The sequence below is a fragment of the Manis javanica genome, chromosome 14 (assembly GCF_040802235.1).
Source record: "Manis javanica isolate MJ-LG chromosome 14, MJ_LKY, whole genome shotgun sequence".
Lineage (NCBI taxonomy): Eukaryota > Metazoa > Chordata > Mammalia > Pholidota > Manidae > Manis > Manis javanica.
Genome location: NC_133169.1, coordinates 40,126,256 through 40,198,344, shown reverse-complemented (window position 1 = coordinate 40,198,344; position 72,089 = coordinate 40,126,256). Strand labels below are relative to the sequence as shown.

Sequence of the window (72,089 nt, the reverse complement as noted above, 5' to 3'; positions counted from 1 at the left end):
ATCCTTCCATTTACAACATGAATAGAGCTAGAGGGTATTATGCTCAGTGAAATAAGCCAAATGGAGAAAGACAAATACTAAATGATTTCACTCATATGTGGAGTATAAGAACAAAGAAAAACTAAAGTAACAAAACAGCAGCAGAATCACAGAACCCAAGAATGGACTAACAGTTACCAAAGGGAAAGGGACTGTGGAGAATGGGAGGGTAGGGAGAGATAAGGGTGGGGAAGAAGAAAGGGGGTATTATTATTAGCATGTATAATGTGGGGGGGGAGGAATGGGGAGGGCTGTGTAACACAGAGAAGACAAGTAGTGATTCTACAGCATCTTACTATGCTGATGTACAGTGAGTGTAATGGGGTTTGTGGGGGGGGGGGACTTGGTGAATGGGAGAGCCTAATAAAAATAATGTTCTTCATGTAATTGTAGATTAATGATAACAACAACAAAAAAGAAACAGCACAGATCTTTGTCATGTCCACATTCTACTAGGGAAAGACATTAATATCACCAAGAAAATCAGTTTGATGTTGAAATATAATGTATAGAACTGTGAAAATTTCCGTTTCTTCTCCTGCAGGTACCTATTTCCCCTCCTCCCTCTGTTCTTTGGACTTGCTCCTACAGTCTCCACCTCCTACTGCTCAAGGATTTTCCTGCTTCTTTCTTACTCATCTGTCACTCCATATAATACTGTTCCCGTAAACAATAAACTTGAAAGGATAAAATGCTATCAGCAGTAGAAATTATTTTTTGAGAGAGAAAGTCTTCATCAGGGCAGTCCTTTACTCATACTACATCATTTACATGGAAGTACTCTGAAAATAAATTAAAATGCTACTTATTAACAAATTCTTGGGAACAATATGTAATTTGAATTTACATTGGATTTAGAATGGAACATTTAGATATAGGAATTATTGTGGAGAAATGAAAACACGTAATTTATAATAGCATCATTTTTCCCTAACATTACTGATATATAGTTGATGTAACACTGTATAAGGCTTAGGTGTACAAAATAACAGCTTGATATACATATATGCTGTGAAATATCTGCCATCATAAGGTGGGTCAGCATATCTATCACCTCTACTTATGACACTATCCTTTCTCCACCGTGCTTCTTGGCTGTTTTATTAGCTGTCCATCCAGGGATGCTCCTATCTGGGATCTTGATTCTATTCCATTGGCCTATGTGTCTGTTGTTACACATTTTCATGAACATAATGTTTTGAATAATGTATTTTTGTGATATAGTTAGAATTGTAAAAAGTTATGTCTACTTTGATCTTCTCTCAGTATTCTGCAATTTAAGGTTCTATTTTATTCCATATGATGAAGAGAGTTTTGACTTCTATTTCTGTGAAATGGGACATCGGAATTCTGATAGGAATTACATTGAATCTATAGATAGCCTTGGGTAGGATTTACATTTTAACAATATGAATTATTTGAATACATTATAATTGGATACTTTATATGTATTTGTATATTTTAAATTTCTTTCATCAGTCTTACACTTTTCAAAGTCTTACACTTTTCAGTGTAATGATCATACGCTTCCTTGGTTCAACTTATTTAAAGTAAGTTTGTGTTGCTATTTTAAATGGGAATATCATTTCTTTTATAGACAGCTAATTATTAATGCATCAAAATGCATTAGATATTTATATTTGTATTCTGTGAGTTTACTTAGTTTATGGATTCAACAGTTTTTTATTGAATCTTAGATACTTTTTTCTCATTCTTGTCAATTTATTGATGTATATACAATAAAATGCACAAATCTTAGTGTACAGGTCTATAATTTGATAGCCTCAAATTGTTTCCTAGCTGTGAGATAAACAGCTGAGAAGTAAAAATAAATCTCATATGTTATGTTTATTCTCATCAAATGGATGATGCCCTTTTTCCTTTTAATAATTAAAAGTCACATGCTCTCATATTTTATATGCACCATTTTGAAATACTGACATTACTGTATAGTATGTGGTGATAGAATCCACAGTACTGTGAAGATGGTTTAAAATAGTGATTCCAGCACTGTAACATCTTGGTCACCCTCCAGCCCATGACTGATCTGGAGTGGTTTGCTCAGCCACACAGAAATGTCAGGGTTTGTACCCAGAATATAACGGACCCAAGTACAAGAGTAATAATGTGTCTGACTGGCTACAGGACGCCATGGCAACCGCACGCCCCTGTTCTGGTGTCGAAGAAGCAGCGCTCAGCAAGCAGCCGCAGCAGTCAACTGAAATCATGGTTTCTTTGGAATTAGAGCCGATGCCATCATTTTGTTGCTGAGTCCTACATACCCCACTGCCATCAGGTTTATTCTTTCTAAACTTTCAACTTCCTGATGCGTCTTTCATGTATGGTTGCTGTCAGTCTAGTTTTAAAGTAATCAACATAAGTTGCCATATTATAAATACATACTGATTAGTAAAACAAAAAATTTATCAACAAGTCTAGTGTGACTTGTTATTTACAGGGGGCTGTTTTGACACTTGAATATGCATCCACATGGCTGCTCAAGTGACAGATACATCAAATGAGAATTTGTTCAGAAATTTGCAACTTTTTTGGTCAGGTTTTCTCAGATTATCTTAAATTTTAAAGAAGAGAAAATAGTTCAGAATTAGAGGGTGATTGTTCAACACAGTTAAACCACCCAGATCACAAAGAGTATTACATTCTAATATGGGGTGAAATACTAAACAAATATTTGTGTATTTGGAAACTAAAATAAACAAATTGTTGAGTTTTTAAGATTTTATTCAATTTTACATGGCAATATATTTAAAAATATTCATGCATTATTATTTTATACAATGTGGGCTGAATTCTTTCATACCACATGAAAACTATATGACAGGTAATAAAATGAAATAGCAAAACAAATATAAGATTTATAATACTAAAAAAGTACTATTACTTTATTTCCTTCCTCAGGACCATATGGATTTTCCAACTGTATAAAATCAAATGACAGGCAATTGACCTGCCACTACTCTGAAGAGCCCTGCAATGCTGCAGATGATGTATTTCAAGGCCATGCTGAGCCTGGCAGGAGGCGTGCACACAGCCTAGCTGATGTGGAGCAAGTATGTATGATGAGGCAATCACTTCATAAAGATTTGAAAATGACTTGGAAAATTAATAACAGTTCAGAGAAGGAGTTAACAGGATGTCTTTAAATAGTTTGAGAACAATTCAATAGTGATAAAGGAAGGACAGAATGCAGAAAAGAGGAAGAGAGAAGAAAATGAATGCTAAAGAGTGGAAAGAGAATCAGAAATGCAGAGAGAACATATGACTGGGGACGAAAACTGGAAGGTAACTGGGATCCCCAGGTTGAAGAAAACTATGGAGGAAATGATCCATGATTGCAGATAAAGCAAAGAAACACAGTATTAGCACACAGAGAAAACATTCTCATTTCTAGAGGTGACAGGGAAAGGGTGTGAAGTCAGAAAGTCACAGCATCCCATCAGAACCAGCAGCTCTCTAATCACACTGAACAGAAGGGCTGGTCTTTGAGGCACAGTCCAGTTTCAGATATTTTAGTCTGTGTAATTGGGAACAATTGGTACCAAAAATAAATGGCAGCTGATAAGAAGGTGTGTTTGTGCATGTATGTGTGTGTTAGAAGATGTTGCTTTCAGTTTTGAAAATGCTAAAGTTAAGACAATAAGACAATGAACTGAATTATACAAGTAAATCAGAGAGAAAGTAAGCCCTCTTCTTGGAGAGACAGGTAGATCTGAGAATGGACAGAGTTACCTTAAAAAGGAGAAAGGCAGAGATCTATAGAGTAAGAGGCAGCAAAAATTGAAAGACAAGATAAGGGAAGTGATAATGTTATGGAGATTTTTCAGCATAGGCAGTCAATCACAAGAGGCAAAGAAATCAGACATCATGGATAGATGCTTAGATATTGATTTGAAGTAGATATAAAAATAAAGATAGTATAGGTATAGCTATAGATATGGATAGAGATGTGAACAAAGACCCAAGTTAACTTAAAAGATGTGTTCATGTTATTCCTCTTATCATAGTGTGATTAATTTTCTCTGCTACTTATAGAAATGTCTGTTTGGGGACAATACATTTTTAAGTTCCCCTTTGAGAGAGATAGACGTATACCCATACAGATGGATAGGATTAAACTTACCTGTATGTTTGCATGTTCATAAAATACAGTGTATATGTAGGTATTTATTATGTGTCAGTTAAAAATTATTTTCTATATATTCCTCTTATAAATGTATTCTAAAATAAGTATTGACTCATTCTGTTACTGCTACAATTACTGTAAACATGCTCAGGGACTTAAGACACTGCTGAGTGCCCCTTTCAGCTCCGTGTTCCTCAAGCTGTAGATCATGGGGTTTAGCATTGGGGTCATAACCCCGTAGAGCATGGCGATGAATCTGGCCCTGGCTGGGGAGTGTTGGTTGGAGGAGTGGCAAAGGTAGGTGAATATTACTGTCCCATAGAACAACCCAATGACCAGGAGGTGGGAAGCACATGTGGAGAAGGCTCTGCATTTCCCTTCGACTGACTGAATCCTTAGGATTGTGGATATGATGTAAGTATAAGAGGCGATGGTAGTTAGGAAGGCACCAATTCCAAAGATAATTGATACCGAAAAAACAAGCATTTCTGCCATGTAGGTAAATGAGCAGGAGAGGGCCACCACTGGGGGGATGTCACAGTAGTACTGGTTAACCCGATTGGACTTGCAGAAAGACAGGTGGAAGGTGGACACTTTGTGGAGGAGGGAATTGAGAAAGCTGCTGCCCAGGTCCCAGCTGCCAGCTGGGCACAGCGAGCGTTGGTCATGATGAGGGTGTAATGGAGGGGGAAGCAGATGGCCACGTACTGGTCATAAGCCATGACAGTGAGAAGGAAGACCTTAGTCCCCGCCAGGGCCGCCAGGAAATAAAGCTGCAAAGCACAGCCCAGGAAGGAAATGCTGTGATTCCCAGTCAAGAGGTTGTCCAGCATCTTGAGGACAGTAGCTAATGGGAAGAATATGTCTAAGAGGGACAGATTGGCCAGAAAGTTATACATGGGTGTGCGCAGCTTCTTCTCCATCCCGATGGCCAAGAGAATGGCCCCGTTTCCCACCAAGGTGACCTGGTAGGTGACGGCAAAGAACACAAAGACAGGATAGTGCACCTCAGGAGGTCAGAGAGCCCCGTGAGGATAAAGTGAGTCACGGGGGTGAGATTGTAGCCGTCCACCCCCTTTCTCCACAGGGGTCTCTCTGGAGGGAAGGAAGTCAACAAATGGGTTAGAGAAAAAAGCCAAGGGAACAATTTATAGAAAGTTAAAAATTATTGTGTGTGGTTGGTGATGAATATGTTAGCCTTAATTAATTAAATATTCCAATTATTAGAACTAATAAAAGTTAAAATCTCCTGGTCCCATGTTGTTCTTTCAATATTCATCTTCAGATCCTCTCACTAAGGAAGCCCTCTGAGATCCTGAGGAGACATTTAACAATTCACCTTCTCAGTAAAAATCATTGTTGGCCTTTCCCCAGTGTTTGGGATTTCACAATTCATTGAGAGCTACCTGTGTTTTCTTCACACCTACTTGGTCATTTACTCATTTTGTTTCTAGGGTTTCAGTGTGTATAATTTTATGCACTATCTCAATTCTAAGCACCTCTAAGGCAGAAGCTATGTATTTTACAAGGGATATAATTTCTTATGCAATATACTTTTTATGCAATATTATGTTCACTTTAGATGTACAACAGAGTGACTTAATGATTACACACAACACTGGATGCTTGCCACAGTAAACATAGATCCCCCTGTTACCCCGATATACCTATATGATTGGTCATATTCTCTGTGTTGCACTTCCATTCTTATGAAAAATTCATTTTATTATTTAATGTTTGTACCTTTGTATCACCTTCACCTTTTTCAGTCCTCCTCCTACCCCCTGATTTCACTTATATGTACAACAAAAAGGCCACAAACAATAATAAATAAACACTGGCATATATTTTAATAACTGGAGCAATGAGAAGACATATAAAAAAGAATAATTACCAAAATTTTTTCTGTGGAAAAGAGTGGTGTGTCTCCTGCTTAGAAAAAAATGTGTTGATGAGAATAAATATGGAAGTGCTTTTATAAATTAGAATTCTATTCATTTAAGTATGAATTTTAAAATGTTTTCCAGAATGATTGCATTTTAAAAAATTTAAGTTATCTTTCAGACATGAACAAAACATAAACAGACTCATAAATACAAAGAAAAGACTGCTGGTTACCACTGGCTATGCAGATGTTTATATGTATAGGACGAGATGTACAAATTTTTCATATTAAGTTAATCCAATCAGAGAGATGGAGGCACAGCCCAGGCACCAGAGCTCACAGTGCTGCAGTGTGATTCCGTGGGGACACAGCAGCCACACTCACCGTGGTGAATGTTTGCTCATGGGCAGCATTTTGGGGTCATTTGGGTGTTTCTGTGAAACCAATGTAATATTGTATGTCATCAATATTTCTTAAAAAATCAAACTAGTGCTGTAAGAAGGCAAGTGTAGATGATTAGGTCTGTGCCTATAGACTATTAATTCAAGCTAGACAAGGGCAACGAAACATCCACGGATGCAGAAGATTCCTCTCAAGACAGGGGGGGTGAGGTTTTAAGCCTCACCTCTGTTGACCTCCAATTTCTCACCTGATGGCCCCCCTGCAACTGTGCCTGTCTTAGGTTGTTCCTCCCTTGAGGAATCTTACCCATCTCTGGCTAACCAGCCATCTTCCAGGGTCTGACTTGATTGTTTATAGTTCATGATGTGTGATCAAAACCGAAAGTTTCTGTGATATGACTGCCCTTGCACTGTTCACCATGTAAGAACTTGTTCATTATGCTTCAGAAGATTGGAGACTGTTGAGAGTTAGGCTTGGGGTTGATTAATGTTGTGCATTGAGTCCCCTATACAGAATTTTATTGTTGTTAACAACCATTTGATTAATAAATATGAGAAGGGCCCTCTCAAAAAAAAAATTAATTCTGCTTTTAAAAAAATAAAAACAAAAAAAATGAAACTAGGTCTGTAGTGTCTTAAATGTAAGTGAAACTAGAAACAAATTTATTCACATGATATTTGAATCCCATTGTCCTTAAAACAAACATGTCATCACAGGTGTAATTATTCAAGGATATATGAGGGTACAAATTTTTGTACCATTGAAGCCCTTGGTCATACTAAGACATTTAATTTTTGAATTGTATTTGTATTTACAATAATTTTAACTGAAGGCCTAAAAATCATTACTTCTATATGTTTCTGTCACTTTGAAAACTCTATTTTATAAATACCACATGGGTATGGTAGAAAAGAAGAAAGATGATTAGAAAATAAAATATAAACATTTTCAGTGGTTCAACCTGCATACTTATTTTATCTACTGGAAATTATTAATAATATATTTGATAAGATTAAATGTATAGCATAAATGATACAAATTACCTGTAAAGATTTATTTATACAGATGAATCAAATTATTATCAATCGTGTTTTGTAATACAAAATTTCTGTGTAACTTGCCTTCTTTTCTTTTCCTTTCTATTCTTTCTTGGTATCCTCCCTTCTCACTGCCTTTCTGCTGGCCTGTCTGTCTTTTGAAAACTGCAGAAATTATTCTGGATGTCAATCTTTTAAAAAATTTTACTATTTCTTATATATTACATAAAACTAATAAAATATTGAATAGCTACCTGAGGGCTACTACCCCTTAGCCTTACTTAATTGAAATGTAGTTAATGTACACTTTGTATTGTTTTCAGTGTACATAGTGATCTGACAATGATATCCTTTGCTAAATGCTCACTATGACAAATGTAGAGACTATTTGTAGATAATGTACAAGTATTCCACAATACCATTTATTATATTCCATATACTTTCTCTCATATCCATGGCTAATTTATTTTATAATTGGAAGCCTGCACCTCTTTATCCCCTTTATCCACTCTGACCACCCTCCCATCCCTCTTCCCATTGTGGTATTTAATAAGAATCTCTGATGTTATTGTTGGATGATTTTACTCTTCCTTCACATAGCCAAAATCTGTACCACGTTTCAGAGAAAAATAGAAAGTATTTTCATGATATTAAAGTCATGAAATTTAAGAAAGAAAATGATTATGCTAACAATGATGTGTTTGGATATAATTATTCAATCAGTGGGTGTTTAATGAATGAATTAAAAACTGAAGCAAAAACATCTAACCTGTCAGTTCACAAAGATCAAGGCTCTACAGAAGCACAATTTCAGTTTTCTACATCTTTATATATTCAGTTTAAGAATATATTGTAGTAAATTTATAAAATTTTAAAAGGCACTATTACAAGAAAAATTAATATCTTGAGACATTAAATTGGCCAAGATTAGCTTTCTTATGGATACTATCCAGAGAACAGCTTTCTTAATTATATAACTTACCCCTTTGCCTGTGTTTAAAATGAAATGAACCTCATACGCAGCTCTGTTCTTTATCAAGTGTTTACTTCATGGATCTACCATATGGAGAAAAAGTAAATTAGTTAATCAAGCAAAAATAATCCCTGATAAATATTGAATTTCTTAAGATAATTAAAATATTAAATTTCTTTACTATGGTAGTATAAAGGAAAATTACATTTAAAATAATGAATAAGAAAATATTTCTCATTAAGGCTCTATTGATAAAGGAGAAATGCATATCGTTCCTTTTTAACTCAGTGGATTGATAAGTAATCATTTAAAGCAGTCAAAAATGTCCTAAATTTCATAGCTCTTCCTGCTTTGTTGAAGCCTTACTGCCTGTTAGGTCTCATGGACCAATATTTTAGGGGAGACACATTTAGGTCTTTCGGTCAGAGAAATCCATTTGATAACACCAGAACTTTGCAGCCAGAGGATCTGGATACACACTTGCGTGTGGATGTACAATTTCTAGGGCTGAAATTAAACAATTATAAACGTATATTTACACAAACTCTGTAGTAGTTGAAATTCCACACCCTTTATCTTACCAGTTTAGTATTCAGTGTAAGTGATTTATCCAAGGTATACATGTTCATATCATATTAACGTCTTCACCAATATCAGATTATTGATTTTGGCTTAAAAAGTGTAGAATTTACTTCATGCTTTCATTGTCTTTTCAGAGAGTTCCTTCCCAATAAAAACATTCAACAGAGGAAAAGTAAAATAATCTGCCCAAAGAAAAGGAGGAACCAAAGCTAAAGCAAACTCCTCACTCACATGTAGTGTGAATATTGCAACTTATTTTATAGTTATGGTACCCATGTTTTTCTTAGAAAAAGCAATAATTCCTCTAGGGAGAATATTATTGGCTTCTTCATATGTGTAAACTGTTACCACCATAATAATTGGCACTTATAATAATAAGCACTTACTCATTTTATTCTTATCCAATTTAATGTAAGCTGAAAGAACGCTAAATTATAGAAGAGTCAAATTTTGTTTGTTGTAACTATCCAGGTAAAATTTAACAAAGGATGCTCAAGATGAAAGTAAATAGTAAAATAATGTTATGACTTTTTTTCTGTAATCAGCTAAATCATTCTTTCAAAGTATAATTATACCATACACCTGTAAAAATTTCTATTTGTCATGCTCGACAAGTAAACTTTAACACAATCTTTTTTCATTATTACATGTCTTTATATCATTAGGACTATCCAAATGGAGTTTTGTTACAACCCTTCAGTGAAACTGAGTGCAACTTCTAACTTATTTCAACCTGTAATCTGTAATACTTAAGTTGTTTTCTATCAGAATAATGATTTAATGTAAAACTAGTTTATATTAACTTAAAAATACATCTGTGCAGATCATACTATGTATATATGCATTTAGTGAGTTTGGGTGAATGGTGTATAGCTATCCTAGGGCATATTGGTATATTACTCCATTCCAAATTTCTATAACTGTGTAACTGTTCAAGATAAAACATGAGGAAGAAATCAATAATGAACATGAAAATTATACTGACAAAAATGAGTCTCACAATCCAGCCCCTTGCCCACATTCTTATTTGATCTCCCTGTGATTGTGAAATTCTAAACATTACTCTGTATTTTCATCTGGAAACATTCTATTTCCATTTCCTCCAAGTAATTCAGCTACATGGGCATCTTTGTTGACCATTATTCTTTTATTTTAAATTTCTCTACTGATGCTTTAGAAGATTTGTAGCCTTCTTTTTATATCTTTAAATAGTTTTGTATTGTACTTTATGAAATAGATTTTAACTTCAATTGCTTTATCTGTTACCTTCACCTTTTACAACTTCAGACAATAGAAATGGGTACCCTATTATAATCAGGAACTTCCTATATATTCCCTCCACTATCCTCACAAATCTTATTTTTCTCCTTTGTTGGAAATTGTTTGACTAATGCATTCATTGGAAACCATAACTTTGAATCAAAGAACACCCATCAAAAATGTGGCTTAAGCAAAATTAGATATTTTCTTCTTTCACAGTAAAGAAATGGGTGAAATACCACCATCAAACATGACCCAGCACCTGGGCTCCCCGTGTTTCTCCTCAGCATTCTAAGCACGTGGCTCTGATTCTCAGGAATCAAAGCAAGCCTGGCAGCTGCATCTATCCCTGCACCCATCCACTGTACCTCCAAACGTTTGCAATCAGTGGACAACAGCCTCTGTCATTGCATCCAGGTCCTGGCACCTGGAAGGAGGGAAGGGCATGTGAGCTGCACTGAGTCTTTTGGAAGAATGCTTTGTGCAAGCAGTTCTAAAAATTTCTAAGTAATCTATATTTGTAAGGGTTTTGTTATCTGGATACTTTCAGATGTCAGGGAGTCCTGGACATATGGTTTTCATTTGAGTCAAATCTTTGTAAAGCAACCGGCAGTGTCAAGGCCTGCATATATTCTAAGTTCATACTCATATATTTATACTAAAAAATTAGCATGCTCTCTATATACATACATATGCTTGTACGTATATATTTAATTTTAAACTGTATATATTTATATCCAGGCAGAATTATTTGATTAACCATCAGGCTTATGTAACAAATTAGAATCTCCTTTAGTCTGACTTTTCATTTGTTATTTTAGTAAATTATGAGTTGTCCACTAGTATTTATTCTCTTTTTAATGATGGGCTTATGGTTGGAGAGATAGAATTCTCTATGCAAATGTCATCAGCAAAAAAGACATCCAGAATAATGGGTACAAGTACCATTCTTTTGTATTTTGATGGTCAATCTTACAAAAAGTTCAAGTTGATGCAATACAGCAAATTTCATGTGTGTATATTCCATGTTATAATAGTAAACAAGGTAGGAAATTGAACACTACATTCCTATTTGTAATATGTTAATATTTTTGTATTGTCAAATAATTCTTTTTATGCATCTATGATTTAAAATTTGTTGTTCATAAATAGTTCCTTATCTATGATTATATATTCAACTTTTGTTTTTTGGACCTGTTTCTCTGAATTTCTCCCTCAACGAATTGAACATTAACGTTGCAATTCTTGTTTAAGAATTAATAACAATTTTCACTATTAAAATCACTATTTAAATAAAAGTACATAAAAAGAGCATACAAACATAACTCATGGATTTTCCACGCTTCTTTTAATTATGTATCCTAACTTGCTGTTGCAAAAAAATTAATATCCTTTTTTGGTATGTGGTTCCATGAATTTTGTCACTTTTTTATAGTCTTGTAGCTACCACTGCAATAAAAAATATAAAGATTTTTCCAGATCCCTCTCACATTCCTTGGTATCCACACCCTCACTCAGTCCCTTGCCCCTGGCAGGGAATTGTCTCTTCATCCTTATAGTTTTGCCATGTGGAGAATTTATATACATAGAATCAACAATATGTAAATTTTGAGACTGCTTGTTTAACTCAGCATAATTCTTTTGGATTTCATACAAATTATTGCACATATTGTAGTAAATTTTTATTGCCAAGCAGTAACTTTTTATAGATGTATCCTTGAAGAACATATGTATTATTTCCTGATTTTTATGATTCCAAATAAATGGCTATTGATTGATATTGTATACAGATTGGTATATATAATTTTCCACTTCACCAAAAAAGCTAGGGCTATGATTTCTGGGTCATGAGTATATGTTTACTGTATTAGAAACCGACCACATTTCTCAGAGGAGCTGCAGCATTTTACATTACCACCAGCAGTGTGTGAGAGATCCAGGTGCTATTCATCCTCACACCCGTTTGATATGGTCACTATGTTGTATTTTACTTCTGGTTCCGTATGTAACCTGGATTTGCATTTCCATGTCTATTGTTCCTGAACATCTTATTTTCCTTAGTTGCATTTATCACATCACTGAAATGACCATTCTTTCTTTTAATTGTGTCAGTTTATACTTCTTGAAAATTGGGTAATTTCTTTCTAATTTATTTTCATTGAACTATAGCAGAAATACAATATTATACTGGTTTCAATTATGCAATACAATGATTCTACAGTTAAACCCATTATTAAAACCTCATCCCAACTAGTACACTTACTATGTGTCAACATAGGAAAATGTTAAAGAATCATTGACTGTATTCTGCATACTGCACTTCCAACTTGAATTCAGCTTATGATTGGGATTTTGGGCCTACTTATCTGCCTCACCCACACTGCCCACCCACCCACACTAACCTCTCCTCCATGGTAACATCCAGAACTCTCTCAGTGTCTATAAATCTACTTTTATTTTAATTTTGATTTCTTTTTTTTTTCAATTCCATATATAAGTGATATGATATGGTATTTCTCTTTCTCCACCTGGTTTATTTCATATAGCATAATACCTTCTGTATCCATCCATATGGTTGCAAATGGCAGGACTTCTTTCTTTTTTATGGATGAATAATATTCTATTATGTATATTTACCACCTCTTCTTTATTCATCAATCTGCTTATGGATGCTTAGGTTGCTTCCATATACTGGCTATTGTAAATAACACAGCAATAAACTCAGGGGTGCACATATCTTTATGAAACTGGGATTTTGAATTATTTTTGTAAATACCTGGAAGTGGACTTACTGGATCATATGGAATTTCTATTCTCAGTTGCTTAGGACTCTCCATATTTCTTTCCATAGTGTCTGCATCAATTTACATTCCCACCAACAGTGCAAGAAGGCTCGCTTTTCCCATATCTTCACCAATGCTTGTTATTTCCTGTCTTTTAGATAGTGGCCACTTTAACTGGCATGAGGTTAGAGCTCCTGTGCTTTGGTTTGCATTTCCCTGGTGATTGGCAATGTGTGAATAACCATCAGAAAATAAAATAAAACATTCCCAGATAAAGGAAAATTATGATATTCATCGTGAGAAGACTTATTGTAAAACAATTGTAAAATTATTTGAAACAAATGGGAAATTTTATCAAAAATAAATATGGAATAATAGAAGAAATGAAGAGTGACAGAAAAGCTAAAGAGACTATATTTGCTTGAGTTCTTTGAAATAAGATTGTTGATAAAATTCAAAAGCAAAAGTGTCTTCTGCAGGTTTACAATGGTTATATATTAAAAACAGAAAAAACGCATAGAGGTAGGTAAAATGGCTTAGTTTTAGGTAAAATTCTGCATTCAACTTAAAATAGAAAAATACTATTTCAAGGCTATCTGTGAAAAAATGAGTGTATGTCATGCAAAGAAATATTCCTTTTATTTTTGTTATGTCCTTATTGAAATGTAATTGGTATACAGTATCATACTGATTTCAGATGTGCAACATTGTGATTTAACACACATGCACACATGTATATATGCACGTTAATGTAAATACCTAATATTCACCATGAAAAGTGTAGTTTTCTGTCAACATACAACAGAACTAGAATATTTATTTCCCATGCTTTTTTCCATTCTTGTGATGAATTCATTTTATGATCAGAATGCTGTACCTTTTCATTCTTTTCACTGATTTTGGCAGACTCCCATCCCCCTGCTCATGACAATACAGACTGTTCTTTGGTTCATGAGTCTATTTCTGTTTTGTTCATTATTTTTTTGATTCCACATATAAGTTAAATTATGTGGTATTTGTCTTTTCCTATTTGACTTATTTCAATTGACATACTGTCTATGTCCACCTATTTTACTGCAAATGACAATATCGAATTATTTTATATTGTTGAGTTGCACACATCCCTTATTTTCTTCTTACATTCATTTATCAAAGGACACATATTTCTTCCATATCTTGTTATTGTAAATTATGTCACAATAAGCATAGTAGTACATATGTCATTTTGAATTAGTGGTAGGAATATTCTAAAAATTCTCCCTCAAATTTCTGTGTCTATCACTGAAACCTGTGAATATGATGAGATGTCAATTCCATGACATAGTGATCTTACATGGCACAACTGAACATAAGATGAGAAAATTATCCTGCATTATCTATGTATTTTCAAATGAACTTCATGATAACTTAAAATAATAGAACTTTATTTTACTAGTATCAGAAGAATAAGTCAAAAATATGTGAAATATGAGAATTATGTAATAACATGTTGCTCTCTTTGAATACAAAAATCCCACAAAGAAAGTACCATAAAAGTTAACATACAGTAGCTATGATAAGTATAGACACAAATGTCCCCAACAATGGGCAAATCATATCCACCAGCATACAGAAGGTGACAGACATCATCTACATGAAAACAACTATATTTAATATCAGACTTATTGCTGAAAGACTAAATACAAGATGAATACCTAAATACTAGAATAAGGAACAAGGTAAGGATGTCAATCCCTATGACCCCCAATCAACAGTGTGTAGTATATGTCCTAGCAATGTAATAATATAAGAACTGTAAACAAAACCATAGAATTATAAAGAAGAATATAAACATGCCTGTTCTGAGATGGTATGACTTTCAATATAAAAAAATCAGAAGTACTCACCCTCTGCCCTCAGATAAGGATGATGGCCTTCACCAGAAACTGTGCTAGACAACAGGAAGGAGGGCTGCCCAAGGGTAGGGAGGTCTGAGGGCATTTGTACTCAGGTCACTCAGCTTCCATCCCAGCTTCTTGATGAGACTGTGTTGGGGCAAGTTGAACTACATTTGAAAAATAAATTTTAAAATTTATCCCTCTTACCCACTGTTACGAATCACATTTGTGGCAAACATCTAGTAATGTACACAATGATCGAGTTACTATGTTGTACATCTGAAACCAACATAATATTGTATATAACTTTATTGCAAAAAAATAAATTTTAAAAAATCAGGAGAAATCTGCACCAAAACTACCTCTTAGAATTAGTGTCAGTTTAGTAAAGTCACAGAATATAGGTTTTAAACATGAAATATGAAACTGGATCATATTTCTCCTTGGTAGCAATAAGAATTTGGTAGGCAAACAATACAGTTGACAGCAACTCCAAAGCTAATTGAAATATCAGGTAAATATCTGAATAGATTCAGGATCAGTATGATGGGAACCTCCATATATCAATGAAAGATATGAAACAATTAATTAAACAGAAAGACATACCATGTTCATGGACTGTAAGAAACAACACAATAAAGATTTCATTTTTTATCCTATTAATCCATGCCTTTTGCACAGTCACAGTCAATTCACAACTGGATTTTTATATTTCTAGACAAACTGACAGTAATGTTTATGTGGACTGGACAAAGAAACTCTAATATATGAAATAATTCAAAAAATAAAAAATTTGGATGTATCAGTCTATCCAATTTCAGATTTACTATGAGGGTACAATTAAAACTTTGGGGTGTTAGTCAATGGATAGAGAAAAAAGTCACTGGACACATGTACATAGTCCAGAAAAAGATCCATGCACATGTGGTCATTTGTTCATTGTGAAAGATTCTATAAAGCAATTTAATGGAGACTGGTTACCAAATTAATTGACAAAAGAAATCATAAAATTATAACACTCTATAAAGAAAGCACAAATAAAATTTTAACTATCTGATTACAGAGAATGCCTAAAATGACACCAAAGGAAAATTGATAAAATGACTGAAAAAGATACTTTATCAAAATTAAAATTCAATGATCTAACAACAGCAAAGGAACAACTTTATTAAAATTTAAACATCTGCTCTCCGAAAGACAATGTCAAGGTAATGAGAAGACAATCCCTGAATTAGGAGAAAATATTTTCAAAAGACATAGCTGACAAAGGACTGTTCCCTAAAACTACAAAGCACACTTACCACGGAGGAAAAAGCAAACACACCAATGAGTAAAAAATAGTTCAAAAATTGGTTTCAGGTATATAACATATTTGACAATTATATACATTATTAAATCCTCATCTATCTAGTGCAGTTATCTGTCAATGTAGAAAAACCCTATAAAACCATTGACCATATTCATTATGTTGGTTAAGCAATATTTTTCAGGGGCATTCTTTGATTCATGGGTATTATTATTTTCAAATAACACAATAATTAAGCAAATTCTAGGAATGGAGAGGAAAAGTGGATTTGAAAGGATGTAGGAAGAAATATATAAGGATTTTCTGGTTATAATCCAGTATCCACTTCTGTTGACCAAAGGCCTAATGGGTAACCTAAAAAACTAAATGAAGTTAAAATCTATTTAATAAGTTCAATAGAAAAAATTTAAAGATCTATAAAGAGATTTCAAATTGTGTGAATAAATTTAAAAAATGAAAAATGGCTCACATAAATGCCCATATAGCTGAATATTTGATATAATCAGAAATAGAATGTTTCTCAGTGAAAACAGTGGGTAAAGCAGAGTTTCCCAGGCATAGAAAAGATTGAATTGAAATGTGGACACAGAGCTGCATTGTGAAATTCATTTTTCTGAACGTCTTTTATGTGTTCATGTTTAAATTTTCCTAATATTTTATTTTGAACATTTATACAATTAACAGAAAATTGGAATGGTATAACGGACATCTATATACCCTTCACCTGAACTCACTAAATGCACATATATTATTTGATCTGCATGTATCTATTCTTAATATTCATAGGTATAATTTTTTTACATTAACCCATCATTGTAGTAGAAAAAAAGTTAGCAATTATGGGTGGAAATAAGTTTGTAATTGCACCCAATTTGAGCCTGAAGGATTGTAACAAAACCTTTCATGTGGATAGTCTAAACAGTAGAAGCATGTGTAATAATGCATAAAGATTGTACTAAAGTTTACTTATCTAACAATGAAAAATGCAAATTTTTATAAGTCCATGGTATAATCGTAATTTGGAAGAATGATTTAGATGATTACAGAAAACAAGCATTATTTTACTCTTTATTTTTATATTGAAATTCAATTCTTGAACCTCCTTTGATAAATCTAACCCTACATTACAACAAACAAAATTTTCACTCCTCTAGAGTTCAGCTTCTTTTCACATTAAATTGACTAAATATAAAATAAGTGCCTATTATTACTAATAAATTCTTCCCATTAGGTTGGTAGTAATTTATGAAGAAGACAGTATTCTTTCTAGAGTCCTCATTATTATTTTTACTACCTAAGGGAAATATGTCTATAATATCAACTTTAAAATAAATTACAACATTCATCCAATATATACATGAGATTTCAGTTTGAATTTTGATGTTTCTTTTATTGGGTAGACCATTTCACTTTTTTTTTAATGCTTTATATCAGTAGTGAGTACTGTGAAACTGAAAAGACAATACAGGTGTCTTATTTCTGGACTTTTTAAGCTGAGATAAATTAGTAGGTGGTTATAAAGATGTTAATACGGTATAAAAACATATATTTCAAAAATAGTTAACATTGACTATGATATTGGTAAGACAAAGGGAATAATTAAAAATTTCAGATAGTTGATGTATAAATTAATGCCTGAAATTGTCTAACTAGAGCCCTAAATATTGTGCATGCACAGTCAGGTACATATCCAAAATCCTGTTTAAAAAATGCTGCCGTGTCAAATGAAATCTTCTGACCCACAGATCTGAATGTACGTTCCCTAGAAAACTAGTCCATGAGACCTAACAGACAGGAAAGATGTTACAAATCAAACAGAGATATTAAATTTATAACAAATTGATAATAACATAAAGACATTTGATTACATTATAAGCAATCAATCCACTGAGTTTTTATAAAGGAAGAATATGAACATCTTTAGAAATATAGATTTAAAAAAAACATCCTCCAATTTTTAAAGCAATTTAATATGTAATTATTTGTGATATTGACAAATAATTATAAAATTTTTATCTTATGATCCAAGACTAATTAGTGATTATTTTTGCATCATTAATTAATGCTCTTTTTCTCTCAATAGCAGATCCTTGAAGTAACTATTAAATAAAGAAAAAAGCTTCATATATGTTCCATTCAGGTTTGACCACATACAAATCAGTAAGTTATGTACATACAAGAGCTTACTTTATGGATAATTTTAAACAGGACCATAATCTTTGCCATATATCCCTTGCTCTGATTCTCCTTATGTCGGACTGTTTATGAAAAGGAAGAAAAACAACTGATTTTAACATGTGTTCTTAATATATACACATATGATTACAGTTACACCAATTAGTCTCACAAAGGTGAGTAATTACTCTTTGTAAGGATTTCTCTGAGTCTCTATTATATTTGCTATCACTCTCTTGGGTTAATAAGGAGGGTTAAATAACTTCTTTAATGCATTATTAAGAATACTATCACCCTTGTCTTTCTAATGAGGTAGCAAACACCTAAGGTTTCATTACATTTGATTCAAAAGAAGGGTGCTGTTAATGTGAACACAAGTTTTCTCTCCAAATGAACAAACTCTGCACACTTTATGCCAAAAACGGAAGTTTTACTTAAAATTAAGACAACAATGTACAAAATTTAGTACATTATTTGAAATAATGCATATTGATTATATAACCGGATGTAGAACTAACTTACATATTTCTGAGAATGTTTTGGTTTATTTCTAATAATCCTTGTAAAACCAAGAGTCAAATTAATAAGTAGAGGTTTAAAGTAAGAGCATTTCGTGTAGAACTTAATATTTAGTGTATCATGTCAGTAATTTTGCTTGTAATAGAAAATACCTTGAAATTTTTCAAAACTTTCTAAAATATTTTCAAAAAATGAATGTGTAACAATGTAGAGAAATGAAATTGTACCGCTCTGCAGAACTTTGACATTTGAGAATTTGTGAATTGATGAATTGACAAGTTAGATTGTTTTTGTTTCAATCATTTTAATTCACTCACTACACACCTGCTGATTGAATAATGATATTCAAGTACTTTGTGGTTAGTATAGTCATTTTCTTTTCTAAATTTCACAGCTTTAACATCATGAAAATACATTTTTTCCCCTCCCAAGCATGACACAGATCTGCTGTGGATTGAGGAAAGAGTAAAATCATCCCACAAGTAACATCAGAGTTCCTCCATTTAATATGACATGGGGAAGAGGGTTGGGAGGATGGTCAAAGTGAGTGAAGGGGGTAAAGAGGTGCAGGCTTCCAATTATAAAATAAATTAGCCACTGGGATGAAAGTACAGTACAGGGGATATAGTAAAAATATTGTGGAATGTTTGTATGATACTATCTACAGATATTATCTACACTTATCATGGTGAGCATTTAGCAAAGTATGGAATTGTCAAAACACTATGTAAGACACAGAGACTAATATAACATTGTAGATAAACTACATTTTCATTATAGTTAAGTGGAAGTAGCCCTCAGGTAGATATACAATAGTTTAAGAGTCTTATAAGCTACATCATATAAAGTAAGATTTTAAAAAGATTGGCAACCAAAATGAGTTCTGCAAGTTTCAAAAGACAGACAGACAGAAGGAAGGAAAAAAGAAAGAAAGTAAAACGAGATACAAAGAAATGTTGCATTAAAGAAAGATGGTAGAAAATGATTTCATTCCATTTGTAAAAATAAATCATTATATATTATTTGTATTACTTATACTATGCATTTTATCTGAGCAAATATGTCATTAACAATTCCAGTAGACAAAATAAATGTGTAGGGGGAACCACTGAAAATTAAGTTTGCATGTTATTATCTAATCATCTTCCTCTATCTCTGTCATCCATGTCTGATACTAAAAATCATATGGTTTTCAATGTGACAAAACCATCCATAGAAGTATGGATTTTGAGACCTTCAGCCAGGTTGTTTTGATAGCCTTGCATTTATGATTATGAGGAATTTTTGAGTACATACAAACACAATTTAAAAATTAAAGGAATAGATATGAACAAGAACCTCCATCACCCATAATGTTTGTGATCTCATATTTCCTTGAATAGATACATGTTGAAATGTTTGATTTAAGGAGAGTGGGCATTGGGTGTCATGTGAATATATTTGTATTTAGTTTCATTCACATTTAGATACTAGCAACCATTTTATTCCTCCTTTATTCCTAAAAAACTGTATTGAAATATAGATGATTAACAATATAATGTTGGTTTCAGAAAACAACAAAGTGATCCAACAATTGTATATATTAAGAAATACTCGTCATAGTAAGTGTAGTTATCACAGGTAACCATAAATATATTACTATATTATTAGTTGTATTGCCTGTGCTGTATTTCCATCCCTGTGACTAAATTAATTGAAGTCTGTGACTATCTTCTGCAACTATTTCACTTGCCTATCATGGTAACCAGCAGTCTGTTTTCTGCTTATGAGGCTATTTCTGTTTTGTTTTGTTTAATTTTATAGACTATTTAAATTTATCAAACTGTACTAATTCGGGAAATATCTGTTAAAATTAATACTAAAATTATTAAAATTCTAACTCATAAAAAGCATTTCTATATGTATTCTTATGAACACATACTTTGTCTACGCAGGAGAGACAACATTCATTCTTCTATACACATAAAAAAATAAATATTCTTTTGTTATATATCTACTAGTTGCTAACAGTTATTAATATTAAATAAAATGTATTTGTTCATTATTTTGTGGGGTTTGTGTTGTACATTTAAGTGAAATCAGGTGGTGGGAGAATGGCAGGAATTGAGAAGGGAATAAAGAGGTACAAACTTCAAATTATAAAATGTATTAGTCAAAGGAATGGAAGTACAAATAGAGAATATAACCTATAATATTGTAATATTGTGGTATGGTAACAGGGTATCTACACTTACTATGTGTGTAACTATTGAATGACTCTGTTGTACAACCAAAACCAATAAAATATTGTATAAGAAGTATATTAAAAAATTATACAGGAAGGAGCCAAGATGGTGGCATGAATAGTTCAGGAGAAATCTCCTCCAAGAAACATATATTTTTGAAAATACAACAAATACAACTATTCCTAAAAGAGACACCAGTAGATACAGTAAAACAGCCAGGCTATATCTGCATCTGTGAGAATTCAGCATCACATGAAGAGGGTAAGACATAAGCCACGGCCCAGCAGGATCAGGATGCCCCCCCTACCCCAGACCCTGGCGGGAAGAAAGGAGACGGAGCAGAGAGGGAGTGAAAGCCCAGGACCGGTAAAAAACCAGCTCTAGAAATCCACACCAGGAGCGCAGACATATGGTGCAGTGGGTGCTGGATATTAGAGAAACTGAAAAGCAAAACCTGTGAGCAGGTCCCCACAACCGGCACCCCTGAGACAAAAGAAAAGCGAGTGCTTTTTGCAAGTCTTAAGGGACAGGGACCTCACAGCTGGACAAAGTCGTCCTGACACATGAACCCCAGCACCTGAGAATCCAGGGAACTCTAGGTGACCTAATCCCCTGGGTGGCAGAACAGCTTTGAAGACCCTCACAGCGATAAGTAGCCTGCCAGTTGTTCCCCCAACCAGCATGGACACCAAAACACTGACCCAGTAGTGCAATAGTGGCAGTGAGCACGGGGGGAGGTGCGGCCAGAGGGGCCCAGGAGCAGCCCATGTTGGCAGTGGCCAAGTGGCCCAAGGCCAGCCCACGTGGGCCAGGAGTGGCAGTGGTGACAGAGTGGCATACATGAGCCTGCGGTGGCAGTGCTGGAGGGGGACAGGAGTGGCCTGTGTGAGCCCACAGCGGCAGCAACAGAGGGGACCGGGAGCAGCTCATGCAAGTCCACAGCAGCAACAACTGAGCGGCATGGAAGCGGCCCACATGAGTTTCCGGTGGTGCTGGAGGGGCCCAGGAGCCGCCTGCAGGAGACGGTGGTGGAGGAGTGACCCAGGGGCAGCAGTGCTGCCAGCAGCTGCTCAGCCTGGCACACAGCCACCTGGGCCAGACCCAAAGGCTGCTGTTGGCACACAGCTGCATGGCAGGGGCACCGTTTTCATGGAAAAGTGCACCTGGCATGCCTGCCACTCCTTGCAGGGCTCTGCATGACTCTGGTGGGGAACCAGCCCACAGCAGGTTAGGGATTAACACGGAAGCTGCTCCAGGAGTGCAGGTAACTGACACAGGTAGCAGAGAAGGGCAAGGTGAGCAGCAAGCAGGAAAGGACTTTGTTCTCCCAGCTCACACATGCACAACTGGCCTACAGCTAGGTCTATCACCATGAAAAGTGAGAAGAATTTAGTACGGCCCAAAATAGTCCAGACAACCCCTGAGAGAGGACTGGGGGACATAGACCTAACCAATCTCCCTGAAAAAGAATTCAAAATAAAGGTCATAACCATTCTGATGGATCGTCAAAGAAATATGCAAAAGCTAAGGGATGAAGTCTGGACAGTGATTACAGAAATGAAACAATCTCTGGAAGGACTTAAGAGCAGACTGGATGAGGTGCAAGAGGCCGATAATAGAATAGAAATCAGAGAACAAGAATGCAGAGAAAGTGATGAAGAGAGAGATAAAAGGATCTCCAGGTATGAAAGAATATTATGAGAGCTGTGTGACCAATCCAAAAGTAATAATATTAGCATTATAGGGGTACCAGAAGAAGAAGAGAGAGAAACAGGGATAGAAAGTGTCTTTGAAGAAATAGTTGCTGAAAACTTTTCCAAACTGGGGAAGGAAATAGTTGCTCAGACCACAGAAGCACACAGAACTCCCAACAGAAGGGACCCAAGGAGGACACACCAAGACACATAATACTTATAATGGCAAAGATCAAGGACAAGGACAGGGTATTAAAGGCAGCTAGAGAGAGGAAAATGGTCACCTATAAAGGAAAACCTATCAGGCTATCATCATATTTCTCAACAGAAACTTTAAAGGCCAGAAGAGAATGGCATGATATATTCAATGCAATAAAACAGAAGGGACTTGAACAAAGAATACTGTATCCAGAATAAAATAATTATGATTTTAATATAAAGGTGGGATTAAACAATTATAAGGCAAGCAAAAGTTGAGGGAATTTGCCTCCCACAAACCAACTCTACAGGATATATTAGAGAGACTGTTCTAGATGGGAGCACTTCTAAGGCTAAACAGATGTCACCAGAGAAAATAAAATCACAGCAAAGAAAGAAGACCAAATAAATACTAACTAAAGACAAAAAATAAAATCAACTACCCACAAAAGCAGTCAAAGGAAACACAAAAGAGCACAGAACAAAACACACGACATATGAAGAATGGAGGAGGAAGAATAAGAAGGGAGAGAAATAAAGAATCACCAGACAGTGTTGATAATAGCAAAGTAAGTGAGTTAAGTTAGACAGTAAGATAGTAAAGAAGCTAACTTTGAACCTTTGGTAACCATGAACCAAAAGCCTGCAATGGCAATAAGTACATATCATTCAATATTCACCCTAAATGTAAATGGACTGAATGAACCAATCAAAAGACACAGAGTAATAGAATGGATAAAAATCAAGACCCATCTATATGCTGCTAACAAGAGACTCACCTCAAATCCAAAGACATGCACAGACTAAAAGTCAAGGGATAGAAAAAGATATTTCATGCAAACAACACGGAGAAAAAAGCAGGTGTTGCAGTACTAGTATCAGAAAAAATAGACTTCAAAACAAAGAAAGTAACAAGAGATAAACAAGTACATTACATAATGATAAAGGGATCAGTCCAACAAGAGAATATAACCATTATAAATATTTATGCACCCAATACTGGAGAACCAGAATATGTGAAACAAATACTAACAGAATTAAAGGAGGAAATAGAATGCAATGCATTCATTTTGGGAGACTTCAGCACACCGAACCAAATATAAGTTAGGACAGAGAAGCACTGAACAGCACACTAGAACAAATGGACCTAATAGACATCTACAGAACCCTACATCAAAAGCAACAGGATACACATTCTTCTCAAGTGCAGATGGAACATTCTCCAGAGTAGACCACATACTAGGCCACAAAAAGAACCTCAGTGAATTCAAAAAGATTGAAATCCTACCAACCAACTTTTTAGACCACAAAGGTATAAAATTAGAAATAAATTGTACAAAGACAGCAAAAGGCTCACAAACACATGGAGGCTTAACAACATGCTTCAAAATAATCAATGGGTCAATGAACAAATTAAAATAGAGATCAAGCAATGTATGGAAACAAATGACAACAACACTAAGCCCCAACTTCTGTGGGAAGCAGTGAAAGCAGTCTTAAGAGGAAAGTATATAGCACCCCAGGTATATTTAAAGAAGGAAGAACAATCCCAAATGAATAGTTTAATGTAACAATTATGGAAATTAGAAAAAGAAGAACAAATGAGACCTAAAGTCAGCAGGAGGGACATAATAAAGATCAGGGAAGAAATAAATAAAATTGAGAACAATGAAAAAATAGAAAAAAATCAATGAAACTAAGACCTGGTTCTTTGAGAAAATAAACAAAATAGATAAGCCTCTAGCCAGACTTATTAAGAGAAATAGAGAATCAACACACATCAACAGAATCAGAAATGACAAAGGAAAAATCACAACAGACCCCACAGAAATACAAAGAATTATTAGAGAATACTATGAAAAACTGTATGCTAAGAAGCTGGAAACCTAGAAGAAATAGACAACTTCCTAGAAAAATACAACCTTCCAATACTGACCAAGGAAGAAACACAAAATCTAAACAAACTAACTAACAGCAATGAAATTGAAGTGGTAATAAAAAATCTACCCATGAACAAAACCACCAGGCCAAATGGATTTACCTCGTAATTTTATAAGACATACAGAGAAGATATAATACCCACTCTCCTTGAAGTTTACGAAAAAGTAGAAGAGGAGGGAATACTCCCAAACTCATTCTATGAAGCCAACATCACCATAATACCAAAACCAGGCAAAGACCCCACCAAAAAAGAAAACTACAGACCAATATCCCTGATGAATGTAGATGCAAAAATACTCAATAAAATATTAGCAAACAGAATTCAAAAATACATCAAAATGATCATACACCATGACCAAGTGGGATTCATCCCAGGGATGCAAGTTTGGTACAGCATTCGAAAGTCCATCAACATCATCCACCACATCAACAAAAAAGGACAAAAACTGCATGATCATCTCCATAGATGCTGAAAAAGCATTCGACAAAATTCAACATCCATTCGTGATAAAAACTCTCAACAAAATTGGTATTTGGGCCAGTTACCTCAATATAATAAAGGCCATATATGATAAACCCACAGCCAACTTCATGCTGAACAGTGAAAAGCTGGAAGCTTTTACTCTGAGATAAGAACAAGACAGGGATTGCCCACTCTCCCCACTGTTATTCAACTTAGTACTTGAAGTCCTAGCCATGGCAATTAGACAAAACAAAGAAATACAAGGAATCCAGATTGATAAAGAAGAAGTTACACTGTCACTATTTGCAGATGACATGATATTGTACATAAAAAAGCCCTAAAGACTCCACTCCAAAACTACTAGAACTGATACTGGAATACAGCAATGTTGTAGGATACAAAATTAACATACAGAAATCTGTGGCTTGCCTATACACTAACAATGAACTAATAGAAAGAGAAATAAAGAAAACAATTCCACTCACAATTTAATCAAAAAGAAAAAATACTTAGGAATAAACCTTACCAGGGAAGTGAAAGACCTATACCCTGAAAACTATAAGACACTCTTAAGAGAAATTAAAGAGGACACTAACAAATGGAAACTCTTCCCATGCTCTTGGCTAGGAAGAATTACTATCGTCAAAATGGCCATCCTGCCCAAAGCAATAGACAGATTTGATGCAATCCCTATCAAATTACCAACATTCTTCAATGAACTGGAACAAATAGTTCAAAAACTCATATGGAAACACCAAAGACCATGAATAGCCAAAGCAACCCTGAGAAGGAAGAATAAAGTCGGGGGGGGGATCTTGCTCCCCAACTTCAAGCTCTACTACAAAGTCACAGTAATCAAGACAGTTTGGTACTGGCACAAGAACAGAGCCACAGACCAGTGGAACAGAATAGAGACCCCAGATATTAACGCAAACATGTATGGTCAATTAATATATGATAAAGGAGCCGTGGACATACAACGGGGAAATGACAGTCTCTTCAACAAAGGGTGCTGGCAAAATTGGACAACTACATGTAAGAGAATGAAACTGGATCACTGTATAACCCCATACACAAAAGTAAATTTGAAATGGATCAAAGACCTGAATGTAAGTTGTAAAACTATAAAAGTCTTAGAAAAAAACATTGGCAAAAATCTCTTGGACATAAACATGAGGACTTCTTCATGAACATATCTCCCCGGGCAAGGGAAACAAAAGCAAGTGGGACTATATCAAGCTGAAAAGCTTCTGTACAGCAAAGGACACCATCAAAAGAACAAAAAGTTACCCTACAGTATGGGCGAATACATTTATAAATGACAGATCCGATAAAGGGTTGATATCCAAATTATATAAAGAGCTCATATAACACAACAAACGAAAAGCAAATAATCCAATTAAAAAATGGGCAGAGCAGCTGAACAGACAGTTCTTCAAAGAAGAAATTCAGATGGCCAACAGACATATGAGAAGATGCTCCACATTGCTAGTCATCACATAAATGCAAATTAAAACCACAATGAGATATCACCTCACACCAGTAAGGATTGCCACCATCCAAAAGACAAACAACAATAAATGTTGGCGAGGTTGTGGAGAAAAGGGAACCCTCCTACACTGCTGGTGGGTATGTAATTAGTTCAACCATTGTGGAAAGCAGTATGGAGGTTCCTCAAAAAACTCAAGATAGAAATATCATTTGACCCAGAAATTCCACTTCTAGGAATTTACCCTAAGAATACAGCAGCCCAGTTTGAAAAAGACAGGTGCAGCCCTATGTTTATCACAGCACTATGTACAATAGCCAAGAAATGGAAACAACCTAAGGGTCCATCAGTAGATGAATGGATAAAGAAGATGTGGTACATATACACAATGGAATATTATTTGGCCATAAGAAGAAAACAAATCCTACCATTTGCAACAACATGAATGGAGCTGGAAGGTATTATGCTCAGTGAAATAAGCCAGGTGGAGAAAGTCAAGTACAAAATGATTTCACTCATATGTGGAGTATAAGTACAAAAAAAACCTTAAGGAATAAAACAGCAGCAGACTCACAGAATGCAAGAATAGTCTAACGGTTAACAAAGGGAAAGGAACTGGGCAGGATGGGTGGGAAGGGAGGGATAAGGGCAGGGAAAAAAAAGGGGACATTACAGTTAGCATGTATAATGTGTTGCGGGAATGGAGAGGTCTGTACAACAAAGAGAGGACAAGTAGTGATTCTATAGTATCTTACTACACTGATGGACAGTGACTGTAATGGGGATTGCGGGAGGGACTTGGTGAAAGGGGGAGCCTAGAAAACATAATGTTCTGTATGTAATTGTATTTTAATGATAACAAAGAAACAAAATAACACTGTAAGATGGTGGTTGGTAGTGGGGTTTACATGGACAATGGCAAGACTCGCTTTGAATGTGGGTAAGTACTGAGTCACTATGTTGTACATCTGAAATCAATATAATGTTGTACGTGAACAATATCCCCCCAAAATTACATACATTGTAAAATATTTAGCTACTGCCTTTGAGATACTTAGAATTGAGATAATGCATAAAATTATAAACATTGAAATAATAATAGCAAAATAAGGTAAATTCCTATCAGTTTTAAAAGTACGAAACAGCTATATCACTGATATGTGAAACTTCAAATGCTAGTGAAAGGTCCACAATGGTTTTAATGAGGAGGTGAATTTTTAAACATCTCCTTAAGGTCTCAGAGGGCTTCCTCATGGTAAAAAACTGAGGATGAGTATTCCAAGCAACAACACGAAGTCAGGAGATGTATGTGACATTTCCAATAAATGGAATCTTTAATTAAAGTATAACTAACATATTCATCACCAACCACACACAATGATGTGCCAGATTTCTAATCAATAGTCCTCTTAGCTTTCTCTAATCTATTTTTTGCCTTCCTTCCCTCCAGAGAGACCCCCGTGGAGAGAGGGGATGGATGGCTACAATCTCACCCCCATGACTCACTTTACCCTCATGGGGCTCTCTGACCTCCTCGAGGTGCACTATCCTCTCTTTGTGTTCTTTGCCATCACCTACCAGGTCACCTTGGTGGGAAACGGGGCCATTCTCTTGACCATCGGGATTGAGAAGAAGCTGCACACTTAGAGCAGTACATGTAAGATCATGTATTACTTTCTGGCCAATCTGCCCCTCTTATACATATTCTGCCCATCAGCTACTGTCCTCAAGATGCTGGACAACCTCTTGACTGGGAATCACAGCATTTCCTTCCTGGGCTGTGCTTTGCAGCTTTATTTCCTGGTAGCCCTGGCAGGGACTGAGGTCTTCCTTCTCACTGTCATGGCTCATGACCGGTACGTGGCCATCTGCTTCCCCCTCTGTCATGACAAAGGGTCACTGTACCCAGCTGGCAGCTGGGACCTGGACAGCAGGGTTTCACAATTCCCTCCTCCACAAAGTGTCCACCTTCAGCCTGTTTTACTGCAAGTCCAATCGGGTTAACCAGTACTACTGTGGCATCCACCCAGTGGTGGCCCTCTCCTGCTCATCCACCTACCTGGCAGAAATGCTTGTTTTAGTATTAGGAGGTGTCTCAGGAATTAGTGCCTTCCTAACCACCTTCATCTCCTACATATACCGTCCTAAAGATCCAGTCAGTGGAAGGGAAGCACACAGCCTTCTCCACATATGCCTCCCACTTCCTGGTGGTCTTTTTGTTCTATGGAACAGCCATCTTCACCTACATTAGGCCCTCTTCAAGTCACGACTCCCCAGACAGGGACAGACTCATCACCATGCTCAACGGGTTATCACCCCAATGCTAAACCCCACTATCTACAGCCTGATGAGCACAGAGGTGAAAGGGGCACTCAGCAGGGTCTTATGTGCCTGAGCATGTTTACAGTTAGTGTAACAGTAAAACAGAAAAAGTCAGTACTCATTTAGAACACATTTATAAGGAGAATTCATAGAAAATAATTTTAATTGCCATATAGAATACGGTTATGCACACTGAAATTTATAGACATGCAAACATACACATGATTTTAGTTTATCTGAAAGCCTACATATCTATATATGCATATGTGTATCTCAATCCAAGGGTAACTTAAAGTATATAACCCCAAATAAATTTATTCATTAGTAACAGAGAACACTAGGTACAGTAATATAAGGATAAACTGAGCCTATCTTTTAAGATAATTAGAATTTTTGTTCATAGCCATATCCATATCCATAGCTAAACCTATACTATCCATTTTTATATCTACATTTGCATCTATATATGTCTATTCATAGATCTTTGTTTTTCTTCTTTTCCTCATGTGATCGAATGCCTGTGCTCTCTCCATAAAATTATCCTTTTGCTCATGCTCTCTTTTTTATTGCTTTCACTTACTATGTATTTATCTGCTTTTCTCCCTCTTTCTGTGACCCTGTACATTCTTAGATCTCCCTGTCTCTCCAACGAGAGAACTTATTTTATCTCTGATTTAGTTATCTAATTCAGTTCAGTAAAGTACTCTCATCTTACTCTCAACATGATAAAAATTGAAAGCAACTTTTTCTAACACACACACACACACACATACACAAACCACAAACACTCCTTATCAGTTGCTGTGTATTTTTGGTATCAGTATTCTCCAGCTACAGGGACTAAAATCCCTGAAACAAGTCTCTCATTTAGATATAGTAACTATTATGGAGAAATGGATACACTCAATTTATAATTGTATCGTTTTCCCCACCATTATTGAGATAGAGTTGACATATAATGTTGTATAAGTGTTTGGTCTGCAAAATGATAGTTTGATATATTTGTTGCAAAATATTTGACACCATAAAGTTGGTTAACGCATCTACCACCTCTATTTATGACACTATTCTTTCTCCATTGTTTCTTGGCTGCCTTATCAGATATTAGCTGTCCATATAAGTATGTTTACTTCTGGCTTTTTTAAATTTTATTTTTAATTTTAATTTTAATTTTTTCTTTTTTTCTTTTTTGTTAGCATTAGTGTACAATTACATGAAGAACATTATGTTTACTGGGGTTCTTCACCAAGTCCCCCCCACAAGCCCCATTAGTCACTGTCCATCAGCGTAGTATGATGTTGTAGAATCACTACTTGTCTTCTCTGTGTTGCACAGCCCTCCCCGTGCCCCCCCACATTATACATGCTAATTGTAATACCTCCTTTCTTTTTCCCCTCCCTTATCCCTCCCTTCCCACCCATCCTCCCCAGTCCCTTTCCCTTTGGTACCTGTTAGTCCCTTCTTGGGTTCTGTGATTCTGCTGCTGTTTTGTTCCTTCAGTTTTTCCTTGTTCTTACACTCCACATATGAGTGAAATCATTTGGTATTTGTCTTTCTCTGCATGGTTTATTTCACTGAGCATAATACCCTCTAGCTCTATGTATGTTGTTGCAAATGGTAGAATTTGTTTTCTTCTTATGGCTGAATAATATTCCATTGTGTATATGTACCACATCTTCTTTATCCATTCATGAACTCATGGACACTTAGGTTGCTTCCATTTCTTGGCTATTGTAAATAGTGCTGCGATAATCATAGGGGTGCATCTGTCTTTTGCAAACTGGGCTACTGCATTCTTAGGATAAATTCCTAAAAGTGGGATCCTGGGTCAAGTGGTATTTCTATTTTGAACTTTTTGAGGAACCTCCATACTGTTTTCCATAGTGGTTGAACTAATTAACATTCCCACCAGCAGTATAGGAGGGTTCCCCTTTCTCCACAACCTCACCAACATTTGTTTTTGTTTGTCTTTTGGATGATAGCCATCCTAACTGGTGTAAGGTAATATCTCATTGTGGTTTTAATTGCCATTTCTCTGATGACAAGCGATATGGAGCATCTTTTCATATGTCTGTTGGCCATCTGAATTTCTTCTTTAGAGAAGTGTCTGTTCAGCATCTCTGCCCATTTTTTAATTGGATTATTTGTTTTTTGTTTGTTGAGGTGCCTGAGCTCTTTACATATTTTGGATGTCAAGCCCTTATGGGAACTGTCATTTATGAATATATTTTCCCCATACTGTAGGGTACCTTTTTGTTCTATTGATGGTGGACTTTGCTGCACAGAAGCATTTCAGTTTGATATAGTCCCACTTGTTCATTTTTACTTTTGTTTAACTTTCCCGGGGAGATATGTTCATGAAGAAGTTGCTCATGTTTATGTCCAAGAGATTTTTGCCTATGTGTTTTTCTAAGAGTTTTATGGTTTTATGACTTATATTCAAGTCTTTGAAATATTTTGAATTTACTTTTGTGTATGGGGTTAGACAGTGATCCAGTTTGATTCTCTTACATTTACCTCTCCAGTTTTGCCAGCACCATCTGTTGAAGAGACTGTCATTTCCCCATTGTATGTCCATGGCTCCTTTATCGTATATTAATTGACCATATATGTTTGTGTTAATGTCTGGATTCTCTAGTCTGTTCCATTGGTCTGTGGCTCTGTTCTTGTGCCAGTATCAAATTGTCTTGATACTGGGGCTTTGTAGTAGAGCTTGAAGTTGGGGAGCAAGATACCCCCCTACTTTATTCTTCCTTCTCAGGATTGCTTTGGCTATTCAGGGTCTTTGGTGTTTCCATATGAATTTTTGAACTATTTGTTCCAGTTCATTGAAGAATACTGTTGGTAATTTGATAGGGATTGCATCAAATCTGTATATTGCTTTGGGCAGGATGGCCATTTTGACAATATTAATTCTTCCTAGCCAGGAACATGGGATGAGTTTCCATTTGTTAGTGTCCTCTTTAATTTGTCTTAAGAGTGTCTTGTAGTTTTCAGGGTATAGCTCTTTCACTTCCTTGGCTAGGTTTATTCCTAGGCATTTTATTCTTTTTGATGTAATTGTGAATGGGATTGTTTTCCTGATTTCTCTTTATATTGGTTCATTGTTAGTGTATAGGAAAGCCACAGATTTCTGTGTGTTAATTTTGTATTGTGCTACTTTTCTGTATTCCGATATCAGTTCTAGTAGTTTTGGAGTGGAGTATTTAGGGTTTTTTATTCATTTTATTTTGGTATCATAAATCTACAATTACATGAAGGACATTATGTTCACTGGGCTCCACCCTTCACCAAGCCGCCCCCCACATCCCCATTCACAGTCACTGTCCATCAACATAGTAAGATGCTGTAAAATCACTGCTTGTCTTCTCTGTGTTTCACAGCCCTCCCCGTGCCCCCCAATATTATACATGCTAATCGTAAGGCCCCCTTTCTTCTTTTCCCACCCTTATCCCTCCCTTACCACCCATCCTCCCCAGTCCCTTTCCCTTTTGTAACTATTAGTCCATTCTTGGGTACTGCGCTTCTGCTGCTGTTTTGTTCCTTCAGTTTTCTTTCGTTTTATACTCCACATATGAGAGAAATGATTTGGTACTTGTCCTTCTCTGCCTGGATTATTTCACTCAGCATAATACCCTCTAGCTCCATCCATGTTGTTGTAAATGGTAGGATTTGTTTTTTTCTTATGGCTGAGTAATATTCCACTGTGTATATGTACCACAGCTTGTTTATCCATTCATCTACTGATGGACATTTAGGTTGCTTCCATATCTTGGCTATTGTAAGTAGTGTAGCAATAAACATAGGGGTGCATCTGTCTTTTTCAAACTTGAGTGCTGTATTCTTAGGGTAAATTCCTAGAAGTGGAATTCCAGGGTCAAATGGTATTTCTATTATGAGCATTTTGAGGAACCTCCATACTGCTTTCTACAATGGTTGAACTAATTTACATTCCCATCAGCAGTGTAGGAGGGTTCCCCTTTCTCCACAACCTCGCCAACATTTGTTGTAGTTTGTCTTTTGGATGGTAGCCATTCTTACTGGTGTTAGATGATATCTCATTGTGGTTTTAATTTACATTTCTCTGATGGCAAGCGATGTGGAGCATCTTTTCATGTGTCTGTTCGACATCTGAATTTCTTCTTCGGAGAACTGTCTATTTAGCTCCTCTGCCCATTTTTTAATTGGATTATTTGCTTTTTGTTTGTTGAGGTGCATGAGCTCTGTATATATTTTGGATGTCAAGCCTTTATCGGATCTGTCATTTACGAATATATTCTCCCATACTGTAGGATACCTTTTTGTTCTATTGATGGTGTCCTTTGCTGTACAGAAGCTTTTCATCTTGATGGAGTCCCATTTGTTCATTTTTGCGTTTGTTTTCCTTGCCCGGGGAGATATGTTCATGAAGAGGTCACTCATGTTTATGTCTAAGAGATTTTTGCCTAAGTTTATTTCTAAGAGTTTTATGGTTTCATAACTTATATTCAAGTCTTTGATCCATTTTGAATTTACTTTGTGTATGGGGATAGACAGTGATCCAGTTTCATTCTCTTACATGTCGCTGTCCAGTTTTGCCAGCACCATCTGTTGAAGAGACTGTCATTTCCCCATTGCATGGCCATGGCCCCTTTATCGAATATTAGTTGACCATATAAGTTTGTGTTAGTGTTTGGAGTCTCTATTCTGTTCCATTGGTCTGTGGCTCTTTTCTTGTGCCAGTACCAAATTGTCTTGATTATTGGGGCTTTGTAGTAGAGCTTGAAGTTTGGGAGTGGGATCACCCCAACTTTATTCTTCCTTCTCAGGATTACTTTAGCTATTCAGGGTCTTTGGTGTTCCCATATGAATTTTTGAACTATTTGTTCCAGTTCATTGAAGAATGCTGTTGATAGTTTGATAGGGATTGCATCCAATATGTATATTGCTTTGGGCAGAATGACCATTTTGATGAAATTAATTCTTCCTAGCCAGGAGCATGGGATTAGTTTCCATTTGTTAGTGACCTCTTTAATTTCTCTTAAGAGTGTCTTATAGTTTTCAGGGTATAGGTCATTCACTTCCTTGAATATGTTAATTCCTAGGTATTTTATTCTTTTTGTTGCTATTGTGAATGTAATTGTCTTCCTGATTTCTCTTTCTGTTGGCTTATTGTTAGTGTATAGGAAAGCCACAGATTTCTGTGTGTTAATTTTGTATCCTTCAACTTTGCTGAATTCTGATATTAGCTCTAGTAGGTTCGGAGTAGAGTCTTTAGGGTTTTTTTATGTACAATATCATGTCATCTACAAGTAGTGACAGTTTGACCTCTTCTTTACCAATCTGGATTTCTTGTATTTCTTTGTTTTGTCTAATTGCCGTGGCTAGGACCTTGTACTATGTTGAATAACAGTGGGGATAGTGGGCATCCCTGTCTTGTTCCTGATCATAGAGGAAAGGCTTTCAGGTTCTCGCTGTTCTGTATGATGTTGAGTGTGGGTTTACCATATATGGCCTTTATTATGCTGAGGTACTTGCCCTCTATACTCATTTTGTTGAGAGTTTTTATTATGAATGGATGATAAATTTTATCGAATGCTTTTTCAGCATCTATGGAGATGATCATGTGGTTTTTGTCTTTCTTTTTGTTGATGTGGTGGATGATGTTGATGGATTTTCAAATGTTGTACCATCCTTGCATTCCTGGGATGAATCCCACTTTGTCATGGTGTACTATCCTTTTGATGTATTTTTGAATTTGGTTTGCTAATATTTTGTTGAGTATTTTTGCATCTATGTTCATCAGAGATATTGGTCTGTAGTTTTCTTTTTTGGTGGGGTCTTTGCATGGTTTTGGTATTAGGGTGATGTTGGCTTCATCGAATGAGTTTGGGAGTATTCCCTCCTCTTTCATTTTTTGGAAAATTTTAAGGAGAATGGGTATTATGTCTTCCCTGTATGTCTGATAAAATTCCGAGGTAAATCCATCTGGCCCAGGGATTTTGTTCTTTGGTAGTTTTTTGATTACCGCTTCAATTTCATTGCTGGTAATTGGTCTGTTTAGACTTTCTGTTTCTTTCTGGGTCAGTCTTGGAAGGTTGTATTTTTCTAGGAAGTTGTCTATTTCTCCTAGGTTTCCCAGCGTGTTAGCATATAGGTTTTCATAGTATTCTCTAATAATTCTTTGTATTTCTGTGGGGTCCGTTGTGGTTTTTCATTTCTTGTTTCTAATTCTGTTGATTTGTGTTGACTCTCTTTTCCTCTTAATAAGTCTGGCTAGAGGCTTATCTATTCTTTTTTATTTTTTTCAAAGAACCAGCTCTTGGTTTCACTGATTTTTTTTCTATTGTTTTATTCTTCTCAATTTTGTTTATTTCTTCTCTGAACTTTATTATGTCCCTCCTTCTGCTGACCTTAGGCCTCATTTGTTCTTCTTTTTCCAATTTCGATAATTGTGACATTACAGCATTCATTTGGGATTGTTCTTCCTTCTTTGAATATGCCTGGATTGCTATATACTTTCCTCTTAAGACTGCTTTTGCCATATTCCACAGTAGTTGGGGATTTGTGTTGTTGTTGTCATTTGTTTCCGTACATTGTTGGATCTCCAGTTTGATTTGGTCATTGATCCACTGAATATTTAGGAGCATGTTGTTAAGCCTCCATGTGTTTGTGAGCCTTTTTGCTTTCTTTGTACAATTTATTTCTAGTTTTATGCCTTTGTGGTCTGAAAAGTTGGTTGGTAGGATTTCAGTCTTTTGGAATTTACTAAGGCTCTTTTTGTGGCCTAGTATGTGGTCTATTCTGGAAAATGTTCCATGTACACTTGAGAAGAATGTGTATCCTGCTGCTTTTGGATGTAGAGTTCTGTAGATGTCTATTAGGTCCATCTGTTCTGGTGCATTGCTCAGTGCCTCTGTGTCCTTACTTATTTTCTATGTGGTGGATGTGTCCTTTGGAGTGAGTGGTGAGTTGAAGTCTCCAAGAATGAATGCATTGCATTCCATTTCCTTCTTTAATTCTGTTAGTATTTGCTTCACATATGTTGGTGCTGTCCTGTATTGGGTGCATATATATTTATAATGGTTATCTCCTCTTGTTGGACTGAGCCCTTTATCATTATGTAATGTCCTTCTTTATCTTTTGTTATTCTCTTTATTTTGAAGGCTATTTTGTCTGATACTAGTATTGCAACACCTGCTTTTTTCTCCCTGTTGTTTGCATGAAATATCTTTTTCCATCCCTTGACTTTAAGTCTGTGCATGTCTTTGGATTTGAGCTGAGTCCCTTGTAAGCAGCACGTGGATGGGTCTTGCTTTTTTATCCATTTTATTACTCTGTGTCTTTTGATTGGTGCATTTAGTCGATTTACCTTTAGCGTGATAATTGAAAAGTATGTACTTATTGCCATTGCAGGCTTTAAGTTTGTGGTTACCAAAGGTTCAGGGTTAGCTTCTTTACTATCTTACTCTCTAACTTAACTCGCTTGTTGAACTATTATAAACATGGTCTGATGATTCTTTATTTCTCTCCCTTCTTATTCCTCTTCCTCCCTTCTTCATATGTTGGGTGTTTTGTTCTGTGCTCTTTTTAAGAGTGCTCCCATCTAGAGCAGTCCCTGTAAGATGCCCTGTAGAGGTTGTTTGTGGGTGGCAAATTCCCTCAGCTTTCGCTTGTCTGTGAATTGTTTAATCCTTCCTTCATATTTAAATGATAATTGTGCTGGATACTGTATTCTTGGCTCAAGGCCCTTCTGTTTCATTGCATTAAGTATATCATGCCATTCTCTTCTGGCCTGTAGGGTTTCTGTTGAGAAGTCTGATGATAGCCTGATGGGTTTTCCTTTGTAGGTGACCTTTTTTTTCTCTCTGGCTGCCTTTAAAACTTTGTCCTTGTCTTTGATCTTTGCCATTTTAATTATTATGTATCTTGGTCTTACCCTCCTTGGATCCCTTGTCATGGGAGTTCTGTGTATCTCTGTGTTCTGAGAGGCCATTTCCTCCCCTTGTTTGGGGAAGTTTTCAGCAATTATTTATTCAAAGACACGTTCTATCCTTTTTTCTCTCTCTTCTTCTTCTGGTACCCCTTTAATGTGGATAGTGTTCCATTTCAATTGGTCACACAGTTCTCTGAAAATTCTTTCATTCGTGGAGATCCTTTTATATCTCTCTGCATCAGCTTCTCTACATTCCTGTTCTCTGTTTTCTAGTCCATTAATGTTCTTCTGCATCCTGTCCATTCTGTTTTGAAGTCCTTCCTGAGCTTGTTTTATTTCTCTATTCTCCCTCCTTAATTCTTGCATATTTCTCTGCAAGTCCATCAGCAAGGTTATGACTTTTGTTTGAATTCTTTTTCAGGAAGACTGGTTAAATCTATCTCCCCAGGTTCCTTCTCAGGGGAAGATGTAGGTCTGGGTTAGTCTCGTCTGGATCTAATTTTTTTGCCTTTTCATGTTGATAGGTACAATGTTGTGCTATTGACTCGTCTGTCAGCTGGGAGAGCCAAGACTGTTTCCACTTGCTTCTGGCTTTCTTTACTGGAACAACTTTACGACCCCTAGTGCATTTTGTTGGGCAATTGTGTTTAGACTGTGTCTTTGTATCTTGCCTGGCTGGTATGGAGGAAGCTCCCTTGCTGAGGAGTGGCCAGCCTCAGGCTGCTTCTCTGCTATGGCAGAGCCCTGGAGGGGTAATGGACGGGGGTCTGTTTGGCTGTTTACCTCTGTGAGGGGTCTCAGAGCTGTTGCCCATGGGGTTAGTGTGCCTAGAGTTCCCTGGAATTTCCAGCTGCTGGATTCTGACCCCGGATGCTTCCTTCCAGTTGTGGGGTCTCTGTCCTTTTAAGACTTTCAGAAAGTGTTCGCTTTTCTTAGTCACAGGGGCACTGGCTTCGTGACCCACTCACAGGTCTTACTGTCCTGCTTCCCTAGTTTCCAGCACCCCATGCATGCACTGTGTCTGCACTCTGGTGTGGGTGGCTAGGGCTGGGTGTTTAGCAGTCCTGGGCTCCCTCACCCTCCCCACTCTGACTCCTCTCCTCCTGCCTGGAACTGGGGTGAGGGACCTTGGGTTCCGCTGGGCTGCAGCTTGTATCTTACCCCTTTCACCAGCTGCTGGGTTCTCACAGGTGTGGATGTAGTCTGGCTGTTGTCCGGTGTCTTCTGGTCTCTCTTTTAATATTATTTGTATTTGTTGTATTTTCAAAAATATATATGTTTTTGGGAGGAGATTCCCACAGTCCTACTCATGCCGTCATCTTTGCTCCGCCAAGCAATAATCTCAGCATTTAGAAGGCGGGTTTTCATGTACGAGTTATAACATGTACAGGAAGTCCAAAAAATTGGAGACCATAGGATAAGTTGCCTTAAAATCCCATTTTCCTTATCTACACTCTTTGTGTACTCTTACGTTTTAAGTAGTAGTTTTGCAAACGCTTTTCTGATCATAAAAATGAAACCATAGTACAAAACCAGCAAACAAAATTCCCTTTCAACCAGGAATAAAGTGGTCTAATAGTTAATCTGAAAAATAAATATGTTAAAACATTGAGGAAGACTAGAAACATAGTGAAGATAATGTGTGTACTTTAGTTTTCTCAGATTAAAACTAAAATTAATGATACTTCATGTGAATCTGTGTCTACATTGTTGCCTGCGTCACCTTTGTTCTTCTGTCAGTTTTTTCCTCTGCAATTTTTCTATTTGTCATTATCAATTCAGTTAGGCGGTGCCTTGATTGAGCTGCCTGTATGTTTCTTGTAATTGGGGTCCATTTCTTATGTTTGCCCATTTATAGACTTTATCAAACCTAGGAAAATTTTAACCATGACAGCCCCTTCCAGGAGCCGCACCCACGTACCCCAGCCCCCCGACGGGCGCCCCCACACTACGGGTAGGCAGCAGCCCAGGACCCCTCGTGGGCCCGCTGCACTGTGGGTAGGCAGCAGCCACGGCTGCCCTGGGGAGCCCACGGCGGGGGCGCGGAGTGGCCGAGCCTGTGTGCGCAGATGGCTGAGAGGCCACAGCATGGCGGGTGGGTGAAAATGGGGCTCTGCGCGCTGGGGGATGTGCTGGGCGTCAGTGCCTTCGGCGAGGTGAAGATTGGAGAACATCAATTTACAGGCAATAAAGTGGCCATCAAAATCTTAAATAGAAGATTCGCAGTTTAGATGATGTTGGAAAACTAAAACGAGAAATTCAAAATCTAAAACTGGTCATCCTTGTATTATCAAACTATACCAGTTAATCAGCAAGCATTCCAACAGATGTTTTTATGGTAATGGTATATATTCGGTGTTGAGTTATTTGACTACATCTGTAAACATGGACAGGGTGAAGAGATGGGAGTCAGGCGGCCCTTCCAGCAGGTACTCTGCTGTGGTTACCTCCATAGGCCTATGGTTGTTCACTGAGACCTGAAACCTGAGAATGTGCTATTGGACGCACACGTGAATGCCAAGACAGCAGATTTTGGATTATCCATTATGATGTCAAATGGTGAATTTCTGAGAATTAGTTGTGGATCTCCCAATTAGGCAGTACCTGAAGTCATCTCAGACAGATTGTCTGCAGGTCCTGAAGTTGGTATCTGGAGCTGTGGTGGTATTTTGTATGCTCCTCTTTGTGGCACCCTTCCGTTTGTTGATGAGCATGTACCTACATTATTTAAGAAAATCCGAGGGTGTGTTTTTATATCCCAGAATATCTCAATCACTCCATTTCATTGCCACTCTCCTGATGCATATGTTGCAGGTTGACCCCTTGGAAAGAGCAATTATAAAAGTCATAAGAGCATGAATGGTTTAAACAAGATTTTCCCACTTACTTGTTTTCCAAAGACCCTTCCTATGATGCTAACGTTATTGATGATGAGGCTGTGAAAGAAATATGTGAAGAACTTGAGTGTATAGAATCAGAAGTAACGAACAGTTTATATAGTGGTGACCCTCAAGACCAGCTTGCAGTGGCTTATCATCTTATCATTGTCAATTGGAGAATAACAAACTAAGCCAGTGAGTTCTACCTCACTAGTCCCCCAACTGGTTATTTTATGGATGACAGTGCCATACATATTCCCCCAGTCCTGAAACCTCATCCAGAAAGGATGCCACCTCTTGCAGCAGACATCCCTAAAGCAAGATGTCCATTGGATGCACTGAATACAACTAAGCCCAAATCTTTAGCTGTGAAAAAAGCCAAGTGGCATTCTTGGAATCCGAAGTCAAAGCAAACCATATGACATTATGGCTGAAGTTTACCAGGCTATGAAGCAGCTGGATTTTGAGTGGAAGGTAGTGAATGCAAACCATCTTCGTGTAAGAAGGAAAAATCCAGTGACTGGCAATCATGTGAAGATGAACTTACAACTTTACCTGGTTGAAAACACAAGCTGTTTTTGGACTATAAAAGCATTGATGATGAGAGAGTGGAGCGGAGGTCTGGTTCCTCAGCACCACAGCGTTCTTCTTCTGCTGCCATCTTACATAGACCAAGATCAAAGCTTTGATTCTGTAACTGCAGAGAGCCATTCACTTTCTGGGTCTCTCACTGGCTCCTTGACTGGAAGCACACAGTCTTCAGTTCCACCTAGCCTGCGCAGTGACTCCATGGATTTTTTTGAAACGTGTGCCTGTCTGATCATTACATTAGCCCGTTGGTGATTCTTCCCTAGTTTCTATCTTTCTCTTATTGCACTGTTGAAACCAGACATATTCTTTGAATTATTTTACCAATGGATGTCACATACTCTGCAATACTGATTGACAGACATGAATATCTCCAGGAGACACTCAATGCCATTGAAATTACTGAAAACAAAAAAGTCTGACAAGTTTCTTTACCCATAGAAACCTGTAGTTCTATTTTGCCTGTGATAAATTCACATAGGCAGTGTTTTTAAAGGGTGAAGTTGATGAAGACTTGTTAACTTAAAATTGTGAGTTCACTACTGATGATTAATACACCTTCACTGGTGAACCATTTTAATCAAAGTTTGGTTGGGTAACACCTCTTTGTTTACTTCCTAAATTTCAGTAGGCTTTAAGCTGTGTTTATATACCCAGTTCTTTTACACATGATTAAAAAATCAAACAACCATTATTAGTAAGACAGTATTTAACTATTGAAACCTTAAAAGCCTGTCCCCCATATTTCAGAAGCTAAGTTCTCCTAGAAGTTCTTGCAGATACTGCTTAGTGTTTAACAGAAGGGCTGTGGTCCTGCAGCAAGTAACCATGACATCCAGGCCCCTGAAAGACCGCTGTAACCAACTGGAGGTTTTATCCTGAGATTTCTCCAGGTAATATAGTTCTTAAGAGGCTTCAGGGTTCTACTCGGAATTGGAACATCTGGAAGTGCAACTTCTGTCTTTTCATAAACTTAAATCATTTTAAACATGCCTTCAAAAAAAGGAAAGAAATTTTAACCATGATTTGTCACTCTCTCCGAGGTTTCTCTCATTTGAGTATTTTACTTACATGTGTATTTGGCTTCTAGAAGGATTTTTTCTTTGTATCTTTTACCTTTTTGTGTTTCATTTTTGATAGTTTGCATTGCTATGTAATCAAGTTGAATAATCATTTCTTCTACTATGCCTAATACATTCTAAATCCCACCCAGTGTATTTGTTTAGTTTTTATCTTCTAGAGACATCTTTCTTGAGTCTTTTAAATAATTTCTGTGTCTCTACTTCATATCTTCAATATTTAATTTAGTTTCTTGAAAATGTGGGTTATCATCACAGTAATTATTTTCATGTCCTAGTATATTCTGTTATCAGTTTAGGATCATTTCTGGATCAATGTTGATTAATATTCTGTTTCTTCTCTGCATGTCTGTTAATTTTTGTTTGGATCCCAGGCATTATGAATTTTAAATATCAGATGTTGGAGTTTTGGGGTTTTATTTGATTTTTGTTTGTTAACCCACTTAACTTATTTTGCCTATGTCTACTTCCTTCCTCAATGGTAACCATCAGTTTGCTGTCTGTATTTATAAGTCTATTTCTGTATATTTATTTAATTTTTTAAAGATTTCACATAGAAGTGAAATCACATAGTATTTTTCTTTCTCTTTCTGATTCATTTCATATACCATAATACCCTCTAAGTATATCTATATTTTCACAAATGGCATGATTTCATTCTTCCTCATGGTTGAGTAATATTCCAGCATGTTAGTGTGTGTGTGTGTGTGTGTGTGTGTGTGTGTGTGTGTGTGTGTGTGTGTAATATCTTTACCCATTCATCTGTGGACACTTATATTGCTTCCCTATCTTGGCCATTGTAGAAATGTAAACATAGTGGTACATATAACTTTTAAAAGTATGTGATTTTGTTTTCTTCACATAAATTTCCAGAAGTGGAGTTACTGGGTTGTATGGTAGTTCTTAATTTTTTGAGGAGCCTCCATATTGTTTTCCATTGAACAATTTACATTTCCACAAACAGTGCATGAAGTTTCCCTTTTATCCACATCCTCATCAACACTTGTTATTTCTGTCTTGTTGATATTGGCCATTCTGACTAGTGTAAGGTGGTATCTCATTGTGGTTTTTATTTGCATTTCTCTGATTATTAGTGATACTGAGCATCTTTTCATGTATCTATTGGTCATCTATATGTCATTTTGTAATAATGTCCTCTGCCCATTGTTTAATCAGATTATTAGTTTTCTTTTTTATGTTGAGTTGGAGGATATTACAGTTTTAAAATTATTATACCTATTCTAATCTAGAGCTTTTTCCCTAGGATATGATCAAGTTTACCTGGAAACGTTTTTCTCTTTTTGGTCTGACCTTTAAACATCCTTAGATGGGCGTGAAGCTACATTTGTGTCAGAGTTCCGGGGTTAAATTACTCCTTTCCCTCAATGTGGGAAAGACAATTCTTTGTACTCTAAGCAGCGTCTCCTGACTCATGAGTTCCCCACTGAGGCTATTAGGTACAGGAATTGTTTGTGGCCACTTGTCAACTGTAGACACTGTTCTCTCTCCTCCTTTTCAGGGCTTAATTTTTCCTAGCCTTGATTAATTTCATCACATATGTTCTCTTTTTATACTCAGCTGAATATTTGACTGAAACATATCTCAAGACTTCTGTATGCAACTCTCTTTTCTTGTGCCTTACAAACTATCCTGGAGAAAGTTCTATGTACTCTTGAAAAGAATGTGTATTCTGCTGTTTTGGGATGGAATGGTCTGTATAAGTATGTTAGGACCATGTGGCCTAATGTGTCATTCAAAGCTGCTGTTTCCATATTGATTTTCTGTCTATGATAATTCCATTGATATAAATTGGGTGTAAAGTACCTTACTGTGATTGTATTACAGTCAGTTTCTCTGTGTCAATTAATATTTGCTTTATATATTTAGGTGTTCCTCCATTGGGTATGTATTTACAATTGTTATAACTTCTTGTTGGACTGAACCATTTATCCTTGTGTAGTGTCTTTCTTTGTCTCTTCTTCTTGTCTGAAAGTTTATTTTGATAAAAAATACTGCTACCCTGGCTTTTAAAAATTTTCATTTATGTGAAGCATCTTTTTTCCATTCCTTCCCTATCAGTCTGTTTCTTTAGGTGTGAAGTGAATCTTCTGTGGGTAGCATATAGATGGGTCTTGGTTTTTTCATCCATTCAGTCACCCTTTGTCCTTTGATCAGAACACTTAGTACATTTACATGTAGAGTAATTATTGATAAGAATGTCCTTACTACCATTTTGTTCAATGCTTTCTGGTTGCTTTTGTAGTTCTCTGCTCTCTTGCTTTCTCCTTTTGTGCATGATGACTTTCTTTAGTGCTGTGCTTAGATTCATTTCTCTTCATTATTTTGTGAAGCTGTTGTGGGTTTTTGGTTTGTGGTTACCATGCATTTCATATATGACATCCTGCGTATATAGCAGTCTGTGTTAACCTGATGGTCACTTACATTTGAACACATCCTAAAAGCACTACATTTTTTTACCCTCTCTCCTGCATGTTTTATGAGTATGAAGTTTTAGTTTACACCATTTTATTTAGGGATTCCCTTAACTAATTTTTTATATGTAATTGATTTTACTGCTTTTGTATTTTAACCTTCATAATAGCTTTTAAAGGACATGTGTACTATCTTTATTATATGTTTGCATTTATAAGAGAAAATTTTCTCATTCATATTCATAATTTTCTTCTAATCATGGCTTATTTCTTTTCCTCTTAAAGAAGACCCTTCAACATTTCTTTTAGGACCAGTTGACTTATATTTATCTGAGAAACTCTTTATCTCTCTTTGAATTCTGAATGATAAACTTGGTGGGTAGAGTATATTTTTGGTTGTAGGTTTTTTTTCCTTTTCGCACTTTGAATACACTATGCCACTCCCTTCTGACCTACTTCTGCTGAAAAATCAGCTGATAGCTTATGGGGATTCCCTTGCACGTGACTCATTGCTTTACTCTTGCTGCTTTTCAGATTTTCTCATTATTGTTAATCTTTGACATTTTAATTATTGTGTCTTGGCATGGACCTTTTATGTTCATCTTGTTTGGGGTTCTGTGTACATAAACCTGGATATTTGTTTCTTTCCCAGGTTAGGGAATTTTCAGCTATTATTTCTTTAAATAAATTTTTTATCCCCTTCTCTCTTCTCCTTCTAGACTCCTATAATTTAAATATCAGAATGCTTGATCTTGTCCCAGGGGGCCCTTAACCTATCCTCATTTTTCTGTGTTCTTTTCCTTTCTTCTCTTCAGCATGAGTGCTTTCTATTACTCTGTCTTCAATATCACTGATCTGTTCTGCATCCTCTAATCTGCTCTAGATTCCCTCTAGTGTATTGTTCTTTTCCTTTGTGTTCCTCAACTCTCATTGGTTCTTTTTTATACTTTCTATCTCTTTGTTGAAGCCCTCTCTTAGTTTATCCATGCTTCTCTCCAGTCCTGTGAGCATCTTTATAACAATTACATTGAACTCTATATCAAGTGGATTGTTTCATTCCTTTTCATTTAGTTCTTTTGCTGAAGTTTTGTCTTGTTCTTTCATTTGGACCGTATTTCTCTGTTTCCTCATTTTGTTTGACTTTATGTTTTGGTTTCTATGAATTCAGTGAAATGACTATCTCCCCACTCTTTAAGGAGCAGCCTTGTGTAGGAATGTCCCATGGTTAGATTGTGGGTGACTTGTGGTTTTGGCTGGCTGGGTGGCTGGGGCCTCGGTGTGTGCGGGCCAGGGCTGTCCTGGTGAGTACCATCTGGGGCAGTTCACTCTGAAGTGGCCAAACCAAGAGGGTGTGGTCCCGGGGTGTCCCAGTAAGCACTGGGCCAGGGATGCATCAGCAGGGCTGCTGGAGCCAAGGGGCTACTATCTGGGAGGGCACTGGCAGGTGTAGGGGCATGAACCAAGGAAGTCTAGGAGAATGTGCCAGTCCTGGGCATAATCACTACTAGGAATTTTCTGATATAAAATAAAATATATTTAAAATGATATGTACACCCTTATGATTACTGCCACATTATTTACAATAGCCAATATATGGAAGCAACCAAAAGTGTCCATAACAGATAAATGGGTAAAGAAGAAATGGTACATATACACAATAGATTATTATTCAGCCACAAAAAGAGAGAAATCCTCCCTTTTGTAACAACACTGATGGACTTAGAGGGTATTATATTATATGAAAAAGGCAGGCAGAGAAAGACAAATATCATGATTTTACTTATATTTGGAATCTAAAAACAAAACCAAGCAAAATAAACAAAACTGCAGTAGACTCATAGACTGGTGGTTACCATAGAGGAGGATTTGGGGTGGGTGGCTGGGGTGTATGAGGGTGGGGAAGAGACACAAAATCTCAATCATAATATAAGTTGGTCACAGGAATAGAAGTGTGGCAGAGAAAATACAGTGGTTCTGTAACAGTTTTCTATGCTGACAGAAAGTAACCGCACTAGTTGGGGGTGAGGATTTAATAATGTGTTTAATGGTTGAATCACAATATAATATTGTATATCAACTATTTTTCCGTTGTAGACAGGGACCGCAAAAATGAGAGACCATGTCAGAATGAGGTTTAATGCAGAGGACTTAGACTTCCTTGGAGACCAAGCAACAAGTTAGAGGGCCCCTGTGTCTTTATTAGGTCACAGCAAGCAGTGAAACAATCATTGGTTAATAATTATTGAATGTACTTTCTCAACGCATCAACCAACCGCGAACTAGATATATTTTTATTTTCTTATTGTGTTAAGTCATCCGGTTAGTGAGTTTCACAGCATGTTCCTTGTCTGCATTTGCCACAAAAAGGATCACAGGAACTATTTGCAGCTCCTGTTGTACACTGTTCATAACTCACCAGATTCCAGGAATTAACACTTTGTTCTTTCTATTAGGTTGGTTTTGGCTATTAATCAAACTTACGGAGTATACTTACTGTACTTTTCTCTTAGATTAGTTTTGGTTATAAATCAAGCTTTAAGCAGAAACTAACTACAGCAAAGTTAATTGCTGGGGTGTCTGCATGTTTCAATTAAAAAGAAATTTTTTCTGTGTAAAACATTATTTAGTAATTGAAATTAATATCTCCCAAAAGTTTTCAAAACAATGAAGATATGGATGCACATAATTTCCAAAGCTTCTTGGAATTACTGATTTCATATTTGATTTCATTATGGTCAGATGACTGGTCTAAAATATCATTTCCATGAATTATATTTTTCTTTTTATAGTAACTTTTTATTAGAGTGTTACATTTCTTTACAAATAATATTCATCCTGTGACTTTTTTCTTTGGGTTTTTCCCTATAATTTAGGCTCAGTAGTTGTCCTGTTTAGCTATTTTATCATTATCAAATTTAATAGGATAAATATGCCACTTTCTAATGGATATGTTCCAAAATATATCTTTCTGATGATAAATTAACCTGGGATAAAAAATCAAATTTCCATGACTGAATTTAATTCTGTCAACTTTGACCATCTTAGGAGATGAAAATACTTTTGATGGCATAGTTGACAGAATATTAGCAATTACATTTCTTTTCTTTATCCTAACACTGGTTGAGGAGGATAATAAACAAGGAAGACAAACTCTCACTCTTGAAAAGTTAACTTCCTTCTCCTCACATTCTCAGTTTCTGAGGTTTGTAGAGTTTACTAGATAATCTCTCTGGACATGTGTCCAGGTTCTACATGCACTGGTTAAAGTACTACCATAAACATGCACATGCTATGGGTATTTCCAACTCATTGTGAAGATGGAGATTTCCTACATTGCTGTAAGACATTTGTTTTGGGATTGAAGTCTGTTGAAATTCATATCTCAGACTCTCACATTGGATTGTCATTGGCCACGGAAGTTTTTTTAGCAGTTATTTCTCTCTGAATGTTTGAAACCAAATTTCTTGTTTGTTGTAGCTGTAAGGAATTTAGGCTTTGACATAAAATTCTCTAAGCCAACTTATGCAATTGCTGATGACAGTTTGGTTTTGATGATCAGCACTTTCTGCCGTATCTGTCTGGCTGTGTCCCCCTCTAACAGAAGAAATAGGCATGTTTCTCCTCTTTTCAAAGTCCCCAACACTTGAGAGGTGCCCATATTTTGGATGAGAAACAGCTCATGAGCTGCATACTTGCAGTAGTAAAATGAGCAACACATCTTACAAGAAACAGAGGTTGAATCTTACTCAGCTTTGATAGCACATTAAAAGTAAGCATGTTTGTGTACTTGAGTTCATATCAATGGACCTCATATTCATCATTAGTCAACAGAACCTTCAAACATTTTGTCACAACAGTTCCAATAAGGAGAACTTGGTTGTGATATAAAACAGATTGGTCGTTGTGACTACAACTACAGTCTGGGGAAATAGATATAGTTCTGTATGTGTGTGTATACATATATATATATATATAACTTAAATAAAAATTTGAATGAATTACAAAGGTTTGCCTTCAAACACCAAGTAAACTGAACTGGGAGAAAATGTAAAAACAATGACAATATAACACTTACATGTAAGTGGTTTACTTCTCCCTTTGCCATGGGCTTGTATTTTAAATTACTGAAGAAGAGTATTATTCTCATTTGTCTGATAGAATTCCTACACTTAGGTATTAGAAATATATGGAATAAGGGAATAGAAAACAACATTCAAAATAAATTACTGGAAATAAATAAAATATCTCAGCTTGGCGGACAAGCTTCAAAGTCACATTTTAACATTTATTTGATGAATGACACTAGGAACAATGTTTAATTTTTCCATCCTTCCATTTGCTCATTCAGAAAATGGGATTCAGAGCACTTACAGAGTTCTTACAGAAAACAAAATAATCCATAAAAACTGCTTAGTGTGAGCAACTCAAGTGTCCATAAGTAGATGAATGGATAAAGAAGAGGTGGTGAACATATACAAGGGAATATTATTTAGCCATAAAAAAAATCCTATTTTTGGAAACACAGATAGACCTTAAGTGTATTATGCTCAGTGAAATAAGCCAGGCAGAGAAAGAAAAATACCACGTGATTTCACTTATTTGTGGAACACAAAAACAAAGCAGAACAGAATGAACAAAACAGCAGGAAACTTATAGACACTAAGAAGTGTCTAGTGGTCACCACGTGGGAGGCATTAGGTGGGTAGGAGACAGAGGGGGAGGGGATGAAGTTGTGCAAAATCTCAACGTAATATCAGCTCATCACGGGTATGGTGGTACGACATGGAGAATATAGCCAATGATTGTGTAATGTCTTTCTGTGTTGACAAATACTCATTACACTAGTTGTGGTGAGCATTTAATAATGTAGATAACTGTCAAATCCAGAGTATATCAACTACACTGCAATAAAATAGTTAACAAAAGCCACACAAACACAAAATAGAAATTATATCTCTTAATACAGTGTGGACACAATTCTTAACAACTTCCTATTATACCAATCAATAAATTTAACCTTCTCTTGACATACTGCTAAAGGAGAGGTAATTACAATAGTTTAAAATGTTAGTGATTTCATTTGACACTGTGTAACCTTGAAGAGTGAGTTTACATTTGCTGGGGTTTTAAGTTTGCACGTTTCCCCAGCCACCTTTACAAGGCTCCCTTGACCTCATTGTTCCTCAGACTATAGATTAGGGGGTTCAGCAGAGGGGTGAAGATAGTATAAAATGCTTACAACCTTGTCATGCTTAGCTTACCTTTAGGATTTGGGTCTAATCCTCATATAGTAACACTGTATCTTTCAGACAGTTTTAAAGTTTTAAAGTATTGGATACCAAACAAATGAGCAGTCTGTTTTACTTAATCAAAGCCTTACTGAGCCTCATGTTTTCATTGCCTTCTATAGAGTACACACAGTCCCTTGTTTTATATAATATTTAATCCTCCTCCTGTCGTTGCCATGGCCCCCTGATTCCTTGACTACAGGCTCCCCCTACCTCCATTACAGCTTTAAACCACCCTCTGACTCAACTGACTGATTCAGCAATGTGTGGATAAAGAACTCTGGACTTGAGATAGAGAAGACTGGGTTTCAGAGTAATTTCCATCATTTTCTGTGTATGTGATGAGGACGTTGTTTTATAATTTTGTATTGTTTTGTTTGTTTACTTATGTGTTTAAATTATAAACCTCTTAAACAGATTATTCAATTAAAATGTTTTGTGCATGAAAGAGTTTTGAAATGATTTCCTAAGTCATTCTGCACGATGTGTTTAATTTTACTTTGATCTGTCACTCAAGATCATTGGTTGCTATTCTTATTTCACATGAACACTAGGTAGGAAGTCATAGCACAGGGGTCAATCTGATCATTTGCCTGAAAGTTGAAGCAATATGAAGATGAAATTCTAAGATAAATAGGTGAGGACACACACACACGTGTCTACATAAATCAACAATGTAATTTGGAACAATGCTGCTTCAAAGAGAAAATGCAGTAATTATATACATATTACATATCTGTAATATCCCTCTGTGCTTTGAAAAATTGTGATGTATATTTTCATAAATTAGGCTTCTGAACAATCTATAACATAATATTAATACAAAAGTCATTAAATATATTACTCAATTCTTCTTTCACATATAAGAGCTAATGCAGCTTGATCTTTTGTACTAAATATTATACCAAGCATTTTTAATGCTTTTTTCACATTATCAATGTATATCAATGTATTTACTTTCTAAGTAAAACATTTTGTCCTTAGTTAAAAGCTATATCATCTCAGCAAATTATGAGAATACAGACAGGCACTTATAAGTATTTCTTTTTTGGGTCACTTGTGAGAAAATTAATTCTAAAGTATTAACTAGGGTAAGTGAAATTAAATGAAATACTTTTCAAAATAATAGATCTTTTTCCAGAAGTCGGGGAAATATTTACCCTCAAAGAACAGGTCTTAGACTTCCAGGAATATAGGCATACAGCCTTTAGAGAAAGAAAAGGAGACTTTTCTTCATTATTTTTAAAGTAACATTATATCTTGCCCCCAATAATATTCTTGTTTGGAAAAAATATGAAGAATTTGCTGCCTATTAATCTCAAAATCATGCCTTTTATGATTCAGGTAGAGAAGCTGATCCTTAATCTGTATTCGTACTTATAAGCATAAGTTGACAACTTTGTTATGAACTGTTGGAGATTCCCTCCAGTCTCATTTTTCCTTCTTTCAGACATCCTGCCCTCCACAGAGAAAAGTACATTTATGTCCTCAAGATATTGGTAGAACATGGTTAATTCTTTGACCAGCCACAATGTTCAGTTAAAAAAATTCACTGATATGAACTAAATAATATTTTACAGAATTGACTGCTTATTTAAGATTTTTTATTTCACTGGTTTTGGGTGGAAATAGCCAGCATCTTGTATATTTAGAATACATGTGGACAATGGGGGAACTTTTATTTTGTATCATTTGTGGATGAAATTAACAAAGGTAACTCTGCAACTAAAAAATCACAGGTAAAATACTGAACACAAAATAAATGTGGATCATCTGAAACCACTTTCTAACATAACAGAAGAATAATTTCGTGTGTGTGTGTGTGTGTGTGTGTGTGTGTGTAGAACTGGATCTTTCTGATGGATTGACCACAAAGTTTGATAACATCAGTATTGAGGATATTTTTTTCTGCTCCTGGCCTTGTGTTATATTTATTAAGAAGTCTCATATGACCATTTAAATTCTCTTACAGCTACAAAATACCTTGGAGCAATGACATTTTCAAATTCAAATCAGCTTTGGCAGGGGAACCCAGACTTCAGAGTTTCTGAAGAGTAAATGATGCAACAAACTAACTTACCTCCCAGGTTTTTCTGAAAGCAACATAACCCTGAATGGGCAGGTGAAGAGAAGTGGCACTATTAAGGACAACAGAAAATTTAAAGAATTGTCAGAGGCAAAAACTGGTTGTAACTCCAGGGAGGAAAGGTTTCTACCAGCCCAGGACAAATTACCTTTGAAACTGAAGTAGGAAAAAGGGAGAAATAAAGTAAGAGAAACCTGTTTAATGCTAACAAGCAGTTGTCCACTTCTGCTCACAGAGGTCTCTCACAACCAGGCTGCAAAAAGGGACCCTGGTCCACATATATTCTCATTTCCCCTTGTAATTACCTATTTATATGGAGGTGAATACTTCTCTCCACCTCTTGGAAACACCTATTGATATGGAGATGCACTAAGGACAGGCAAAAGATTCTGGAAATAGAGCAATTTTGCTCACAGGCTACCCCTCCAGAAATCTCACCTCACAATCTACTAGTTACCCATCTTCTGCAATGGCACCCAGGCAAGAAAACTGAAGCATTGTAACCAGACTAATAATATACAATAGCAACAGCAATAAAATCATGATAATCCTCAAGCCCAAAGATCCATCTGGGTTCAAAGTCCTATGCAGCTTAAATCTGTAGCTTGCCAATTCTACAGGAGGCCAGAAGTTGAACTGGTGGGGAGTGCTGTGCACACTCCATAAACCGCAGCTGCAGCCAGGAGGTGGGTCTAAGGCAGGGACAGTAGAAGAAAATAACCTTAAGGGCAATAAGATACACATCTTAATGGCACCAGCATAGGGAAATATTGTCCATCAGGTAGGATACATGCAAGAGAGTAGCCCTGTGATAGGACAGTGGCAGGAAAGGGACCTTATCCTGATCTAGTATACCAGACTTTCACCTCCCTCCCTGTGGGAGTTACAAATGGGTCAATATATAGGGGTACAGGTCGTACATGCACTGGCCATAAAGATAAAGCAAAACTTCCCTGTAAGATGCTTTTACCTCCTGGATGTTTTAGGTACACTATCATGATCTTTGGGGGCCACTCTGTTGTTACTTCAGGAACACACAGTAGACCAGTTTCCAGGCTTTTTCCCCAAGAAGCCAGAAGGGCCAGCCATGACTGGTCCATGTATTGAAATGTCCAGGGCCATGTACACCCAACAGTATCTCCAGGGTTTAATGCACTTGTGGCTGTCAGCAGAATGTTGCTCTGCTGGCCATATCCTGGCTTCAGTACCTCCTCTTTGGTTTGCACATATAATTGTATAGGAGAGGCAGCAATGTATGTTAGCATACCCACAGGGCTCAAGGCTCATTTTTGGGGCTTCTCATCCAAACACCATAAAAGAACTGAACAGCCCCACAAACTATTGGTGTTTGACTTCAGATCATATTTCAAAGCCTCAGTAAATCCAAAGAGATTGAAATTCTACCAACCAACTTCTCAGACCACAAAGTTATAAAACTAGAAATAAGTTGTACAAAGAAAGCAAAAATGCTCACAAACACATGGAGGCTTAACAATATGATACTAAATAATCAATAATCAATGAGCAAATTAAAATAGGGATCAAGCAATATATGGAAACAAATGACAACAACATCACAAAGATGCAACTTCTGTGGGATGCAGCAAAAGCAGTTTTAAGAGGAAAGTATATAGTATATAGCAATCCAGGCATATTTAAAGAAGGAAGAACAATCCCAAATGAATAGCCTAAAGTCAAAATTATCGTAATTGGAAAAAGAAGAACAAATGAGGCCTAAAGTCAGCAGAAGGAAGGGTATAATAAAGATCAGAGAAGAAACAAATAAAATTGAGAAGAATAAAACAATAGAAAAAAATCAATGAAACCAAGAGCTGGTTCTTTGAGAAAATAAACGAAATAGATAAGCCTCTAGCCGGACTTATTAAGATAAAAAGAGAATCAACACACATTGACAGAATCAGGAACGAGAAGGGAGAAATCATGATGGACCCCACAGAAATACAAAGAATTATTAGAGAATATTATGAAAACCTATATGCTAACAAGCTGGAAAACCTAGAAGAAATAGACAACTTCCTAGAAAAATGCAACCTTCCAAGACTGACCATGGAAGAAACAGAAAATCTAAACAGACCAATTACCAGCAACGAATTGAAGTGGTAATCAAAAAACTACCCAAGAATAAAACCCCGGGCCAAATGGATTTACCTCGGAATTTTATCAGACATACAGAGAAGACATAATACCCATTTTCCTTAAAGTTTTCCAAAAAATAGAAGAGGAGGGAATACTCCCAAACTCATTTTATGAAGCCAGAATCACCCTAATACCAAAACCAAGCAAAGACCCCACCAAAGAAGAAAATTACAGACCAATATTCCTGGTGAACATAGATATGGGCAGAGGTCCAATATAGTCTATCTGCCACTTGACAAGGGGTATTGGCCCCCTTACTATTGTCCCATGTTGCTGTGGGACTCAGTGTAAGTCCCTCTTAGAGCACACAAGGCACTCTTTCTGGGCTCTGCTAGCTTCCTCAGAGGTCAACAGAAGCCCCACTGACAGACTACAGCCCACATTGTCTTTTGACCCGTGTGCAACAAACACTGATGTAACCATTGGACTACATCAGAGACAGGCATCAGCCTGTGCTTTTAGCAGCCTTTTAGCCTGTGCACCTGAGCCAATGTGTTTGCTTCATCATTCTCTGGGGATGCCAAAGGCAAATGGCCAGTCACATGATATATGGTAACAGTCTTAGTCTGACCAGAGGCCCATAGGTCTTGCCACAACTCTTGCCCAAAAGGGGCCAGTGACCAACCATCCAGTTGGCAAGGTACCATGTTGGTAGCCACAGGGTCAAGCCCCCAATAGATGGCCCAGCTGCCAGTACAGACAACTATAAGGGAGGGCTCCTGGGTGTTCACAAGCTGTACTGCCTGCAACTCAGCCCATTGGCTGCTCTTCCCCTCTCTGTCCTCCATCCACATTGCCTCAGTCTTAGGATGAAAAGCCCAGCCATCCACTTTGGGGGCTGCCCATGACTCAGGCCATCTGTATACCAAGCATCTTCAGGTGTAGGGGTTTTTCCCTCCTGATAAAGACTCTTGGCTACCAATGCCTCAAAAACACATTCTTTCTGCATTCCACTGTTAGACATCACTGGCCCCACTAAGCACTGGAGCTCTCCACTTAAGAGGCTGTTAGTATGTGCCTCATTTGGCCAGTGCAGGCAGAGGTTTCTAGGGCTTCTGTTGAAGCAGCTGTTCATGCCGACCACCTCATCCTGGGTGCAGGGGTGGGGCATGGGTTGCTCCAGTGCTCCGCCACCTGGTTGAGGGAGGGTGATCCCCCTGAGAAGCCTGCAGTTGTTGTGCTTTTTTTCTTCATTACAACTAGGCTTTTACTTTTTCATTACAAATCACCCAAAGCATTTGTTATAGGAAACACTGCTGCCTCAGGTGGTGGCCTGGCACCAGGGTGGCCCTGGGCCCCACCCTTCATCCTCCACTGACCTCTCATCTGCCATCCCCAGGGCTGGTGGCCCCGCTTTCTCCTGCCCCCTCCCCTGAGGCCTTCTGCAGTGGGGATCCTCCTGCTGCCTCCACACTCAATGCTCCTGAAGAATCTTCCCGGAGCATGATTTGTCTTGTCAGTAACAATCCCTCCCTCCCAAGGGCACCCCACAGGCCATTGCACAGCTACCCTAAGTAACACAGAAGTGTGTCTATCCTTGATAACCCTTTCCACCATCTCAAGAAACAAACACCCCACGATCACAGCTGCCACATGGCCGCTCAGGGCCTCTAAGCAGTCTTCTATCCCATAGAGGGATAATTCCACAGCTTCTGGTGTCTCCACACTTCCCCAATTCTGAAGAAGGCCTCACCCCTATAGGAGGTGCTTTACCCTAGACAAGTTCCCCACCAGGGGCTCCCCAGTTGGAAGCCCCACAGATAATAAGCTCCCTAGTGAAGCTGCACCCTCTACTGCTGCACCCACTGGGGCCTCCCCACCATCCACAAGGGTCCTCCAGGCATCTCCCCACCATCCACATGGGCAGCCCGCCCAAGCATCACACCCATGAAGTCAGAGCTCCTGTCGACTGTGCCAGGTGTAAGTCTGGGTGGGGGTGGGGAATCTGTCTCCCAGCCCTGGGAAAATTAACTTTGAAACCAAAATCAGTCAAAGAGAGAAATAAGGTAAAAGAAACCTGTTTATTATTGCTTACAAGCAGCTATCCACTTCTGCTCGACTGTTTCTCTCTGGACCTGGCTTCAAAAAGTGACCCACCCAACCTCTCTGGTGCAGGTAAGCCCTGCTCCCTCTTGTGATCACCTATGGATATGGAGATGAACTGCTTCTCTCCACCCCTTGGAAACACCTATTGATAAGGAGATGCACTTAGGCCAGGGGAGAGATTCTGGAAATATTGCAATTTTACCCACTCTGGTATTTTGCTCCTTGAACTGAACAAATATGACTTAATTGCCTAAAACAGACTGTGTTCATTTTTCTTAACTGTGTGATGATAGTAATAATAAATTTGATTAAGCATTTCTATGTGGTAGTAAATATGCTCAGCATGTTATATGCACTTACAAGCATTTCATTTAATCTTCAAAAGATCCCGATGTTCTATGAAATCCTGCATTCTACAGAAATGCAAATAATGTTGATGCTTTTAAGTAGCATACTTATATTTAACTATCATGAGGTTGTTCAGTGGAAGAATTTATGTTTAAATTACTTTAAATTTGTGGTTTTCAAGCTTTAGGGAAGATCCAAATCACCCAAAGCATTTGTATTTGCATTTGCAGAAACAGTTCTTTAAGCAAGCTGTCTAGAGATGAATTTTGACTATCCTAAACCATCAATGCACCAAGAGTCTATTTTTTGCATTTGTTTTAATTATTATACATATATATATATATATATATATATTTGTGTCTATTCCTTGCCCACTTCATGGTCTTGGATTACTGAGGCAGGAATCAGTAGGACAGAGGCAGCCTTAGAATTCCTGGCCCTGGTAAGGGGAAGACATAAAGCGGCTAAGTTCAAGGCTTCACAGTAAACAAGGAGCCACGCATTGGGCATCTAGGTAATTCAGCATGAGGAACAAGGGGCTACATCCTGAACATCTGGAGGATTCGGCCTGAAGAACAGAGGGGTCTACCTTGCAACAAGCCCTTGCCAGTTCTGTATTCTTCCTTCCTTTTGGCCTGTAAACCCTGGACCCTTCAGCTCCAGGGGCCTCCACCCTTAGAACTCTTCCCATTTATGGGGGGTCTTTTATTCTTTCCTTTCACTCCTCATTAAAAACTTTGCTAGTTGCTCCACACTCTGGTCTGCTGGCTTCATTCTTCTTCACCTCCAAGACATGATCCTGGGAAAAACAGCATCCCAGCCAGTAACAGCACCATTATGAGTAAGGTTTGTGTTCCTTCTTATATAAAATATGTATAGTAACATTACATATTCATAACATTGCTAGAAGGATTAAGTGAAATAGTTATAAACTTCCTGGAAGAGTATCTAGTTTATTATAATCATCACAACTTCAAATGGGGAAAAACATACCTGTAAAGCAGAGTTTGTGTTGATTTGAGCTGAAGTACTATGAAAAATTACCTAAAACATAAAATACGGTGAAGGGAGAACAGTCTGTCCTCTCAGTGTTACACTAGAACCCTGTGTATCAGACCCACACAAAGATTATTTAGTTCCCTGGTGTGTAATCATCTGTGTTTGCCTTAATATTTACCACTAATCAGGGCCCAGATTCTGTGGAAACCCATGTTAACATGTACCTTTGTGTCCAACACAAATGCACAGATACAAAAAACTTCTGTCCAGTACTGAGGTAAGATATTAACCAGTTTTACTCCGATTTAAAACACAAGTAATGAGAAGTTTCTTTTGCCCTCCTGACACCAAATACGTGGAGTCCTTTCCAGTATCTTCTCCAAGTCTCCACCACCAACTGGATGTCCTCCACTCACTTCAGTTCTGACCCTTCCCAGAGCTAGTGCAGAACCCCTGGGTTTAAGGGCTCCATCCCACAGATTGCCCCTACTTTAGGTGTGAGGTACAAGCATTGGGTTTCACAGGTACCCACACTTCTGCCTGACATGGCTACAAAGTTGAGGATCCCACAGACTTCTCTTCCGCTTCAATGGTTTGTCAGAATTGTAATGTTTGGGTTCATTCTCCTTAGACCTTGTCCCCTCTGCAACAAAAAATTGAAAGGCAGAGACACAGTAGTAAATCAGAGGAAAGTGTTGTTCGAATGCCCTCCACGGGAGGGGTGGGCCCGAGTCAAGGTGGACTCCGCCACAGCCTGAGGGGTGGGAGGCCCCCCCCCACCTGGGCAGAGTTTGGGTGTTTTTTTCTTTGAACCCTGTCTTGCAGCTTCTTATCTGAGCCTTATCTTCCCCTTTTCCAGCTGCTCATGTCTATCTTCCTACCTAACATTCCTAACAGAATGAATCACATGAATCAGGACAAACACTATAACTGATTACAGCTTATTATAAAGGGTAAAATGGACAGCAGATGAGGCGGCCCAGGTGAGACCCGGAGCAGGAGGGTCCGGAGCAGGGGCAGCCGTTCCAGTCTCTTTGGGTTTGCCAGCCTCACAATGTTCTCACTCCGTCAGTCTAGTAAGAGTTTCTATTTAAACATTGTTTTTAAAAAATGAGAACAGAAATAATGATTCCCAACAATTGTTTATTAGGTGATGGTTGAGAAAACACCCCCTGCAAAGTCTTTGGACATCATGTATATATTATGCTTCACAAGATGTTAGGTTGAAATGTTGAATTGCATGCCCTCTTGTTTTAAAAACTATTAGGATAATTCATTTGGAAAAGACAGAATGAAAACAGATTTAATGAACATTTCATTGGAAATTCAGCTTTAATCAGAAATATTTGTAAAATAACTAATCTAAATAAAAAATGAAATAAAAGTAAGTTACATCAGATACCATATGAAAACTTTATCTCATATATAAGAATTGCACAGTGATGTCATCTTCCTTTAATAATGTCAAAAAATAACTGTAATCTAACAGGAAATCACCGGATGCCTAATATGGTAGAGACTGTCATTTTGATTACAAGCCCAGACATAAACAGAGGGATATCGCCAGCATTTCATGGCTGTTCAATCACTATGTTGATACTTGAAACCTATATGATATTGTGTATCACTCATATTTAATAACAAATATATCAACCATGAAAAGGAAATATACTGTAGAACCATCTGTTAAAGTTCCATAAGGTTCACCCATTTTTGTTTAATAAAGAATTTATTGAGTATCAAACCTCTGTGTAGTACTTCAAATAGGTCAATCTAATTTCTGTCTTGCCAGGAATGGTTCCAAGTAGTAGATTCAGTTCAAACTTAGGCATGTAAGGTAAATGTGGTCACTTAATTGTCCTCAGATTAAATAAGACTCCCTCTTATTCTGTAGAGCACAGACCAATCTTAAACTCCTGCTTCTGTGACGAGTGACATTATTATGACATGCACTCATCACACTAGCAGGAGAGCCTGGGAGGAAACAGATGGTGGCAGTGAGTAGAGTGGTGCATTCATTCACTATTTTAGGCATTCAGATAGTGTTTTTTCTTTTCTGTCCTCATTGCCTCTCAGTTTTCAGGCTCTACTTTAGATGTAGATTCCAAATGAGGAAACAGCTATGGTCATACATAGGCAGGAACACTCCAGGCAAGGGACCCCAGTGAGAATGCCTGAGTTCAGAGTCACTGCCAAGTGTGAGGAGGTGTGAGGAGGCCCAGGGGTCACAGTGGAGTAAGGGAAGCTGTAAACACAAGGTATGGCCTCGCAAACTTTTAAAAAGAGTGAGATGAGAACCTTTTAAGGAAAGAGCTGTGCGCAGAATGACAAAACAGGATTCTCAAGGAGAAAAGGGCTCTTGCTGAGTTATGATTTCCTCTTATTATGAAAGTCATTCATCAGCGTAAAGCACACTTTCCCACCTCAGCTTGTCATGGTTCCCTGTCTGTAAAGGTTTCCTTCCAAGGTGGCCATGTCTCTAAGTAACTGGTCACAGACAGTATCCTTTGATACATCCCTGATGTCAGGCAAATTTTGACAATAGATCCAAGTCAAAAAACTTTAATTCTATATTAGTAATCTATTTTCTCAGAAAATTTAACAAAAGTTCCTCTATTTAAAATAGATGATGTATACTAAATAATAGTTTATCCTACAAATATACCTGCAATATTGGAAGTGTCATATATGAAATTATATATTATATAGTTGTTTATAATATAAAAGTTTGTAATAATTTTCATCATTAATATTGGTGACTGTTTTCACCAAAAAGGTGTTGGTTAGCATATTCATGAATTAGTATCTCTATATTATGGTAGAGATTGTCATTCTGATTACAAGCCCAGATATAAACAGAGGGACATCGCCAGCATTTCATGGCTGTTGAATTACTATGTTGTATACTTGAAACCTATATGATACTATGTATCACCCATATTTAATAAAAAATATATCAACCATGAAAAGGAAAGATACTGTATGTATCTTTTATGTAAAAAAATTAGAAACACTTTAATAGAATCATTTAAAATTATTTTATTGAAGTATAGTTAATATATAACATTACATTGGTTTAAAGTATACAACATAGTAATTCAATAGCTATATACATAGTAATTCAATAGCTATATACAGCATAAATCCTCACCCCAACTAGTAGAGTTACTATCTTTCAGCATAAAAAGATGTCACAGAACTACTGACCATAATCTCTATGCTGAACTTTCATCACCATGGCTAATTTATACGATGTTTGAGATTTTGGGCCTGTTTACCCCTTCACCCATTTCAACCACCTACCCAGCCCCTCCCCCATGGTAACCACCAATTACCTCTCATTGTCTATGAGTCTATTGCTGTTTTGTTCATTTTGATTTCTTTTTGATATATTATTTAGCGAAAGCAAATTACACAACAGTATTATACATGCCTTTGAGGATTTCTTTTCTCTTCCTAACTTCACTTTTAACTTTTCAGTGGTTATTAGAATTCCTAAATTCTTTTCAGCATCCGTTTCATTCACTATTTAATTCACTGTTTGTTAATTGAGTAGTCATAGCTTCCGTAGAGGAATTGAACTGAAATCCTTGAAGGCATTTACATATATTTTCTCAGAATTTGGTAACATGTTTCTAAGAAAGCTCAAATCACTGAAATGGTTTGTGTTCACACTGCAACTAAGATTGGAATTTAAGAAGTGGTTTAAATTAATCTCAACCATCTAGAGAATCTGCATTCTTAAGTAGCTAGAAATCCTGAGGCTACAATTGTTTTGTTCTTTCAGCATCTCAAGGATGTATGCTTGCAATTCTCTGAAACTTTCAGGATCTTTCCTGCATTGTCCTGATAAAGAAGCTGTTTCTCAAGACATCAGATTTGTATTTACTCAGGGATTACACATTCAGTCCCAGTTAAAGAGGAATAATCTCACTGTGATCTTCCTGTAGTTCCTGGGGGAAAATGTGTTCCCAGCCTGGGACAAATTACCCTTGAAGCCAAACTCAGTTAAAAGGAGAAATAAAGTGGGAGAAACCCATTTATTGCTTACAAGCAGTCATCCACTTCTGCTCTTGAAACCTGGCTGCAAAAAGGGACTCCATCCAACTTCTCTGGTCCATATATGCCCTCTCTCCCCCTTGTAACCACCTATTGATATGGAGATGGAATGCTTCTCTCCACCCCTTGGGAACACCTCCTGATATGGAGATGCACTAAGGCCAGGAGAGAGATTCTGGAAATATTGCAATTTTACCCACAGTTCCATATTCAAGGAGGCAGGGAAGTGTAATGTTTTTACCTGATCACACTGCCATTCACAAAATATAGAGCTAGTGTTATCAAAAATAGAACACAGTTACTGGGTAGGAAATTAAGGCTTCTGACATACTGTGGATTACCAAAACACTGAAAATCTGGAAACATGAGAGTTTACATGATAAAATGACTGCTTGAAGAGTCCTTAAAAATGGTACAATCCAGTTCTCTGGAAGAAGCATGCCTCTGTGTATGTACAATAACCAATCAACTCTATTTCCCATCCAAAAAAATACAAACCCACCCTTATTGCTAAGGGTTGAATTTGATCTCCTCAGCTCTTGTACCCACTGTAACAAAGATTTCTAAGGCAGAGACACAGCAATGAAGCAGAGCAAAAGTTTTATTTGAATCTACTCCATGGGAGGAGCAGGCTTGAGTCAAGGTCATATCAAGAGTCAAATCAAGACAAGGGCCCTGATACAATGGAGAAATGACAGCCTCCTCAACAGCTGGTGTTGGCAAAACTGGACAGTTACATGTAAGAGAATGCAACTGGATTATTGTCTAACCCATACACAAAAGTAAACTCAAAATGGATCAAAGACCTGAATGTAAGTCATGAAACCATAAAAATTTTAGAAAAAAACATAGGCAAAAACCTCTTGGACATAATCATGAGCAACTTCTTCATGAGCATATCTCTTTGGGCAAGGGAAACAAAAGCAAAAATGAACAAGTGGGACTATATCAAACAAAAAGCTTTTGTACAGCAAAGGACACCATCAGCAGAAAAACAGACACCCTACAGTATGGAAGAATATACTCATAAATGAGATATCCAATAAGGGGTTGATATCCAAGTTATGTAAAGAGCTCATGTAGCTCTGCAAACAAAAATCAAATAATCCAATTAAGAAATGGGCAGAGGATCTGAACAGATACTTCTCCAAAGAAGAAATTCGGATGGCCAACAAGCACATGAAAAGATGCTCCACATTGCTAATCATCGGAGAAATGCAAATTAAAACCACAATGAGATATCACCTCACACCAGTAAGGATGGCCACCATACAAAGACAAACAACAACAAATGTTGGCGAGGATGTGGAGAAAAGGGAACCCTCCTATACTGCTGCTGGTGGGAATGTAAATTAGTTAACCATTGTAGGAAGCAGTATGGAGGTTCCTCAAAAATCTCAAAATAGAAATACCCCTTGATCCAGGAATTCCACTCCTAGGAGTTTACCCTAAAAATGCAGGAGCCCAGTTTCAAAGACATATGCACCCATATGTTTATCGCAGTACTATTTACAATAGCCAAGAAATGGAAGCAACCTAAGTGTCCATCAGTAGATGAATGGATAAAGAAGATGTGGTACATATACACAATGGAATACTATTCAGACTTAAGAAGAAAACAAATCCTACCATTTGCAACAACATGGTTGGAGCTAGAGGGTATTATGCTCAGTGAAATAAGCCAGACAGAGAAAGACAAGACAAGTACCAAATGATTTCGCTCATATGTGGAGTATAAGAATAAAACAAAACGGAAGGAACAAAACAGCAGCAGAATCACAGAACCCAAGAATGGACTAACAGTTACCAAAGGGAAAGGAACTGGAGAGGATGGGTGGGAAGGGAGGGAGAAGGGTGACAAAGGGGCATTACAATTAGCAGACATAATGTAGTGGGGGGGAAACACGAAGGCAGTATATACAGAGAAGACAAGTAGAGATTCTACAGCATCTTACTATGCTGATGGACAATGACTGTAGTGGGGTATGTGGTGGGGAGTTGATAATAGGGGGAGTCAAGTAAGTATAATGTTGTTCAAGTTATTGTACATTAATGATACCAAAACAAAAAAAAAGACAAGGGCCCTGATCTCTTGGCTGGGATTCCTTTATATAACATTCTGGCTAGGAGGCCCCCCTTTGGTTGACAAGGTGGGGTCATTTGATTGGCAGGCCCATCTGTACAGTCCTCCCTCTCAGTGAGTGTGTCCTTTCTCATGTCGAGGTATGGTTTGGGTATTTCTCAGTTCTGTTCCACAGGGCCCAAGCTGGGATCTGGCTGGGACCCGTTTGGCTTGGTCCCAGTAGGCAAGGAAATTCCCTCCCTGCAGAGCCATTGTTGTCTTCACAGGGCCCCCTCCCGGGGCGGTGTTTGGGAGTTGTTTTCTTTGAACCTTATTTTCTCCTTCCCAGGCTGCTCATGCCTATCTTTCTACCTAACATTCCTAACATGATGGGAAAAGTAAACACCAAATTCCAAACCTGTTATTCTATTCATCCAGATATGTGGATGATACAGACCCCTCTTCAAGACGTGTAGTTTTAGCTAGATGTTCAGGGTATTCTTAAACTGAAAGAAAATTTGTACATTCCCAGCTTCTTTTCATTTGAACTTTCATTGTCTCTACATTCTGATACTGGAATATTAACTGAGAGAATGAGACAGTGTCTTGGAGGCTGGCTGATTACATTGGTGTGGATATAGTGAGGGTTCCTGTGGCCAGGATTCGCACCTGACTGGTCAGCCAGCTCACTCCACACATATGGGCAATGCTTTGTTATTGACTCTGTATAAAGAGCTCTGCCCAGTGCTCTGGGCTGTGCAGCTGCACAGCTGTAGGAGAGCAGAGGCCAGAGTGGTGGGAGCTGCAAGGACAGAGACTGAGATGCCACGAGGACAGAGAGGCCCAGAGGCAGAGACTGGCTTGCTGCATGCAGACTTGCTCTGAATGGATAGGATTCTTGTGCTTGACATGTGATCGTTTGAATAAACCTGGGTATTATAACCCTTTTTAACCCAAGAAGGTTCCATTGTAATAATTTTGGTCTCATTTAATCCATAGTAAACTTGCCCAGGGCTGAAACCCATTGACAAGACACAGTGGCTTACCTTTGGCTTATGCTGGGAGGTTGGTTAGTAACACAGTCATTCTTGGTGAGGCCAAATTCATGTTGCTGAGCTAATGCACTGACTCCAGACAAGATGCTATAGTTACAGTGTAAAGAGGCTCATGAAGTCATCACTGAGTTGGCTGGAAAAAGAGATTGACACAGCCTAGGAAGAGCAAATACTCCCGACATACCACTGGAGACTTGCATGAAGATTTTATCCTGAGGCCCTCACATAGAGCACATGGCTGTATTCACAATCTTTACCTCTCCCCAAAAGTGACCACTTCAGTATTGCTTTCCTCAGATCCCTGACTACTGACCCAGCAATGATCCACAGTGACGATCTCATGCTATTTGACATCTGGTATCATTTAGTCTCTTCTCTCTGTCCTCTCGTATTACCATGACCATTCAGTATATTCTCTTAGTTAGAGTCTGTCTTCACCAAGGTTTCCTGTACTCAAAAAATCATCCGCAAAGAGCCTTCTTACCCCAGGGAACTCAAAACCTGCTTGTCCCTTAAAACTGGTTATTTCTTGACTGGACCTCATGGGCTTGATAACAGGTTGAGCCTGGGGTATAACTGGGTTTAAACTGTGTAATGTACATGCAAAGGGCACCACACTGCAGGAGGGAGAGACATAGATATTATCAATAGAATACTAATAAAACGTTTGTATGTACAACAATAAAATTAGTAACACTAGAAATATTTGTATGTATTTATAATATTTCCCCTCCACTAATGTAAAGAAGTGAAATTAACATGTCCAATATTGTATTTTATATATGCAACATACATTTGTATATATAGTAAACACTGATATTTATTAACTAAAATCTTGTTAAATAGTGTTTTTTCATCATTTATGAAGATGTGACCCCATTTAGAAGAGAATAAAGAGTTCAAATCACTTTAAATGTACACTTTTCTGGAATACAAATCTGTGGATTGAATGGAATAATAAGAGATCCTAAAATCATTTGTGTCCTTCCTTGGCAGTAGGTACTAGGCAAGCATTTGGCATATAGCATCCCATTTGATTCCTAGAATATCCTTTAGCACAAAAAGACTTAAAAACAAGTTGGAATCATAAGTAATTTTTCTCACTCAGCTTCCTAATCAGTGGTACACCCGGAAGGCTAGACTCTTCTCTGAGTCAAAATCATCATTTTACTGCACTATTTCTAAGCGTCAACGTGCCACCTCAGCAGAACAGTTGACTGGTTTGGTATTTTCATGGATCCATTGTCTCCCCTACAAACAGAAGAAAGTATTTTGACACAGCAAAATTCAATTTAGTTACAATCATCAATAATTCCTTCTGCAAACTCCCAAGACAGAGGGCAGCAAACTGTCCCTGACACCAGGTGTGCTGAGCACTCGTAAGCACTTCCTGTGCCTCTCTAATCATTTGATCTCTTACTACGACATTTCAAGAAGCACCATCTGACATCTCTAAAGTTCTCAAATCATCAAGAATATCCCTCTGTGATCTGATTCTGGGCATCAGCAGAATACAAGGGCATCAGATGGGTTAATTGCTTTATTCTAAGTGTGAAAGTTAGTGGATCTCTAAATAAGCAACATCAAGTGAACTGCCCAGGATTTTGGCCGTCGTGGACTTGTGCATTAGGGATCAATCACAGGGAAAGAGGAATATCTAAGGCTTGATTATGTAGGGGTCTGCATATAAAATACAACAACTCGTGCCTCTGTCTTCCAGCAGGAAAACCTGAAGAGATTATGTGTAAAATGTCTTAACTGTGCTTTAAATGTAACAAGATAATAGGAAAGGAAGATGTTTTAACCAGTCAATACATATGAATGGAGAAATATTTAACTAGAGTTAGTTTAACTTTTTTTCTGATTCCAACAAGTTCTGGACAGCAAAGCCTTAAATGTGGCCACAGGTTTTATGTTAGAGATTGATGGGCTATAGGAACAGTAAGGGGTGGCTGATACAAAGCATCCTTGGAAATGTCCTTTTCCTAAATTTTAGCAGATGAAGAGATTCTTATGTTCAAAAGAGACTTTAGATTTGATGCAAAGACTCTTGATCAGTGACATGCACTTGTGGCATAGCCTAGGAGACAGTTTCAGCAACATCTGCTTCTTAAACATTTTCAGTCATTCAGTGGACTGTTAGCAAGCAGTAGTGTCATTCATTATAAAGCTACTTTGTCTCCGAAAGCACAATCTCAAGAACTTTGGAAGGTGAATCACCACAGTGTATTGAATTGAGTTGAGTTAGCTTTAACCCAGGGAGATATTTTGGAGATGTGGCCTTCCTACCTTACAGGAATATTCTCTGTTGCACAGAGTACAGGGTGTTCCATAGCACATTTGAGAAGCTGAGTGAACTTAAAATGTAAGTATAGGTAATACAAACCTGTTAGTATTCTATGATGTGCGGTCCTCGAATGGAGTGTGTGCTTGATATTGACAATTACTTTCCCTAGATCTGAAGCCTCTCAATGGTTAAGATACAGAATGGACAAAGGGCATTGGCATCTACTGAAGACCCACTCAATGATCATGAAGCTCATTTAATTCCATCTTTACAGCTCTCCTATAATTTTACTGGGATCGAGTTAGCAGATGTTCAATTTGCTTATTGGTTTTGGACTGTTTGCCTATAAGACTTTTTAAAGTGTGTTTGATCTGTAACTTTTGCAAAATAAATTTAGAACCCTGAGATTGGCATATATATAATAGGTCCTGTAAGTTGAGATTTTTCAAAATGCCCATAAATGTCAGCAAAATGTTTCCTAAGATGATCAAATGTGACATTTGTTGTAGACCCAACTTGTAGCCACAGGAACAATTTCTCCAAGTTATAATATAACCAAATGTCCTTCATGTAATCCAGTGCATTAAATAAAGTCCATATCCAAAAAGAAAGTGCCCAAATATTGAACATAGAGGGCATCAAGAGTCTCCCTCAGACAGAAAAGCACACAGAAAATGGAAGTCCCATCCCACACTGAAACTGAGTAAAGGAAGAAATAAAACATACAGGAAATATAAAAAATACCACAATAAAAATGTGTATCTATTTGGGAGACTGAGTGAAGGAAAGAACAAATTTTCAGGACTGAGGTGAAATAAAGAGGAAAAGATAAGCTATAAAAAGTTGAATTATAAAAATTCCCAGGGAAAGGTATGGACATAAGAAGCTAGGAAAATTTTCAAGAAAGGAAAATTTATTCATTTTAACCTCTTCTTGATTTGTATTCTTAATCATGAATACAATAATACTAGTTCTGCTGCTCTACTTAAACAATTACATTTGAAGAGGGTGAGTACAAACATGTAAGCCGCAACTCAGGAGCGTCCTCCTGGACATCCCCACTTCTCCAGTGAGCAGCTTGGCGAGTGTTTGATTTTGTTTCAATCTACTGCACAGAAACTAAACTATGGAAGAGAATATCATTCTTCCACAGAAGGTAAAGCAGCAGTATTTCACGGAGAGTTAGAACCTAACTCCAGAGGATTTCACTTTGTTGGGGTTGCTTCCCCCATATCCAGCGGGCCTGCTTCTCTTGTTCTCACCGTCCTGTATTCTTTCCTGCCTCTGTGTGCAACGCGGCAACGATGCACCTCCCAGGTATGGACTCCAGGCTCCACACCCCCATGTACTCCCCCTCAGTCAGCTCTCCCTCCCAAACAGCATGGACATCTCCACCTCCATCCCTAAGATGGGGTTCCACCACTTCTCAGGCTGGAAGGGCACCTCCCTCCTGGGATGCGGGCTGTGGAGCTGCTTCTTCCTGCCCATGGTATGTTCGGAAGGCTTGCTCCTGGCCTCCATGGCCTGCGACCGTTACCTGGCCGTCTGCCACCCCCTCCACTATCCCATCTGCAGGAGTAAAAGGATGTGTGTGAGGTCGGTCACAGGATCTTGGGTCTTAGGGTCCATCAGCTCCTCGGCACACACTGTCCATGCCCTCCGTGTCCCTTACTGCCACTCCAGGGCCATTTATCCCTTCCTCTGCGATGTCCTACCATGCTGCTTCTGGCCTGTATGGACACCGGGGTCTATGAGTACATGGGTTTGTGAGCACAAGCCTCTCTCTGCTCCTTCCTTCCTTGGCATCACTGCTGCCTCTGGCCGGATCCTCTTTGCTGTTCACCATAAGCGCTCAAAAGAGGGACAGAAAAAGGCCTTTACTACCTTTTCCACACATTTAACCATGGTGACCTTTTACTGTGCACCTTTTATCTACACGGATCTTCGGCCCAGGAACCTCCTCTCACCAGCAGAAGATGAGTTCCTGGCTGTTTCTGCACCATCCTCACACCTATGTTCAGTCCCATCATCTGCAGCCTGAGGAGTGAGGAGGTCCTGGGGGCTGCGACAAGAGAGCTCAGGATATTCTCTGCGGGGAAGAGTAAGCACGGCTGTCCTCAGTCGCCTTTCTCTCCCCTTTCCATGCCGGCAACAGCACCCCCGGACAGCTGTCTGGCAGAAATGGCATAGGAGCCATGTGCATTCAATATTTTCTAGCAGCCAATTTTGAAAATGAAGTTGATTTAATAATATACTTATTTAATCAAATACAGTATTATAATCAATTTTGATATTAATGATATTATAGGCAATGTATTTATGACATGGATGCACATATTTTTATTAATATAATATTTATACTCCTGACATTATTACTATAAATAGTCAATATAAAATTATTGTTGTGAGATTTTACTTTTCTGTCTAATTCTTCATAGTCTTTCATGTATTTTGTGCTTACAGCACATTGCAATGTTGACCAGTAGCCACATGGGGCCAGTGGCTACTGTGTGGGACAGCACAGCTTTAGACATCCAATACAGTTTAGTTGCAGCCTTGTCATATATGGTATTTATTATGTTCAGGTATGTTTCTTGTATATCCATTTTGTTGAGCGTATCATGAATGGATTTGGAATTTTGTCAAGTGCTTTTTTACCATCTATTGAGATGATCATATGGCTTTCATCCTGCCTTTTGTTAATGTGGTGTATCCCATTGGTTTATTCATATTGTACTATCCATGAATCCGGAATTAATGCCACTTGATCATGATGGATGATCTTTTTGATGTCTATTTGAATTGGGTGTGCAGATGTTCTGTTGAGGATTTTTGCATCTATGTTTATCCATGATGTTTTTCTATTATTTTATCTTTTTTGTATTTTTTTATTCTGTTTGGGTATTAGACTGATTCTGACACTCACTCATGAGAGAAATTAAAGAGGGCACAAATAAATGGAAATCTATCCCATGCTCACGATTTGATGTATCTAAATGTCATTGCCATGTTCATGGTCATCTAGGTTTTCCACTGTTCTTCTTCTGTTTTTATTGCTTTCATTTTCTATTTATGGAGGAGTTCATCACGCATTATGAACTATAAACAATCAGGTCAAACATGAATATTCGTTTGATTTTTATACTTGATTTATATGTTGATCCCACGTTTCTCCCTTTATTATTATTATTATTTTTATTTTTAATAAAATGCTGAAGTGGTAGGTAGATGCAAGATAAATGGAAATGTTTATGATTCATTTTAAGTTAATTTCTTGAGGGGTGTCAAGTCTGTGTGCAGATTCTTTATTTCCCCTTGTGATTCAATTGTAGCACTGCTTGTTGAAAGGATTATCTTTGTTCTATTGTACTGCTTCTGTTCCTCTGTCAGAGACCAGTTGACTATATTTATATGAGCCTATTTCTGGGCTCTCTATTTTCTTCCATTGATCTAGCTGTTTATTCTTTCACCAATCACACAGGATGTTGATTAAGGTAGCTTTATAGTAGGTCTTGAAATCAAATACCATTAGCCTGCTAACTTTGTTCCTTTGACCATTTCTTAACCATGTGCTCTCATTGTTTTAGTTGCTGAGTTGTAACACTTCTTGATATATTCTGGATATTATCTCCTTTTCAGTTATATGTTTTTCAAATATTTTATGTCATTTCATAGTTTGCCTTTTCACTATAGATGTTTTCTTTAATGTGAAGAAGAATTTCACTCTGATAGATGATATTATCTCACTTGTCCCTTTCTGCTTTTGTTCCCTTTTCTTTTGGTGTCATAACCAAGAAATCCTTGATAAATCCAATGTCATGAAACTTTCCACTACATTTTCTCTAGGAGCTTTGTAGTTTTGGTGTTAAGTTTAAATCTTTAGTCCATTTTTTTTAACAACAACAAAATTCAGTATAGGAGGGCCAATGCTCAATGTACAATCATTAATCCATCTCAAGCCTAATTCTCGTCAGTCTCCAATCTTCTGAAGCATAACGAACAAGTTCTTACATGGTGAACGAATTCTTACATAGTGAATAAACTCTTACATGGTGAACAGTACAAGGGCAGTCATCACAGAAACTTTCGGTTTTGATCACGCATTATGAACTATAAACAATCAGGTCAAACATGAATATTCGTTGGATTTTTATACTTGATTTATATGTTGATCCCACATTTCTCCCTTTATTATTATTATTATTTTTATTTTTAATAAAATGCTGAAGTGGTAGGTAGATGCAAGATAAAGGTAGAAAACATAGTTTAGTGCTGTAAGAGGGCAAATGTAGATGATCAGGTGTGTGCCTATGGACTAAGTATTAATCCAAGCTAGACAAGGGCAGCAAAACATCCATGGATGCAGAAGATTTCTCTCAAAACAGGGGGAGTGAGGTTCTGAGCCTCACCTCTGTTGATCCACAATTTCTCACCTGATGGCCCCCCTGAGACTGTGCCTGTCTTAGGTTGTTCCTCCCTTGAGGAATCTTACCCGTCTCTGGCTAACCAGTCATCTTCCGGGGCCATACAGGGAAATGTAAAGTTGGTAAGTGAGAGAGAAGCCATATTGTTTGAAAAGGTTAGCTTTTTACTTCTTTGCAGATTTATGCCCTGTGGCTTCTATGCCCAGCACTTGTCTCGAGGTATCTTTACCACCTGGAGGAATTATGATATGCAGTAAATTCGATATGAGGCACAAATTCTATTTAAGGTTTGTAATTAGGAAGGAAGAAGAAAAGCTATAGAGGTAGCAAATGGAAGGAAACATGGGAGGATTGATTATTTCTTTGACATATCTTCTTGTAGAGTAACTTAAGCATGTATAGGTTTTAAACTGCTAACTAAATTGCATACCCATATTAACAAAATAGGAATATGGTGACATAAACAAAGCAAATCTATAATTACCCGCCATCTCCAGTGAAGCCAAGAAAACCATTTAGGCACCCTAGGCATTTGTGAAAATTTTTCTATGATATGATGGATATTGTCCAACTGTACTTGAACAGTCTGAGAGAAATCAGACAAATTAAAGCAGCCCATTTCTGGGATCTGTTCACATCCCATATGCTCTTTTAACCGTAGATAGTCTATAGTCATAAGATTTTGGAGTGCTTCAACTTGCACCCCTCCCAACTCCTGGTTGAGTTCCAACAGTACAGATCCGGTCAAATTCGTTGTCTCACTGTATGCACATGCCAGCCTAGACATCTCCCTCCCCATTCCAATGGCAAGTCCAGGAAATGGTGGGGTGGATGCAGCCACAACCGCAGCATCACCCAGATCCCTGTGGAGGCTTTTTGATCATCATCCCCCTGGCACAAGTCCTCCAGAGAGTGCTGATGCCAGAAGCTCCTCCTCATATCGTATCTTAGTTCATTTTCTGGGTATCCAAGCTAGGCCTTGATCTTCTGCATAGAAACAAACAGACCCCTTGCCCACACTTTGACATGCCCTCTATACCACTGTGCAGAACTCATTGGAGGTCAGCACAC

At 37.4% G+C, this 72,089-nt stretch overlaps 2 pseudogenes; both read left to right on the top strand.

Annotated features, from left to right (window-relative positions):
• Positions 1-39,298: 39,298 nt before the first annotated feature.
• On the top strand, positions 39,299-40,951 carry LOC108399524 (5'-AMP-activated protein kinase catalytic subunit alpha-2 pseudogene; annotated as a pseudogene).
• A 5,365-nt stretch (positions 40,952-46,316) lies between these two features.
• On the top strand, positions 46,317-68,784 carry LOC108394085 (olfactory receptor 2L13-like; annotated as a pseudogene).
• The last annotated feature ends 3,305 nt before the right edge of the window (positions 68,785-72,089 follow it).